The 72,089-nt window shown below is 35.3% G+C and overlaps 3 protein-coding genes across 11 annotated transcripts; 2 read left to right on the forward strand and 1 right to left on the reverse strand.

Annotated features, from left to right (window-relative positions):
• The first annotated feature begins 3,298 nt into the window (after nt 1–3,298).
• LOC132037320 (pentatricopeptide repeat-containing protein At1g71210, mitochondrial) lies at nt 3,299–14,235 on the forward strand. Of its 7 annotated transcripts, none has more exons than XR_009409838.1 (4): nt 3,299–6,199; nt 7,410–9,618; nt 13,568–13,915; nt 14,040–14,235. XR_009409838.1 is itself a non-coding variant. In XM_059427814.1 (2 exons), the coding sequence occupies exon 1, from the start codon at nt 3,507–3,509 to the stop codon at nt 6,150–6,152; it is 2,646 nt and encodes an 881-aa protein (XP_059283797.1). In that variant the 5' UTR covers nt 3,299–3,506; the 3' UTR covers nt 6,153–6,199; nt 7,410–9,849. The 7 variants fall into 7 exon arrangements, 1 of the variants encoding a protein (XP_059283797.1); XR_009409834.1 differs by having other exon boundaries at nt 7,410–8,326; nt 9,114–9,618; nt 13,568–14,235; XR_009409837.1 differs by having other exon boundaries at nt 7,410–8,326; nt 9,154–9,618; nt 13,568–14,235.
• Nucleotides 14,236–18,377: 4,142 nt separating this feature from the next.
• LOC132037322 (protein trichome birefringence-like 16) lies at nt 18,378–24,924 on the reverse strand. 3 transcript variants are annotated; one of them, XM_059427815.1, is made up of 6 exons: nt 24,687–24,924; nt 22,458–22,676; nt 21,415–21,561; nt 20,892–21,050; nt 20,408–20,603; nt 18,378–19,665 (listed from the first exon to the last, which is right to left on the reverse strand). In XM_059427815.1, the coding sequence occupies exons 2-6, from the start codon at nt 22,600–22,602 to the stop codon at nt 18,837–18,839; spliced, it is 1,476 nt and encodes a 491-aa protein (XP_059283798.1). In that variant the 5' UTR covers nt 22,603–22,676; nt 24,687–24,924; the 3' UTR covers nt 18,378–18,836. The 3 variants fall into 3 exon arrangements, with proteins under 3 accessions (XP_059283798.1, XP_059283800.1, XP_059283801.1); XM_059427817.1 differs by lacking the exon at nt 24,687–24,924 and adding an exon at nt 23,003–23,089; XM_059427818.1 differs by lacking the exon at nt 22,458–22,676.
• A 17,097-nt stretch (nt 24,925–42,021) lies between these two features.
• Nucleotides 42,022–61,944, forward strand: LOC132037326 (ATP-dependent DNA helicase Q-like 3). The gene is made up of 20 exons (XM_059427824.1): nt 42,022–42,103; nt 42,693–42,859; nt 44,909–45,016; nt 45,143–45,150; nt 45,238–45,321; nt 51,615–51,755; nt 51,841–51,875; nt 52,487–52,570; nt 52,810–52,898; nt 53,576–53,728; nt 53,808–53,904; nt 54,094–54,097; nt 54,191–54,340; nt 54,439–54,531; nt 54,627–54,692; nt 54,793–54,926; nt 57,779–57,873; nt 57,998–58,125; nt 61,076–61,182; nt 61,273–61,944. Exons 2-20 carry the CDS (start codon nt 42,709–42,711, stop codon nt 61,730–61,732), a joined length of 2,187 nt encoding a protein of 728 aa, XP_059283807.1. The 5' UTR covers nt 42,022–42,103; nt 42,693–42,708; the 3' UTR covers nt 61,733–61,944.
• The last annotated feature ends 10,145 nt before the right edge of the window (nt 61,945–72,089 follow it).

The following is a 72,089-nucleotide window of genomic DNA, read 5'->3' on the forward strand; positions in this document are numbered from 1 at the left end:
GCTCGCTGAGGTAAGCTTAAAGCGAGACAAGGTCATGCCATAGAACTCGCTCAGCGAGGTGTAGTGAACAAAACGAGAAAAATCCAAAAAAAATTCTAAATACATTTTGGACCGGTGAGCTTGCTGAGCTAAGCTCAAAGCGAGGTAGGACCTCGCTATAGAGCTCACTGAGCGAAGCCCTATAGCGAGGTCACACCTCGCTTTGGAGCTCGCTCAGCAAGCTAGGCAGTCCAGAAGTCCCGTCCTATAAATTCAATACTTAACTCGAAATTTCATTTATCAGACATTCCAACTTCGTAGAAAATCTTTGAAGGATGATTTTTCTTTCCTCTTAACCTCCCACATCAAGGTAAGAACATCTCTTTGATTCTTAATCAATCCTAGCACTAAATACATGATTCTTAACGTGATTCCTATATTAAAAACATAGTATTTTCAAGATAATCCTTCTCAAGTGATTCAAGCTAGGGTTTTTGGGTATTCTTCGTTAGAGCAGCAAACTAGTTCGTTGGATTGGAGTGTTTGCAGGCATGCAGGGCATCTATTCACGTGTGGGAGCATCTTTGTTCTTCCCCACACTACGCTTGATTCATGAACAACATTTTTTCTCAGATTTCTAGGGTATTTGGTCTCAATTCATGATAAACCCTAGATACATGTTTTTTTGAAATTATATACAGTATATGTCATGTCAGACATGTTTCAGTATTTATATTCATGAATATCATGTTGACTTATTGAATCCGTCTGTAATCCATGTAAACTCATAATTTGAAGTCCACGAGTTCTTAATTTCAAGTCGTGACCCTATGTTACTCTACCCCAAGTTCTTATGTGTGTGTGTGTGTGTATAAAAATCATGTTTATGAAATCCATGGGCTTTTAAGACAACCATGTTCATGTTCATATTCAAGTTTTAGGAGTAGCATAGATTTACCAAGAAGGCTTAAATCCCTGAAACAGCGTATGCCAATGTATGATAAGGATAGCTCCGCCCAGTTAGGACGATTCCTTCATGTTTATTGATAGGATCCATTCGTGTTATATTCATGTCCCACACCCGGTAAGGTATGGAATTGCTTTACTAATCGGGCCAGAGACCAGATTCCATGTGCTCACGTGGTTATTTCATGTTTTCGATTATCATGCCAGATCATGATCATGTCCATGTCCATGTTTCAATTTCAGCTTACAGTTTTCAATTACAGCTTACAGTTACAGTTTCAGTTTTAGTTTTGTATTACTTCATGTATCCATGTTATTGATTTGGGTTGCCTATTCCCCGAGCACCCCACTTATTATTCAGTTGCTTTACATACAAGTACAATTCCAGTGTACTTCCGTCTCTATTGCCCGGAGCCTGCATTTAACGATGCAGACATTGGTTCTAGGACGATGGATTTGCTCGCTAGGATTTCATCGTATCAGCTATTTGGTGAGTCCCACTTCCTTCGGGGCATTGTCTTTACTTTTCAGTATCATGTAATGTTAAACAATCAGGTATTCTGGGGGCCTTGTCGATGATTTAGTATTTCAAACACATGTCAGAGGTTTCATAGACTAGTCGGTCATGTCATGTTGGGTATTCAGTTATGTTCAGCCTTGTGGGTTACACTATCATGTTTTCTGACTATTTCCGCACTTATGTTTTTAAAACAGTATTTTCGATATTATTATGATGTCACATGTTTTATTCAGACTATTCGTGTTTTAACTTATATTCCCCGTCAGTACATGTCTCATGTTGATTCAGCAAGCCATGTGGTTCGCTCGATCACATGCAGTCAGGCATCGAGTGCCGTGTTATGTTCAGGCTCAGGTTCGGGGCGTGACATTAATATTCTCTCAGTCAATTAAATTTGAGATTTTATACCTTTTATTAGCTTATATTAAGATTAAAAAATTATTATTTATATATATAATATGATATATGCTTATTGATTATACGTGTAACAAAGTATTTCGTTACACTATCCGGCATTCCAATATCTTTTATAACTATCGAATACCAAATATTTTTAAAATGTATATCAAATATCATACCAAATATATACCGTAATATCGAAATTGTAGTACAAAATTTTTAATTTCGATAATTCGATATATACGAAAGGACGTATGTCCCTAATTTAGCATCAGGAGATCAACGTAGAGCACTAACGTCGCTATTGGTGATATGAAAAATTTAGTGATGAAGCTCCGATATAAATGAGAATTCAACTTAACGGTGCAGTATATCATTGTTTGACTTTCATTTAGGCTAATTTGAGGCTTTATTAAGATGGTTAATTTGAAATGAGGCATAGTGATACAATCCGACTTGGGGAACGTATGGAAACAAACAACAAATACGCGGAATTAAAGATAGAGTAGAAATCAAGAGATGAGAAGTGAAGAAATGGGGATGAGAATAGAGGGATAGGAGCAAGACCCAATTAAGATCGGATTTACGGGCAAACTTGGATATATGAAATACAAACCCTCTCAATTGAATCAACCTAAGAGAAGCTATACTATTTGAAGTTCAACAAGAGTTAATCAAATGAATCCACAAATGAGCAACTTTATTATGAACATCAATGGAAAAGAGTTTCAATAGCTTATAATGGAATCCACCATAATTAACTATCAATCTATTAATCCTAAGATTAACACTACTAAACTACCTACCAAACCAACTATCACTCATCAAGAGTATTCATTTCAGCATCATTCAAAAAACTCACTTAATGAAATGGCAGGTGTAGTATTTAGACTACTATGCTACAAAAGATTAGGTTAGCTATTACAAAAATACCCTTAATGAAGTAAGGTCTTTGTTTGGTCTTCTTCGTGGATGATGACTTGACTCTAAAGAATAGTCTCTTTGCATAAATAGCCACCTTTCGGCCTTTAACTACCCAAGATTGCAATTGTAGCCATACATCAAACATTTGGGCTTCTTTAAGAAGCAAGCTTCGGGCTTTGGGCCTTGGATTCTTGATCTCTTGAACTCTTCCTCCGTGATATCTTCCATAGCTAGAAGGCTCTCCAATGGCTCTCTTCAAGTGCTTCCATAGCTTCATTCTCTATTTGTGATGATATTCATGTTAGTTGGTGTATGGTCTTAAATCTTGATAAATAATTTAGAGAATAAGTAATTAATGTTAAGGGTAAAATATTTGACTCGGCACACCTTAAGAAATAATAAATAAAATATTAATTTAATATATGACTTTAATTATTATAAATCATCTAAATTTTAGAGTCAAATTTGACAGTTTTTCCAAAGAAAAAAAAAAGTGGTAGCACACTATATTATATTAAAAAAAAAAAAAAAGAAAGAGGAGATAAAACGTCGTAGGGCAATTTTTCACCGTACCAACCGAAACTGTGCCGTCACCTTTCTGGGGCTCCGGTTATCTCACTGGACTTCATATCTCCTTTGTTAGCTTCAGCTATGACAAACCAAAGATTCATTTCATAAATCTTAATCTTACATTCACAAACATTAAAAGAAGCATCTAATGATGTTGTTAACAATCAGACAAGCAAGCCAAAAATCAAGAACCTTGAAGAACACCCATTTATTCTATCTTTTTTACTCCACTCATACAATTCCTCCACCAAGACAGCCAATTTCTGCATACCCTTTCTTACCCTTTTCTTCTAATGTATTGTCAACTTCAAGAATCAATGAATTACAGCCTAAAGATGTTGTTTTATCCTTTAAAGATTGGTTTATGAGTAGAAAAAACCCTGTTTTTGATCGGATCTTTGAGATTTTAAGGACTCAAGATGATGTTACAGCTGATATAGCATTGTCTAGATTCAATCTTAGATTATCTGAGTCATTGGTTCTTGATGTGTTGAATTATGAGAAAAATAAGGATGTTTTGTCTTGTTTGAAGTTCTTTGATTGGGCTGGTAGACAACCTGGTTTTCATCATACTCGTGCTACTTTTAATACCATTTTCAAGATTTTGTCTAAGGAAAAGTTGATGTCTTTAATGGTTGAGTTCTTGGATAAGTATATGAAGCAAAGGTATTTCCATAAAGCTAGGTTTTATAATACTTTGGTGATTGGTTACGCGGTGGCGGGGAAGCCTGAGCTCGCGCTACAATTGTTTGGTAGAATGCGGTTTCAGGGTGTCGATTTGGATGCATTTGCTTATCATGTGTTGCTTAATGCATTGGTGGAAGATGGTTTTTATGATGGCTTTGAGATGGTGTTGAAACAGATTAAGTTTAGAGGTTTTGAGGATGCGATAACGCATGCTATATTCGTTAAGAGTCTTTGCCAGCAAACGGAGCTGGATCGAGCTGAGGAGTATCTTAGAGGGTTGTTGAGCAATGGAGGGGTAGGATTGAGTGGGATTGTTGTGGCTAATCTTGTCGATGCTTTGTGTAAAAATAAGGAATTTAAGAGAGCTGCAAGTTTGGTGCAGGATTTTAGAGAGTCTGGTTTGGTTCCGATGGAACAAGCGTATAGTGTCTGGATTAAGGATCTTGCTCAGGCTGGGGAGCTAACTGAGGCAGTTGAATTTTTGAAAGGGAAGAAACTGGCTGATGGGTATGTTCCTGATGTTTTTCGCTATAATAGCTTAGTGTGTCGGCTTTTAAGAGAAAATAGGCTAGAGGAGGTTTATGACTTGTTGATGGATATGAAGGATCAAGATATAATACCTGATGATGTTACCATGAATGTAACTTTGTGCTTCTTCTGCAAGGTGGGTATGGCAGATGTTGCCCTCGAGTTGTATGACTCGAGATCAGAATTTGGCCTGTCTGTAAGTAGTATGACCTATAACTATCTTATAAATACTCTATTAGGTGATGCAAGTGTTGACGAAGCGTATCTCGTGTTGAAGAATGCCATTCAACAAGGCTTTTTCCCTGGTAGAAGGACATTTTCAATTATTGCTGATGCTCTATGCCGAGAGGGGAAGCTTGACAGAGTGAAAGAGTTGGTTCTTGCTTCTCTAGACCGGAATTGTATGCCCAGTGACACAATCTATAACAAGTTCATATCAGCCTTATGTAGGGCCAGCAGGGTGGAAGATGGATACATGGTACACGGAGAGCTAAGCAGATTGGATAAGGTTAGTAGCAGGAGTACTTATTTTGACTTGATTAGTGGCTTTAACAAGTCAAGTAGGGGAGATATTGCCGCAAGATTGTTAATAGAAATGCAAGAAAAAGGTCATAGTCCAGACCGGAGATTGTACAGGGCGGTTATTTGTTGTTTATGTCAAATGGAGGATCCAGAGAAGCTATTTTACAGTTTATTAGAGGTTCAGTTGTCTCGGCATGAACCTAGCTGCCTTGTTTATAATTACTTCATTGATGGAGCTGGTCATGCTGGAAAACCTGAGCTGGCCAGAGATGTATATGAAATGATGAAAAGAAATGGTATCACACCAAATTTGCAGTCTGACATATTAATGTTGCAAAGTTATTTAAAAGCTGGAAAAATTGCTGATGCGTTAAATTACTTCCGTGACTTGTCCAATAGAAGAAATCTAGGAAGAAAACTATGGAACACCATAGTTGTTGGTCTTTGTAAAGCTAACAAGCCCGAAAATGCATGGGACATGTTCTGGGAGATGAGGTCAACTCATTTGAGGCCAAGCATGGAATGTTACGAGGAACTTGTTAAATTGCTTTGCGCACGGAGAGATTATTATAAGGCTATTCTTCTGGTAGAAGACTTGATGCAAGTTGGTCGTCGGGTTTCATCCTTCATAGGCAATGTACTTTTGTTACACTCTTTACATACTCAAAGAGTCTTTAGTGCTTGGATGCACTTTAGAGACTTGCGCAACACGAAGGATCAAAGCTTAGCACTGGGCGATCTGATCAAGACTTTCTCTGGTGGTAGTAATCTGGACAGTGAGATTTTGCAAATGGAAGAACTGATTCGACAGTGCTTTCCTCTTGACATCTACACGTACAATTTGTTGTTGAGAAAACTAACCATAAGTGAAATGGATCTTGCTTGCAATTACTTTGAGAGATTATGTAAGAGAGGATATGAGCCAAATCGATGGACTTACGATATATTAGTTCACGGCTTCTTAAAAGTTGGCCGGAATTCTGAGGCTAGAAGATGGATGGAAGAAATGTTCAGAAAAGGTTTTGATCTGACTGAGGCTACAAAGACATTTGTTTAAACTATACTGTGAATCTCAGTCTAGATGGAATGGGATTCCTCATTCAGGTATTAGAATGCAACATTGTTTGATTTTTACTTTGTTGGGTTCCTCTTGTAAGGAGAGAAAACTTCAGCTTCTTTTAGTTTTTTCCCATAAGGATTATAAAAGAGTTCTGGTTTTTACTTCTTTTAGAATCCAACTCCTATGACTTGTAAAGATAATAGAAGTAATCTAGGAACTTAAGTTGACTTCTTACTGCCTTCTAAAGTTGTGCAGACACCTGATCTGAGAGCTTTCAGATCTGCACTACATTTTTTGTGAAATTAGATCTGCACTCCATTAAAATTACCATTTGTAATGTTCAGCTGCATTAGCGTTGAGTTAGTATTACTCTATGATCTTATAAGCACAGGTTTACATGGATTCTTTAGTGATATACGTTTTTGAGTAGGTAGATTTTTCCGCTTCATTTAAGTTCTATTGTTACTACTTTTCGAAGTAGAAGCTGAGTTATATTGTAGGTTGTCAATGTTAAGTGAAAAAGCTACTTGAGTTAATTCAAAAAATAAGTGGGAGGGACATAGCAATGACCAGCGGAAAAATAGCTCGACATCAGAATGATAAAAAAGCTTAACACCTCTCATTCTTATTACTTTTTCAATATGGAAACGAAAAGAAAAAAAAAAAAAGAAAAAGAAAAATCCAAAGGTCGTTTTTATTCAAAACAGGAATTTTGACTTCACGTGGTATCTTTGTGTTATGGAAATGTTACATATAAAAGCAAAACCTGATTTCTGTGCCAATGTAAGATAGATGGAGAAAGTTTGCTAAAAGTTTAGAACTCTGTGTGTTGAATAAAAAAAACTATTTATTTAAGGTATCTTCAATGTATTCCATTGCCATTGTAACATTCATTTATAAAGGCTTGTATCATATTACTAAAAGTTTAGAACTCATTACTTCATTGGCCAGATTTAGGGGTATGTTCAAAATCAATTTTCCAGCCAGTATTTGGGGTTGGGGGGGCGGGGGTGAGGAATTCAATTAGGTAACCAAATGCAAGCTTGCCTCTTCCAATTATCTTCTGGAGTTTAATGCTTTTTGTTAGATTTCATGTAATACCACATATGATAAACTTTATCTGTTCAAGATCTTTCTTGCAGTCCCATGCTTTGTATTGTATATCGTCTTAGTTGTTATTTCTCTGCCCTTTACTTTTCTTCTTTTATATAACAAAATTACCTTTGTATCTGACTTTGACATTCTGCATTTTAGGTTGGTCTGGTTGGCTGTGATTACTGATGTGGCTGTCTGGACGTAAGTTGGTGGCACATGAAACATAAATAAAAATACCAGTGCATTTGAAGATGGAGTACTGTAGGCTGTCCTTATTCCTACAGAGATATGGGGCCAGGCTGGAAAAGTTATCTGGATTTAATGCATGAGTCGGATGATGATGATGATGATCTAGTGAGAGAGGACAGATTTTCCTCATCAGTCTATTAAGATTTCCAGGGCACGTAGAAAGGTGTTTTCTTCACATGGTTGGCAGCTAGGGGAGTGATCCTAACAGCAGAGAACTTGAGGAAGAGAAGGATTACCTATGTTAGTTGGTGCTACATGTGCAGATGTTCCGGAGAAGATGTAGATCACCTTTTATTGCATGACGTGGCTGAGCGATTATGGGTGGTGGCCCTAAACTGGCTCGGCATATCATGGGTGATGCCCGGCACAGTGAAGGAGACGATGTATAGTTGGGCATTCAGGAGGAGGAAGAGAAGACAGAGGCTTACGTTGCTCCGTTAGCCATTTCGTGGGTTCTTTGGAGAGAGAGAAACATAGAGCTGTTGAAGGAGTTGCTAGTGATTTTGTTAAGCTGCAAAATAGTGTCTTGTTTTTAATTTTCTTTTGGTGCACCCATGAAGTGCCTACGTGCATCGAGGATTGGTGTTCTATAGGGAACCATATTTTGATGCAGGTTCTCTTCTTTTGGTATACGGCTTGTATACGGGATTTTCCCATCATTTATAAAATTGTTTACCTTATCCAAAAATGCATGAGTCAGTGAAGTAGCCATTATAAGGGATGCCATGTCCTGTGCTCTGAGTGATCTTAAAGGTAGAGAAGCAGTAAACATGGAGAAAAACCTCAACGGTGTGATGCCAACTGATTAACAAGCTTACCTGCTTCAGGTTTGAAACCATTTGATTTGAGATGTTTTAAGACATACTTTTAGCTTTTTTTTTTTTAGATTTGAGATGATCCTATTCTTGTAGAATTCTGGTGTATATGGTTTTGTCATATAATTCTTATTCTGTTGATCATGTCTTTCTAAATGCATCCATTTGCAAAATATGGTTGGGTATTGTTGTTATCTCCAACTCAGTTTGATTGCTACTAGAGCTTGAAAAGTTTCAGAATAGCAATAATTAATATTCCCTATTTTCTCCAATTTGTAATGGACACAATGTTTAAGAAAGAAAAAGAAGATTTTTTCACAATTAATTAGATGTGGATAATATACCATAAGTACTTCCACACCCAATACTTTGTCTTTGTAACCAGTAGACCTACGACAAGCATGTCAATTTTAAAATGGGAACAAAAACGTAACTGGTTTGTAATTGTAGAAAGATGCCAATGTTTGGCTGGGAAAAATGGAAATAGTGCTAAATAAATTAAGATGGAGGGAGTAATAATAGTGAGTTATCATAATCATTTATTTTTGTGGAGGAGTGCATGCTAAGAAGTTAACAAGTGATTATGCATCATAGCTTCATCATATTATCATTGTTATCACCATCATCATTATTGTTATGTTTTTAGAGGTTCTGCATAAGTGCACATTTAAGAGCCTTTGAGTGTGGTACACATCATTCCTGCACTATGATTGTGGTTGTCGTCTCTCGTCTTCAAGCGATGATGTCCTTTTTCACCTGCTTAGCAGTTTATAAATTTGGACTTTAAGCTGCTTTGCAGGCCATCCATACCGATTGCCAAGTTCCTTCCACTTCTACAGGTTAGCAATATGAGTATGGCAACTATTGGGGCCAATATCAGCAATTCACTCAGTGGATGGATCACAAAAATGATCCCGTTCTTTTGCTGTTTCTGATACAAAATAAACTTTCTCAGAGTCATGTGGTGATCAGACTTTTCCCAAACCTATCAACATACCACTTCCCTACTCAAGATGGTCCAAAAGTTAGTGAAGACTGTGAAGTCCTTGAGGAGAACGGATATAGTTTCACTTTATTTGACAGTTCTTGCTAGTTTATATTTTCATAGGAGCTTGTAAGATTCTTCAGTGGAGTTTTTCAGGCACCATCTTATGCAGCTAGTTTTCTAGATGGTTTTCTAGTACGTACGGAAATTGTCAGGGACCAGCAAACATGATGGTTAAAGGATGATATTCTGTTATATATTGTTGCAGAATCCTTTAAAAGCTTCACTATCTATTATCATGTAGCTACTTGTGCAGAGGGTAACTCAGTTGATTATGTAGTGATTGATTGATTATTGATTAGCATGTTCTGTAGAATGTTAAGCACTGATTGTAGCAAAACATTGGTGCTCAAATGTTAGTATATTGGTCCGTTGATGGAACTAGAGGACTGTAAGTTATGTAGAATCCTGTAATATAGAACTGTGAGTGGAATGGCTATTCTCAAGATTAGTATGCTGTGAAGACATTTTAAGAAGTTGCTTCTTTTGATGCTTGGAGGCTAAAGGTGTACCTGTGGTGTACATTAGAGCGATAAAGGACATGTATGATGGAGCTAAGACCAGGGTAAGGACGGTAGGAGACGCGGAGACTTCCCCACTGCTCACGGGGTTGCATCGGGATCGGCCCCTTAGCCCGTTTCTATTCGCTTTGGTGATGGATGAATTGACGCGACAAACGAGGAGAGGTGCCTTGGTGTACGTTGTTCGCAGATGACATAGTCCCGATTGACGAGACTCGCAACGGAGTTAACGATGTTGGAGGAGACGTGACGTTGGAGTCTAAAGGATTTAAATTGAGTAGGACCAAGACGGAATACTTGGAGCGAGTTGATGGCGTACCGCGTGAGGGGATGAGGAAGTGAGGCTTGGTACCCGGTGCCATTCAAAAAAAGAAAGGAAGTTTCAAGTACCTTGGGTCTATTATACGGGAAGATGGGGATATCAACGACGATGTTTCACATCGTATTGGTGCGAGGTGGATGAAATGGAGACTCGCCTCGGAGTCTTTGTGTGATAAGAAAGTGCCTCCCAAAACTTAAAGGCAAGTTCTACAAAGTGGTGGTTAGACCGACTTTATTGTACGGAGCGGAGTGTTGGCCGATTAAGAAATGCCACATTCAGAAGATGAAAGTCGCAGAAATGCGAATGCTGCGGTGGATGTGTGGACACACTAGGAGAGATAGAATTAGGAATGAAGATATCCGAAACAAGATGGGAGTGGCATCGGTGGAGGACAAGATGCGGGAAGCGATACCGAGATGGTTTGGGCATGTAAAGAGGAGAGACGAGAGAGATCTTTGCGGTGCGGAGGTGTGAGAGGTTGGTATGGATGGTTTGAGCGAGGTAAAGGGAGGCGAAGAAGTATTGGGAGAGGTGATTAGACAGATATGGCACAGTTTCAAGCTCCGAGGACATGACCTTAGATAGGAGGTTGTGGAGGACTCAGATTAGGATAGAAGGCTAGGTGGCTTACCCTTTCACCATAGTAGTTGCAGTTTCTCTCATTCGTTTATTACCTTTGGTTTATGCATCTAATTGCTGCTTATATTTGTTGGGCCGTTGTACTTTGATTATTTTTTTATCTATAGTAGTTAATGCTCCTTTATTCCCGGACTGTTCTACCATGACTTTCTCGCTTTTGGTATTCGTGTTATCATATTGTTTTCGATATGCTTGGCCCTATCTGACCTTTTGTCTTGTTTTCCTCTTATCTTCCTCTCTTCTCTCTCTTGGTTGGTCTTTCGGAAACAACCGCCTACCTTTCAAGGTGGGGGTTAGTACGCGTACCTTCCACCTCCCCGGACCCACGTAGGTGGGATTATCTGGCTTGTTGTTGTTGTTGTTGTTGCTTCTTTTGAAAGAAAACAGTCCTTGGCTTTTATTTAAGGGAAAAGGGCCTGATTTACCCCTCTACTTTCAAAAAAGGTTCATATTTACCCCTCGTTATACTATCAGGCCATTTATACCCCTACCGTTACAATAGTTGAAATATTTGCCTATTTTTAACGGAGGGGTAAATATGAACCTTTTCCAAAGTAGAGGGGTAAATCGTGCCCTAAAAAATAAAACACCCTAAAGTTTCCAAACAAAACTTACTTCGGGTACCTTTTCAATTCTAAATGACTATCCGAACGTCTACATATCCTTGATGTATTGAGCCTACATTATTGTACGCGGAAAAATATCGAGTTCTATATAAAATATTGACGTTTGAGTCTTGACACACCACTAATCATTGGTCAAAGTATGAAAAAAAATTAAATTTTTCAACCAAAACTTACTTCGGGTACCTTTTCAACCCTAAAATGACGATCCGAATGTCTACGAATCCTTGATGTATTGAGCTACATTATTGTACAGAAAAAATATCAGGTTCTATATAAAATATTGACGTTTTAAGTCTTGACACACCACTAATCATTGGTCAAAGTATGAATAAAAAACAAAAATTGGCCAACTTTATTTTTTGCAACACTTAGTGTTATTTTCCATACTTTGACCAATGATTAGTGGTGTGTCAAGACTCCAAAACGTCAATATTTTATATAGAACCCCGATATTTTTTTCTCGCATAATAATGTAGGCTCAATACATCAAGGATTCGTAGACGTTCGGATCGTCATTTTAGGGGTTGAAAAGGTACCCGAAGTAAGTTTTGGTTGAAAAAATTTAGTTTTTTTATTCATACTTTGACCAATGATTAGTGGTGTGTCAAGACTCCGAAACGTCAATATTTTATATAGAACCTGATATTTTTTCTGCGTACAATAATGTAGGCTCAATACATCAAGGATATGTAGACGTTCGGATAGTCATTTTAGGGGTTGAAAAGGTACCCAAGTAAGTTTTGTTTGGAAACTTTAGGGTGTTTTATTTTTAGGGCCCGATTTACCCTCTACTTTGGAAAAGGTTCATATTTACCCCTCCGTTAAAAATAGGGGCAAATATTTCAACTATTGTAACGGTAGGGGTATAAATGGCCTGATAGTATAACGAGGGGTAAATATGAACCTTTTTTGAAAGTAGAGGGGTAAATCAGGCCCTTTTCCCTTTATTTAACTTCTATTCAAAAGTTCTCCCTATAATTTCTGACAATATATTTCTCTGTTTTTATCAATAATTGCTATACTTACCTGGAGAATTTTGCTGCCTCAGTTCCTGTGATAAGTTACTGATGCAAGGATCACATGTTAGTTCTTTGACCAAATTTGGACACTACAAGGAATAAACATGTACTCCACCCGTCCCAATATATATGAGGGTTGACCTATTTGAGCCGAGGGTCTTTCGGAAACAGCCTCCCTACCTTCCAAGGTGGGGGTAAGGTCTGCGTACACTTTACCCTCCCCAGACCTCACGTTGTGGGATCCAACTGGGTATGTTGTTGTTGACCTATTTGGGAAGTCAAACAACTCTTTTTTTTTTAACTACGATTTTCTCTAACTCTTTTCATATATTGTGAATTATTAATTATGTAGACGTATTGTACTTTTTATGTAGTTTTCAAATATGTAAATTTATAATAAAATACTCGAAGAATCTATGTTTGAAATTGAGTCAAAGAAAGAGCTGTTTGACTCCTCAAATCGGTCAACCCTCGTATAATTTGGGACGGAGGGAGTATGTCTAAAAGCTTTCTGAACATGTTTATTCTGCTGGAAAGAAATTTTTTGTCGTAATCGACAGTTACCAGAGATTTCTATGTGAAACATATTAATGTCCTAGTCTAATGACCTTGTGGCAATTTAAAATGATTTTGTGATTTTCTGAATCTAATTAATTGCATGCTATTTGGTGGGTGCTTCCTAGAACAGTAGCAGAGGTGATAACAAGTTGGAGGATGAGCAACTGGATGCTAGAGAAGACATAGAAAAATAGGCACCCTAAGTATTTTTTGGCTAGTATGGGGAGAGCACATGCTAGAATCTTCAAAGGAGTTGAGAATTGAATATCTACAGTCATATTTCTCTCTTTCATTTGTGTCTTTGGTATGAAGAGAACATACCATGCTGTATAGATGGTCAAACACTCAAGACTTTGGGAGGTCTTACACATACTTGGATCAAACTTTTGTATCACTACAGCATATTGCTCTGAATCGATGAGATATACTTGACTTACTAAAAGATTAATTTCATGCTTTGCTATTTCTTTTGCTCCAGATTTTTCATAAGGCCCGTGATAACCAAGGTTCTGCCTTCTGCTAGGTGGCCCGATAAAGGAGAGAGGACCCGGAAAATTGGAAAGACGACTGCTCTACTTTTATCCATTTCACCTTTTCTTGAGGTAGTCAACTTTATAGAAATGTGGAAGGTGCCCTGGTACATATCAATGAAGTGAGTTGAGAACCATGAGGTCTCAGGTTCAAATCTCAGCAGAGACAAAAACAGTAGGCAATTTCTTTCCATCTGTTCTCTAGCCTTAGTGGATAGAGTTACCTGTTACCTGTTGCTGGTGGCAAGTATCCCGTGGAATTAGTCGAGGTGAGCGTAAGCTGGCCTGGACACCACGGTTATCAAGAAAAAAGGGCACTAGAGTTTTACTATTAGTTTCAGGTATTTTTACATCTTGGAGGTCATCAAGACATATGTCGGCCTTTATTTTGATGAACTAACTCTACAAAATTTGGAGTATTTCAGATGAGATAATTTGACATAGAATACTGATTATTTATTGCAGCAGATGGGATGTTTCTTTGTGCTTTTGGGTCTGAGAGAGCCTGACTTTGTTCACTGTCCCAGCTTGTACTTTGACATTAAAAGTAGTTCATTTAGGCAACTCCCATCCCCTTGGTGCTCTATTTATTTTGTAATTTGATTATAATGTTGTTGACATAGGTCCATTTTGTTAATGAAGCTCGAGTTTGAATCGTTCATGTTAGTCTGCATTTGTTTTTTTTTTGTTTTTTTTTAAATTACAACTATTTATTTGTGTTGGGTAAGGAAAATTCATTTAAATTTTGTACAAAGTCTTAAAATCTAAATCATGAAGGTGCTGAGTAATTTTTTGTTTATCCAGAACTTTGCTTAGCTCCATCAAAATTAATCCAAAGCTATATAGGTCAAGCGTCGTGTGGATTCTATGCTTATATTATGCCTGTCCAATTTACAAAATTATAATCAGTGTTAACTATTGCTCTGATTCCATCATTGAAGATATATGGTACAGTATTTCATCTGCTGCTATATTACAACAGGAACTTTTCCAACTCCATTTTTATTTGTTTTAATTCTACTGTCCACTTATGCGTATTTATTTCATATAATTAGACCTTGCATACTTTCATTTATGTAAGCAAATAGATAGATAAGATTATAAAAATGAAAGTTAAGTAAATACATGATGAAGTTTATCTCCATAATCTGGTGAAAGATACTTTTAAATGTGAAGAAGTTACTTAACTTATTTTTGTATCAATAAAGTCGCTAAACTTATGGATTTTCTCTTACGAAGTCACTGTACCCGAGATGCCACTTTCGGTCACCAAAAAAATGACTTGGCATTGCTTTTAACAAGGAATGAACAAATCTATCCTCTAAAGGAAAACAGCATTATATTATGTCTCCTTATTAATATGCATTTTGCGGAACCATGGGACAAGATGCATGGTTATATTTCCTTAGGCTCAGATTCATCCAGAGCTTTTCTTCCAGTGATTAGCTCCATCAAAAATTACACCAAAGCTAAACAAATCAATCTTCGTGGTCGTTTTGCCTGTAGCTGTCCAATTAAACAATATAATCAGTGTTAACTTACTACTTATTTCTTTCATACTAGTGATGAAATTTAAGATGAGGTCTGTAAATTCAAAATTGAACATGGTCAGTGAGATTACTATCGACCCCGACTTGTTTGGTATCGAACGTTGCTGTTGTAGGGAGAATAAAATAAACATGAAATCAAACCACTCGCATACTTTCATTTATGTAAGCAAGTAGATAGATGAAATAACAAAAAGAAAGTTAACAAATTACATGATGAAGTTTCACCTGCATACTCTGGTGGAAGATACCATTGAAGATATTCAATAATTGTTGCAACATCCAATCCTATGGTTAACCTCCTTGTCCATTCAAGGGATTTTATTCCATGTTTTCCAATTCCACCCCTTCCTAATATATTCAACTTGCTGAAGTTGTTAGTGGCTTCATCAACACATTTTAATTTTCAACAAATAAATAAAATGAGTCCAATTTCAGTCTTGAAAAACAATATAAGACATTTATGACAACAATCACTAGAGAAGGTTGGAATTTATAACAAAGTATTCCACAACCACGAATTTAGAATTGTTCATCTTCCAGTCAACTAAAATGATCTACTGGGCAAACAGTCCATAATTTCAAGGCTTCACATCATTAATAGTTGGAGCAACATTTTTTAAAATTATTGAGAGACAGTTTCAATCACTATTTTCAACCTTTTTGCTGCACCATCTTTTAGAAACCAACACCAACCAATCCACACGACTAAACTGGTATTCCTGGACAATTAGGTAACAATTTTCTGCAAGTCGTCCATCTTAAAGATGACCATAAGGTACTTCACAGATTAAAGTAATACTACAATCATGCTTTCTAAGATCAAGTACATCATTTGAAGTTGTATATCGACTACGACTAAATCTAAGAGGTACCCCAGGCGATCCATGACTTGAATTTTATGGTTCGGGTTTGCATCCTACCACAACACTTTTCCTTTAAGATTTTCCGAGTTCGAAATCAAATTATTTATACTTATTTAGTGAATTCTTTAACATATATACATGGTTCGAGTCAAAACTATTAAATTTGCGTGAAACCATACCTTATTCTAAGGTCCATGGGAGAAATATTAGTTTTCTACATGTCGTAAGACCTCTTCTACTCCCATAAATCTCCATTCAGTAAAAGAAAGTATAGAGCAAAGAGGTAACTTGACGTTTATATTTTAGGTGAAAATCTTGTTCTCCTCTCAAATTGGTGAAAAGATTCAAACTTTTTATTCAATTTTAGGCTATACAAGAAATGTTTAATTTATTCTGCCTTTGAGGTTATCGACCCTCCCCTTCGTCTAAAAATTTGTAGGATTATAATTTTTCTTTTCTTTTTCTTTTAACATGTTGCTTAGCTTGGGGTAAGGCTGCGTAGAATAGATCTTTATAGTTCGGCCCTTCCCCAGATCCTATGCATAGCAGGAATTTAGTGCACTTGGCTGCCCTTTTTTTATGTTGGTTAACTTGGGAACATGTTCTTTCCTTCACATTTTCCTCTACACCTTAATTTCTTGGGAAAAAAACACGGTGAAGCCACCTGCCCAAAAGAAAAGCCCAAAGAGGCCCCACTTTGGGCTTAATACCCGAGCTGCCTATTTGGCCCATACTATTCCCAGGTGCTAGCCGCCCAGCCCACACTACAGGAAAAAAAAAATCAGACTTTTGTGGCAACTTTAGCCGCAACAAAAGGCTATCTACATAAAGTACAGGACTATTTGTGGCGACTCGAGAAATAGTCACTAAAAGGTTTGCTAAAATCGCCACTAAAGATCAACGAAAAAATTCATATTAAGCCTTCAAAAAATATCCCAAAACATGTCTAATATGTGTATAATTAATAAATATACGTTAATTGAACCTTCAAGAAATATCCTCAAACATGTATAATATGTGTATAATTAGTAAGTATACATTTATTATACGTTGATTATACATTTGTTATACACAAATTTTACAGCAATGATATATTTTCTATACATATACTTTAGGGATACATATTCTATATGATAATAATACAGTTTCTATACGTGTGATACATTTTTTCTATACATATACAGTAGTGATAACATCTTCTATACAACAATGATACAGTTTCTATACGTATGATACATTTTCTATACATAGTGATACGTATACAAAAATGATGCAGTTTATACACATATGGTGGAATTAGCTGAAAAATGGCTAGAAAGTGGAATTATTTTGAAAAGGCTAAAAAATGACTTTTAAAATTCTTGGGCCACCAGGTGTCAATAGTTTCACTTGGTTGGCTATTTGTGTCCTTTTCCCTAATTTCTTTGCGGATTATATAGTTCCTTTCCTCTTCTAAAGCCTCATTTGTTTTCATTAAGATTAATACATCTGAATCAGAATGCATATCTGAATGATTAAGATATTGTCTCTAAATCTGAACACTGAATAATTAAGACTATTTGTTTTTCAATATCCGAATGTGCATAATGTATTTATTGTAAACATAATAAATATACAATTCAAATACAGAAAGTAATTAATTAATAGAAAATAAATATAAATCCATCAAATAAAATTATTATTATTTGATTAAAAAAATGAAACATTTATGTCCGTTAGTGATGGTCGAGATGCTTTGTAGTGGTGGTGGTGGTGATGGTTGATGCTAGTGGCTAGTAATGGTGGTAGTGATAGTTGTTATGGTGGAGCTAGTACGTTGGTGTTGTAGTGATTGTCGTGATGGTGACGGTTGGTTGTGATGGCAGAGGTGGTTAATGGTGATGGGTAGGATGGGGGTTGATGGTGGGTGGGGGATGGGGCTGGTAGTGGGTTGATGGTGGTAGGGGTGGGGTGGGGGTGGGGGTAGGGGTGGGGGTGGGGGTGGGGGTGGGGGGTGGGAGTTGGTAGTGGGTGGTGGAGGTGGAGGTGGAGCAAGTGGTTATGGAATGAGTGGTGTAAAAATTATCCATACAAAAATACCTCTTAATGAAAATAAGACTTTATTTAAGATCTTCATGATTAAAATCTATTCAGACCAAATAAATGCTTAGATCTTATTGTAAACAAATGCACTTAATTGCTTAAAGTCCGAACCATTCAGATTCAGACCTCCATTAACTGCAAACAAGTGAGGCCTAAATTGTGTAACTCTGATATCATTTTGAGAATAATTAGAGAGTTTGTTTTTATATATTTGTTAAAGACTATTGTACTGTTGTTTAGTATCAGCTACATAACTTGCCCAAAATAGATCTAAGCTATGACAAGAATGAAACAATTTACAGGAAGGATTATTGATCTTAATATTAGGCCATAAGCAAGTGTAAATATTTAAGCATCATTTGATCACTAGAAAAATCACCTTGTGTAGTGTTTTCATTTCCAGGTACACACTCACGTCTTACAAACTCATATTGAATTCACCGTACATGTCAAGGGTCAAGCCTCTTCTGTACCCTAACCCCTCAAAGAATCTAGTCTCGAACAAATGGCAGAACAACAGCATATATTGCCGATCTACAAATTCTAAGAATAATGTATTAAGTCATCTACTCCTAAAATATGGTCGATAAGCACAAGCAACTGCGTGTTCAGCATTCCCCATGAGTCAAAAGCTGAATCCAAGTATAGGCAAAATCTTCCAGACATTGTCCAATTCATGTCTAGTATTCTGCATCAATTGGCGACCCTGATTGCTCATATGGGATGAGAACAATGTTGAAGCAGTGTCCCTTGCCGGTCTTGAAATATTAAAGTTGAGCAAAAAGAATTTCATTCCATGTATCTGGAACACCAGGCAAGCACCAATGCAAACAATCCTGCACTCCGGGTGTTGATTTGATGCTGTATCGAGATATATGACCCTCGTCTCTCAGCTGAGACAAAGCTGTGATGTCCAAAAGCTTGACACCTGTTCCTTTTACTGCCCGTGCTGCACCTGCATCACTGGATTCATCTTGTACAACCTCCTTTCCACCAGAAAGTGGAGTGGTGTTATCGCAGGTGCCTCCACTGTTCCAATCTCCATTAAAGAAATGCCTAGGCGATATAGACCGATAAAATGCTTTAAGACCAGGGTATTTTGGCAGCTGTGAATCTACCCATTTAATGATGCTGTGCATTGTAAAATTCTTGGCACCAGCAATATCTGCAATTTTCCTGTTCGTATTAGGAACACCACCTACATACATGACCCACCGGTTGGCGTTAAGCTTTCCTCTATTCCAATGGTGTCCTGTATTTAGCACAAGGATATCAAATCTGGGTAGGTAACGACTCAAAAATGCTGGCGGGCGATCCAGGTGCATGGCGTAATCAGTAGCACGCTTAGAAGCATTAATGGGTCTCAAGTTACACAGACTAGCAGACCAATAGTAGAGAATAGTTGTTTGGGTACTCGGAAACCGATAAGCCCATCCGTCAGGTCGTACAGCATGACGAGCCTTTACAAGACCATATTCACGTCCCACGTCGAGAACGTCAGGTCTGTCTTTACCACCAGTAATCATACACATAAGCGACTGGAATTGTTGTCTGCCAAGCGAATCCCCAATGAAGGCCAGAGTTTTGTTCTCCATCCTGGATCCACAACCAAGTTCAGAAAATTCCTTGTATGTGAAAAACAAAGTGAAGTCAATTAAGTATCACCTGAAGACTTGAGGAAGAGAGAGAGCAATGCAATATTTCTATCCAACAAAGAGAAACTTAGACTTGGAAACATTGTGCAAACAGAATTCTCTTCAGACATTAGGATGTGAGAGAGATGAGGATAACAGGCACTACATAGAGGAGTTTCAGTCACAATTTTTTTCTTGCAGTTTATGTGAGTAATAAGTCTAATCTATTGGGTTTGCTCAAGCTCACTCTTCTGCTATTGGAAATAAAGACATGGTAGGTACAGTTGTACTTATGCCACTCAGATGGTTCTAATAGAGCTCATAAGAATTTTCCTGGGGTTAAACACATTTCAAGCATCAGATGGCTTCTTCTTTTTGATAAAGTAAGATGTTTCATTCACAATAGAGCATCAAGTAGATGCATAGTTACAAGGAAAGGAAAATGCATTCACAGAAGAACTGATAAATCCCTTTACAGTGTCAATCTAGGACAAGGCAGCCCGGTGCACTAAGCTCCCGCAATGCGCGGGGTCCGAGAAGGGCCGGACCACAAGGGTCTATTGTACGCAGCCTTACCTTGCATTTCTGCAAGAGGCTGTTTCCACAGCTCGAACCCGTGACCTCCTGGTCACATGCAATCTAGGACAAGGGAACTAACAAAATCCAACAATTGGTCAGTATCAATTTTTGGAAAAAGAACACACCTTTTAAGGAATTTAACACCTGTAAACTCTTCCATCTCGCAATCCCTTGGTCTCCAACGTAGTTTCTCGTATCCAAAATCTGTACGCTGTGTCAATCGGCAAGCCCACATGCCTGACAACCATCGCTTGCAGCCAAATCCAGAATATAAAGGCCGACTATCATCTGTGACCCATCTACCTTTAGCAGAATTACAACCTGGAAATTAAGATAAGGGTATTAGTAATTAATTACTTACTAACTATTGTACCAAATCCACCAAGCAATTTAAGGATAGGTCGCTAGGCAAACAAGACCATTTTTGAGATTATCCAGAACCCAAGAAAGGGTGAAAACTAGTTGGAAAAGGAAAGAAATTAGGATTTAATTCAATGACAATGTAATCAAATCCATCAAGATTTGACTTTCTTGAACATTAAGATAAATTCTACAGCTAAATGACGTCAAAGAGAAAGGAAACAAAGAATCAAATAGAACGATAATCACCATGATCTTTTGAGGCAGACGTCAGATTTTCTATAGGGCCACCTGCAGAATTCACTGGAGCAGCGACTTCATTTTCCTGTTCTCTTGAACTATTTTTTTCTTCCAAAGCTTTTAAATCTTCTCCTTTTTGGGTAAAGCTAGGGGGAATACCTGCACTTCCTGAAAAACACCATGAAAACATCAGATCCCTTAACCTCAACGGTATCTCAGCATACAAAGATATATAAAACATGAATAGGTACCAGTGAAAGTAGTTCTTTACTGCAGAAAGATAACACTTTGGCAAACATAAATCAAGTTGAGGACTTGGAAGCAACAGATTCAGCACACAATAAGAAGATTGGGAGCTATATACTCATACAACTCAGGAAAAGGGAAGTTCCTCTTTCTTTTAATTTGAAGGACAGAAAACAGACACATTTATCTTTGAAGCAGAGAAAGAAAATGACTTCACTATACCACTAATTCTTCATGATTTGAGGCACTCAAAAAAGACGAAAGATTGTAATCAAACATACTGTACCTTCTATCTCAGTATTAGTAATCAGTTCTTCAGTCACCTTATCCTTCGTAGAAGAGTTTGAAATGGCAGATACAAAGTTCATGTTTTCTTCTGATTGCCCTGATCTATTTCTTTCTGTTAAAACTTCTTCATCTTTCACTTTATAATCTGCAAGAGAACAAAGAAAAGATAAGTAATCCAATAGGATTCAGCAACATGTCCATCAAGTTCTATTTACTCTGTCACAATAAACAACTATTTGCCTTAAAGAGGAAAGTTTTTTTTTCTCCCTCCAACATTTAAACTGATATCAAATATACACACTGTATTATATTGTTTCAAGCTCGACTTGACATCTTACGGATTAACATTCAACTTTTTCATATTTGAAACATTATGTTAAACACTTCCCCACCAAACTGCATAAGACGATTTATCCAAACATTTCACTCTTAATACCTAGAAAAGTCAAAGTAGGATTTTTAATGGGACATATCCACTATGGGGAGAATTTAGATTAGTAGCCTTGTTGCTTAAAGTTGTTGAAGAAACAGATGATATCATTAATTACTAGGAAAAAGTTGAGAAAAGAAACTTTATGTTTTAGCATAATTCAGGCGGATCAACAGGGTAAGAAGGTATCCACAAGAAAGAAGATTATTATGCAAAAGAACCAGACAAAACATGCAAGAACCACAGCTTCTGCCAAGTTTCATGTCATCTAAACTCGAATATATCAATGTGATCCGGCTCTAAAAACACCTTTGTTTATTTAGACACGCTTTATTCTGGTACCTGCTATCTTACAATGGCTGCTCCAGTGGCATTGGGTTTTATTCAACCACTGGATCGTAACTGCATCTCAGTCAAAGAATGCTCCGTCCTACTAAACATATACAATATTTTTTTACAAAAAATTAAAAAGGTTGAACCGCCAAATAGCAGCAGCTTCTACGACCTAATATACTACATTATCTTTAAATGAGTCAACATATTTGCTAATCCAAAGTGGAAAATGAACTACCAATGGTATGGAAAATGTCAAAACAGAATTTATGCCAAACCTGGAGAAATCTGGAAGACATGATCCTGAGATGGTGTCCAATAAGAGAGAAAAGGGCTTTTCACGTATGCCAAAATAATAACAGTGGCACAGACCAATCCAATAAGGATGAGAGAGATCCTTGGCACCTTTAAACCTCCCTTCATCCTCAATGCATAGGAATTTATATACTTGAAGTCATTCCACCATAATGGATGTAGTGTTCACTTCAGTTCAATATCTGAAATAGTTGGAAGGAAAATGTTTGAGGTAAGACTGAAAAATAGTGTTTCTGGTGCAAAAAGATTAGAGATACCACAGGGCAATTTTAGACTCCTGATATAGGCAACAAAAATTACACAGAAAAATAACACGAAGACCCCTTCATGACAACATGATAGACAATAATATTCTACCAATCTTGAAACAAAAAATAAGTATAGGAGAGAGAGTAGGAGAGTGGAATTAAAAGAAAATTACCACTCTTACAGCTACCCTCTGTCTTATTATCTATGTAGGGGGTGGTTATGAGGGTGTTGCAGGAAAAAGATACTGTAGTACGCTCACAGTAGAATAAGTCCAAAACTACTTCTGTGTCCCTTTGTCATTAAATGGTATAGATATGAGATGCCATCTAATCATTTGAGATGCCTGATATAGGAAATAGGAATCTTATACTAGACCTTCCTTTGAAGGAAACTACAACCAAATCGTCAACACTTGAGATTCCTCTTAGACCAACAGCAGCTATCTTTCCTTTAGCTTCCTTCTCCATATCCTAGAGCCCCTTTTGGGTTCCCCCACCTAATTTCATGACGAAGATGCCCCTGCCTTTACCATGTATAAGATATTTCTAAACTCAGTCCCATCCTGCATCTTACTGTTGAATACAATTAGTTGCTCATGACTTGAATTTATTATATCAAAATAAAAACTATGGATCAACTTCGATCTTATAAATGTTTTACATTCAATTTTTCCCTTTGCTCACACTTTAGCGCCTCTCTTTGTTGCTCTCTCTTATTTACCACATTAGCTCATACAGTTTCTTTCTTGACTGCTCACTTCTTGCTTGATTTCATAACTCAAAATGACCATCTCTAAATATAGGTGGCGATGGAAGCATTAGTGAACGTATATAATACTCTTTTCTAAAATACTACCAACTACCTATGTTGCTTAGATCCTTTGAAAATGCTGCCGGTTGCGTGTCAGATCCTCCAAATATGCATTTTTGAGGATCTGACATGAGTTCGGCTGTATTTTTGGAGGATCTGAGCAACATAGCCAACTACCTATTTCTAGAATGCTAGAGTTGTTCTGTGAATTCTGAACAAATTACTTGAATATTCTATAGTCATTTGAACATCAAAGAAATAAAGTTGGTGACAATTTATTTCTAATCAGTTCAATTTTTGGACAAAACACAGAGCTGCTTTTTCATAAAGACACGTCTAACTACTGAAATATCAGATTGAAGCAGATTCATCAGTATCTTTGTCCCCTGAAGAACTAGTGTTAATTATTAAGTAAAAACTAGTTCCAATGCTAGTAAAAATGAGCCGCTTGCATTAGCAGTATCAAGGATTCATAATTTGATACCAAACAATTTCACTTGGTGCAGAGCCAAATAGGAAGTTGATGCAATTGTGAAGTCCAATAAAATCAGGGAACATTAGCCAAAGTTCACATTAAAAAATCCATTAACACATTAAAAAAATCCATTAACAAGAACCCAAAAACTAGATAATCCATAGATCCAATACAAAGTAGCTGCTCCCTCCGTCTCAAATTATCTGTCTTGGTTTCTAAAAATAGTTGTCTCAAATTATTTGTCGTTCTAAAAGTTCAAAACAAAATTAATTTTTTTTAAAACATTTTACCCTCAGTAGTTATTGTTCTTGAAGACTACAAACACCTCAATTGTGGGGTGATGTTCAAATACCAATGAAGGCCGGGTAAAATAGTTAGAAACTCGTCATAATTAATGTTTCTCTAGGTGCGTGTAAAAGAAAATCACGACAGATAATTTGAGACGCTCGGGAGTATAAGACTTAGGTTTCTGTTCAAATCACATTAACACAAGCTACAACACTCACCGTAGAAAATACTGACGAAGACATTAGATACATACATGTACAGCACGAAATATTCAAAAAATTATGGATCTTTAAGCAATTATTATAAACCACGCAAATAAAAAAAACAAACTGAATTACGGAGATAAATACTAAAATCTAGAAATGCATACCTTCAAACCTCTGAAATCTAACCTCCGAATCCTCGGATTTGATCTTGGAACAATAATTTTTTTTTGCAAATAAGAAATTATATTCAGTTTCGAAATATTAATGCAAAATTGTAAGTTTAGGACAAAAAATTCAGTGAGAGAATATAGAGAGATGATTGCAATGAGGGGTTTAGTTTGAAGATATATAGCTGAAAGGAGCTAAAGTGTGAGGACAAATGACAAACACACGAGATCGCGGACACAGAAAAATTAAGGAAATTATATATATATAGTAACATTTTGACTTTAACTTTTATTATATTACTCCCTCCGTTTACTTTTACTTGTCCAGTATTCAAACAATAGATTTTCACTTTTTACTTGTCACTTTTAGCATATCAAGCGAAGACAATTTTTTTATTTTTATTTTACCCATAGTATTAATTACTCACATCAAATTATTTTTAAAATCCAATAAAAATATGCATCAATTAATATGAGTAAATTGGTAAATTATGTACTCCATTTATTATTTCTTAAACAGCGTGAAAAGTCCAAAGTAGATAAGTAAAAGTGAACGGAGGGAGCATTTGTTTTGTCTCTCTCCAAAATATTTACACAATTAAGTTATTTATTAGAACGATTGCAAATATAATAAACAGCCTCCATACAATAATGTAAATAAATTCAAATTAGTTATTGTGACGGTATAAATACATCTAATGTAGTTTAAACCAATTATAACAGTTTCTTATCGTTTTATCATAGCAATTAGTTCTTATTGAACAGACAATATATATATATAATATTAAAAAAATTTAAGAAAAATAATGTGTGAATATATAGCAGGATTAATCTTGAACATTATGGCCAAGGAATAATAATGGTAGACTATTCTCATAATGTGCATAGGTTACAATGGTTACAACTCTAACTAACGATAGAATTAATTCCGAAGGAATGAACTTAGAACATATTTTGGGTAATGAATTTGGACAATTTTTTGTTGGCTCAAATATAGAAGTGGTTTTTGGTAAATCGGATTTGAATTAGGTCTCACATATATAGAGTTCTTTTTAATCCAATGGGACACTTCCTTTTAAGATACACTTCTTGTTTTCTAACCATGAGTTCCCTTAATAATTATAGCTCTTTATTTTTTTCCACTATTATAATTAGTAGAAACTATATTAAATCTGAACTTACAAAAGCTATGTGTCAGCCAATAAGATAATATTAATAATCACTGGAGCAAAACGTAATGGAGTAGAGCCTCTCCTCTTAGTTTAAACGATCGTGCTTACTACTGACGACAACTAATAATATGCTTAGGATCAAATAAGTTGAACTTAGATTATCATGGGGGGTATGAAATATACTTTGTTAACTTGGCCAATTTATTCTTGGCCCTTACCGTATTGTCACGTCTTTTTTATTATTTTAATACCACCGGTATATATATTCTATGAACACTTAATTGGTTAAATAAATTGGGCAAAGGGTCAAATATACCCCTCTACTTTATTGGTTAAATATACCCTCCGTTAGCCAAAGTATCTAAATATACCCCTCTGTTAGCCAAAATTGTTAAATATAGCCCTATATGGATGGAAATGTCCAAATCAAATAAAATTAACCATTTAACTTTAAAAAACCATGTCCCCTAATTTTAACCCGACCCAACCCACAAACCATGCCCGAGATTAGCAGCTTATCTCGGCTTTATTCTTTAAATCTTTCTAAAAACAAGTTTGTGTCTGAGATTCCCTCTACTGTTACAAAATACCTTATGGAAAGCCATTTCTTGATTTTCCTCAGAGCTTATTCTCTTGAAATAGAGGTTTATGTGGGAAACCTCTTCCTCCCTGTAAATCTTGAGCTTCAATTATTTGTTGCTCCACATAATTTTCTACAAACAATTTAATACAGATGATCAAATTGCTAATGCAAATCTTCGCTTCAACATTCACTTCCAGTGCTAATACAATTCTGTGCTACCTAATCACTATATATATTTGTCAGGTAACCTGTTATAAATGATGAGTAAACCAGCTATAACAAGTTTAATTACACTGGTGGTGCAAATAAATTTAACATTGTTAGTAGAAGTGTATATAATTTTGGCGAAAATCAAAACACATGTCCATTGCACCTCACATTATATAAGAACACAAGGACTAAAAGTAACAGTAAAGGGAACTCAAGATTTGTAACAGTAGAGGGAATCTGTCACGCCCTGAACCATGGCCTGGGCGTAACACGACACTCGGTGCCTTACTATATGTGACCGAGCGAACCACATGGCTTGCTGAATCATTTTGAGACGTATCATAAGCGGAATAAGACATGAATGCATAGAGAGCCTTTGTAAAACATAGTAAGTCATAATATTAAATAGAAATACTTGTTTAAATCATGAATGCGGTTAATATCATAAATGAGCCAAAATGGCTAACCGACTCTGAAAGTCTAACATAACAGAACTGACTTGTCTAGTCTATGAAACCTCTATCATGAGTCTGACTGGAAAACATACTTGCTGGGACAAGGCCCCCAGCATATCTTAAATGCATAGCTAATCATAAAATAAAGAGTTGACTAACCTCGAATGAGATGGGGTTCACCAATAAGCTGATAAGTCTGAAGTCCTACTGAGTAGGTGCGTCGTCCTGTAAATCAATACCTGCATCGTGAAATGCAGGCTCCCGGGCAATAGAAAGGGGACGTTAGCATATTGAATGTACTGGTATGTAAAGCAACTGAATGAAATAACATGAAACATGGAAATAACATAATAGAGACTGAACTGAAACATGATCATGAACATGAATACATATACATATATAACGTGTGTAAAATATCGGGAGTAGGGAGAGCAGTAAATTTAACCGACAACATGGTCTGCTACTTGCGTCCTACCAACAGAACACTCATACCTTGCCAGGGACATGAGATTTAATAATATTATGAAAGGATCCAGTCATTATGAGAGATCGTCCTAAACATGGGTGGAGCGACCCTCATCCTACGGTGGCTACGTAGTTTCAGGCTATTTGAAGCCTTCTCGGTAATTAATGCAACTCCCAAAAATATGAACATGGAAAATAAGTGGCACTTGCTGCCCATGGCTTTTCATGAATCATAACTTGCATGTACATGGATGCCATTCGTATTATTCTTGCATGAACTTAATAAACATATATAGCTTTTCTTGAAACTATCATAATAGTTCATAAACTTGCATGTAAGAACCCGTGGAATGTAAAGTATGGGTTTTCATGGATTACGGACAGATTCTCAATAATCATAATGATGTATCAAGAACACAATGAAGAATTTATAAAAATTTCATACATATTATAATCATGGGACATGGGCCTAGGGTTATCATGATCATGGTTAAAAACTCTAGTTTTCGTAAAGCTTCGTACTTTATGGAAGAAGAAGTGTGGGGAAGAACAATGATGTTCCCACATGTAGATAGAAACTCTACATACCTTAATCGCTTCAAAACTTGAATTAAAGACTTGAACTTTGAAGAAGAACTCCAAAAGCTAGAATCTTGATCTTTATGTGGGTTTTCTTGAAAACCCTAGGTAAGGAATGATGAATTCTTGATTAGTAATCATGGGCACATGTTAGAATTAACTTGGAATGACTTAGGATGACTTACCTTAGAGTATCTTGAGTTTGGGAGAGAAGAATTTCGTCCTTAGGGTTTGGGAGAATGAAAAATGGGAACAAAATAAGACCGTACCCATTTTAAACGAGTTTTCTGCCAAAAACAGGCAATGTAAGTCCTAGGATGTACGACCCGTACGTGAAAGTACGTCCAACACTCCTTGGGCGTACAATGTGTGAAATTTTCAGTGAAGATTCAGCTCTGACACCCTTCAGTAGCCATAACTCTTTGTACGGGTGTCCGTTTGACCTCCATAATTTACCGTTGGAAAGGTATTTCAAATATATACAATTCCAAGAAGGAAGGTTTCTCAAATTACTAACGAAAATGCTGGAAAACTGGCCATGAATAAAGATTCAGCTCTACCACTCTTAAGTAAAATGGCTATAACTCTTTGCACATATGTCCGTTTGACCTCCATAATATACCGTTGGAAAGGTATTTAAAATATATACAACTTCCAAGAAGGAAGTTTTCTCAAATTACTAACGAAAATGCTCTAAAAATGTCCATGAATGAAGACTATCTCAGATTTAGACCGATTTAGAAGGCCTTAAGGACTTCACTTTTTGGTTTGACTTCAAAACGACTATCTATCGCCCGAAATAATCCCGAAGGGATTCATATAACTAACATGTCATTATAATACCAATATTTCCCATTAGGACCTAACTCGAACTTACAGGATGTTACCGATATGGTTTAGTATGAGAGTACGAGGTGTTACAGAATCTCAGACAAAAACTTGTTTTTAGAAAGGTTTAAAGAATAAAGCTGAGATAAGCTGCCAATATCGGGCATGATTTGTGGGTTGGGTCGGATGGGTCGGGTCGGGTTAAAATTATGGGGCATGGTTTTCTTAAGTTAAATGGTTAATTTCATCTGATTTGGGCATTTCCATCCACGTAGGGATATATTTAACAACTTTGGTTAACAGAGGGGTATATTTAGGTACTTTGGCTAACGGAGGGTATATTTAACCAATAAAGTAAAGTAGAGGGGCGTATTTAACCCTTTGCCCAAATAAATTTTATGATTGATTGTTTATCACTGTGTGTGATTTGTCGCCCATCAGAGTTGTGTTTAATTTAATTCTATAAAGCGGTATGATTTCAAGTAAAGGTTTGGATTATTATATTTACGTGGCAAAAGAAGAAATCTTGAATTTTCTTTGTTGCGAAGAAAACCTTTAATTTGTAGTCTTGTATTGCCAATAAATTGTCTTTTCTACTAGGCCAAAGTCATAAGCGAACCCCTAAATTTGTCCTGAGATTCCTCATAACCACCTAAATTGACGCTTGTTCCAATTGAACAACTTAACCCCTTTGAATTTGTACCATTTAGACACATTTTTTACAATCAGCAAAAAATATAAAATGTGTGTATTACACTTACGGTGACATGGCAAAATGACCAATTAAATGACGACCTGTGGCAGATTAGTCCAAAATATTATTAAAAAAGGAATTGAGTTAAAAATAAAAATAAAAAAACTAAATCCTAATCCTAACCTAACCTAACCAGCCGCCACCCACCTAAACCCTTCCCCTGCTATCCCATCGGAAAACAATCACCCACCACCATCCTCTCTTTTTTGTTTCTTCTTACCATAAATCAGCAAATGGCTGAATCAGATCAAAAAAAAAAGAAAAAGAAAAAGAGAGAAAACTCTAATGGTGACAGCATTTCAGTGGAGAAACAATCGACAAGGCGGCGGCGTTTATGGCAGAGGTGGCGGTCGTCATTCAAAAGAGGAGGAAGAAATGGGCGAGATGGCGGCGATAATTCAAAAAAGACATTTCAAGAAAGGAAAAAAAAAACTTATTTTTTTTTAATTAACCCAAACACCTTCCCCCCCCCCCCCCTCCCCCCCTTCTTCTCCTCCATAGAACCCCGTCCCCTCTCCATCGGCGCAGGTGCAACTCCCACCAGTTGCCAACCCCATTTCACTTTCTTCCCATCCCATTTCCCACAGTTACTAGGAGCAAGAACGAACTTTCAACGAAAAAAATAATTAATTCGTATCAATCTTGCCTGAAAAAATGAAGCTTCGCTGGATTATTTTTTTTGAGATCTATTGCAGTGGAATTATTGGGGAGGAACTGTCTTCCTCTTTTTTCTTTTAGTTAATTGTTTTTTTTTTTTTGATTATTTAGGTTATATTAGCTATTAATTAGGTGTATAAGCTGAGAAAAAAAATTGGAGTTGTTTTACGCACTTAAAGAGAGTGAAGAACACGTTTATTGTCATATCAGCAAAAGGTGTCTAAATGGTACAAATTCGGAGGGGTTAAGGTGTCCAATCGGAACAAGCGTCAGTTTAGCTGGCTATGAAGAATCTCAGGACAAGTTTAGGGGGCTGCTTATGACTTTTGCCTTTATATTATTCAAATTTGAACTCTCGGCCTTGGTTTATATATATTTACCATTTGGGAAAAAAGTTGTTTTGTAGAGTTGAATAAGTATTTAAAGTCGATATTAAAAACAAATCATTGCATAGGTGGATACAGTATTATAGTATAGGGTCCATCGGAACCAGTGGCAGATCCAGGATTTTCACTCAGGGAGGTCGAAAAAAATAACAAAAGCTAAATATTAAAAATAATGTTGTCAGGGATCGAGTATAGGACACTAGAGACAATTTTGAACATCCTAGACCACTAGAGCTAACCTTTTGCATTTATTTAGGGTGTTCAAAAATTAATATATGTACATAAACACAAAAAATCTACCCTATACATACATTATAAGTTTTGGCCAAGGGTGTTCGGGTGAACACCCTCCCATCCACGTAGATCCGCCCCTAATCGGAACCCAATATTCTTAATGCGGAGTATAAATTCATGTATAAAATTTTATTAAAATTACAAAAAATAGTATGTCCAAACCCATAATTTATAATTATAATAGGTTCAATTCTAAAAATCTTAAAGGTTGAACCTATACACTTTGGTCTGAACTACTATGTTTTTTGGTTTTTTCTGACACAATTCTTTTTAGCATTTGGGCGTTCGGTATGGAGGAAAATATTTTTTAGAAAATGTTTTCTATTTTTTCTTGATCAATATTTTAAAAAACATTTTTGCTATGAAAACAAGTTCCTTGAAAATGAGGAAAATGACTTCCTTAGTGAAAGTAGAGAAAACAAGTTTTATCGCTCTCCAACACGAGTCATCTTCACCACCGGGTCATCCCCACCACTCCTCACCCCTACCTTCCACCCTCACCTCCTTTAGTATTTATCTTTGATTATATACAAATATTTTTAGAATCATATTTTTGCTTGTGTAAATAAAAATCCTCTTATTTGCTTGGTAAACATTTTTTGATAAAAAAAAAAATTCTTCGTACCGAACACAATCTTGAAGTAAAAAATTCGCAGTCAAAGATGTTTGTCTTTTCATTTCATAAAAAGAAAACAGAAAACAAACGCAAAAATAATTTTGCTAAAAAGCAGATGCTCAAAATTTGTGTCCAAAACACAAAAGTACAAACCTTAAAAATCGACAAAACATAGTTGTTTTTCTAATCGAAACCAACTAAAAATTTGCTCACCAGATACGCTTGATGCGATTAAATACGATCTCTCGCATTTCTTTTTCTTTTTTTCTTCTTCTGATGACACGATTATTTTTTTATTCCTAAAAACGATTATAAAGAATTGATTTCTTCTTAATACTAGTCGTTAAATCGTACAAACATAATATTAATATAATTTGATATATTGGTTGCATATGAGGTGATTCCAAATATTGTGGCGCCCCTCCATCACGAGTGTCCACGTGTGGGTCTTCTTACCTCTTACCTAAAATAATGATGACTCTTTGTACCCATTGGAATATAATGACATGGGATTTGAAATTTCCTTACCCAATTCAACAACTCTCATATTCATGTTAATTAATGCTGAAAATCAAAGTAATTCACCTAATAAAATTTGTATAATAGTTTATGTAGTATTGTGGATTGTAAACATTCACTTATCTTTTCAAGTGACGTGATTAAATGTTTCATAAAAGAATATATTTTTTGCACTCAATATTTGTTGTTAATTATTATATTTATCTGCGCTTTGCGCGATATGAATTTACAAAATAATCTTTTTTTTTAATGTCTGAATACAAAAAATACTTGAAGATTCTTTTTCGATATCAAAACATGTTAATTTCAAAGTTTAACCTGTTTTATTATCAACTAAGTTTTAAAAAAATTTATCTATATTTTTCTTTAAAAACATGTAAAGAAACTAATGAATTCCAAAAAAGTTAATGTTTTTTATACTGGTAACTTCAACTCTACACCTCAACATGAAGTATAATACGGTCTTAACAATAATAAAAGCAACAAAGTTGGGGTCGATCCCACGAGAACTGAGTGTGCGTCAAGATGTTTGAAAGTGTGAGAATATGAAAATTCCCAAGGTAATATTCAAATAAAAGAGTGATTGAGCATTTACTTCTACAATAACTACTAAAACTTGGATGATACTAGACTATGACTTTTAACAAACACTTATGCAAGAAAATATGACTAGTTTTCAATTAAGACAAAGACGGGGGTTGTAACCTGATTATGGCATAGCTAGTTCATGGATCAAAGTATCTTGCTTAAATACTTTGGAGTAATGATTATGATCCAATTTGTTAATTTCCTACTAGAACTTTTTCAATTTGAGCAAGATTATCCCCTAGTGTCTTTCCAAACCCAAAGAGATGCAATAAAACCCAATTGCTAATGACCTAAGTAGAAATATCTTTATTTCTAGTTCGATTCATTAATCAAGCAATATTAATTCTTTAATGCGCTCAAATCATTGCTACTTCACACCCAATCCAACTTCTACTTATCCAAACAAGAAATAGATGTGAAGAGCTTAATCTAGTGTTTGCAACCATCAAATTGACAAATAAGCAAAAACAAACATGTAGATAATCACAAACTAAGTAATAGTAAGCAAGATAAACTAATATAAACCCATTCACATTAATGCCATAAGAGTTTACACCCCAGCTATATAGAAAAGGAAAAGAAAGACATAATTAAAGACTAATTAAATAAGAAAATGCAAACTCTATGAAGAAATTCTTCCAATCCTTCCCAAAGTAGCTAAAGTTACTCTTTCAAGCTTCAAAGATACAAAGATAACCTAAGAAAATGACCTATACTCGTCCAAGAAGTGTGACACAAACAACCCTACGCCCAATTACGTAGCCACGTAGCCTACCTAAAAGGGTAAAAAATATCCCTCTATTTTGTTTTAATGGCTAAAAATATCCTCCTTAATATTTTGGGTCAATTATGCCACTGCCATTATGAAAGTTAACAAATACATCCTTCATTTGACGCAAAATCCCCAAATTAATTCAAATAACCCGATTTCATAAAAATAACCCACTCCCCTATTTTACCCGCCCGACCCACCTCCTAAAATAACTCATTCTTCCTTCTCTCCCATATTTCTCATCCTCCGGCAAACTCCATCTCCGACCAACCACTTCTCAATTCCCTTCCCCCTTTCTCGAATTTACATCCCGTTTCATAAATTTTAGCAAAGCAGCCATCTCTGGCGAAATTTTTGATGGGTTTATGATTTGAATTGGCTTTTTATATTGAAATACACACACACAAACTCATCCTTTGTCATCATCCGTGTACACCTTTTCTGGTAATCAACTGTTGATAGCTGTAGGTGTACATATGGTGCCTTCGAATTAAATTTATCTGATTTCGGTCAACTCCTCTTTTGGATTTTGTTTGATGATCAACCTCAAGCCTCTGTTACATCGAGAATATTTATATTAAGAATGGTTTATTGATTTCGTGATTCGCTGGAGATGGCTGCTTAAAATTTCTGAAGCGGGATATAAAATCGAGAAAGGGGGAGTGAATGGGAGAAGTGGTTGGTCGGAGATGGAGTTCGCCGGAGGAGGAGAAAATATGGGACAGAAGGAAGAATGAGTTATTTTAGGAGGTGGGTCGGGGCGGGTGAAATATGGGAGTGGGTTATTTTTGTGAAATCGAGTTATTTGAATCAATTTGGGGATTTTCATCAAATGAAGGTTACATTTGTTAACTTTCATAATGGCAGGGGCATAAATGACAGAAAATTGCATCGGAGGATATTTTTAGCTATTAAAACAAAGTAGAGTGATATTTTTTTACCCTTTTCCCTTTTTTAAAAACTCCTCCAAAATTCTCTCATCATTCTCCTTAGTTGTGTGGGTGAGGCTATGTGGCTTAGCTACGTGATCCAGCCACTTGACTCACTTAGATTTTGCCTCTTGCTCTTTGTCACGCCCCAAATCTGAAGAGGCGTGGCTGGCACCCGGTGCCACACTCGACCCGAGCGTACCACTCTGTAACTGTATCTCTGGAGGGGTAACCCTTAACTCAGGCCGATGAGACCTACCTGCAAACAGACAATACCAACAAGGTCGACAAGGTCGCATTCTGAACCATCTGTAAATACTAAATATCATATCCGAAAGGCACACACACACAAGCATATATGCATAACTGTGCAGGCCGACGAGGTCGCCATCAACGTTTACAAATGGTACTATCAAATGAACTTATGCCAAAGGCCGACACGGTCACTACATTGACATACATAACATACATGATACGTCTACAAGCCTCTAAAGAATAATGAATGTACTATGGCTGGGACAGGGCCCCGTTCTACTCTTTATATAAATATATACACAAAACACTGGACTGGGTAACTCCGAATGACATGGAGCTTACCACACTAGCTGGTGCTTGGCAATCCATCGAGGCGCTCTCTCTCCGGTACCGCCTATCCGAACTTGCGCAGCATAAACGAAACGTCCCCAGGCAAAGGGACGTCAGTACGAAATAATGCACCGAGTATGTAAAGCGACTGAAGCTGATAATGAAGTGAAGTATAAGATAACTGAACGTAAACTAAAGAATCAATAAAGTATTAATTATTGTTAGTTCATTAATCGCACAAATGGGGTATGAATTTATTATTAAAAGTAGCACAAGTTGACAAAAACGCCAACTTATCTACTCCCCAAACTCAAGAAAATCAAGCACGAGTACGGATTTATGAGAGCAATTAGATACTCAAGTCAATTCAATTAAGCTTAACCATAATCGAGTTATAACCTAATCTAAGTACAAAACTCACGACTTTGTTTGGTACCAACAATTATCAAAAACATATGCACCGTTGTAATTTTTCTAAAGATCCATTTTAATTTAAGTTCCAAAACACCAAATCAATCAAAGTAACAACCAAATCAATCAAAGTAAACAATCCAAGTCATGACACTAAAGCTTCAAAATTTGTCTCTTCTTCAGATAATGACCTTCTTTTGTTCATTCATTTCAATTGAGAAAAAAAAAACACTTTCACAACTCAAGTTGTTATGTGCTATCACCACCAAGGAGGATCACACTCACACCATATGCATTTCAAGACAAAGGTGGGATGTCAAAATAGTAAGAATTAACATTCTCTCTCACGCGGAAGTTTAAGTGCTCAAAAGTGGTATCATAGACTTGCCCTTTGTGTAAATTGAAACTAATGTAGATGTATACAGGTCAAATCCAGTTAGGACTTGCAGAATGTAATGTAGGCTTTTGGTTGGATGTACGATATCAATACGGATAATGAGTGACTACAACATTCCTGCACTGCAATTTCACACTTCAAATTATTTTTTCTTTTCAACTTCAAGCCTATTTTTATCTGTCTTAGTGATGGATGAACTAACGCGGTTTATCGAAGGGGAGGTGTCATGGCGTATGCTATTTGCAAATAACATAGTATTGATTGACGAGTAACACGACAGAGTTGCAATAGGCTAGAGGTTTGGAGATAGATGCTGGAGTCTAAAGGGTTCAGGTTAAACAAGACTAAGGCGTAACCAGAGTGCAAACTCAGTGACGTAACTCACGAGGCAGAGGCAGAAGTGAGGATTCATACCAAGTCATCTTTAAGAGAGGAAGTTTCAAGTATTTTGGGTCAATAATGCAAGACAACGATGAGATTGACGATGATGTTATACATCATATTGGAGCGGGGTGGATGAAATGGAGGCTCATATTCGGTACTTTGTTTGATAAGATTGTGTCACCATGACTTAAAGGTACGTTTTATAAATGGTTGTTAGACCAGCTATGTTGCATGAGGCGGAGTGTTGGTCGGTCAAGAACTTGCACGTCCAGAAGATTGATAAATTGGTATTTTACCAACTTATCTCTTCTTTAAACTTAGATTTTGATTATGTCCAATTGATAAAATAGTGCATTTAATGTCATTTACTCCCATTTTATAGGTTTTATGTGATTTAGAAGTTATCGAGAAGAAACCAAGTGAAAAAACAAGTCAAAAAGAGGCCAAATTGAATAAATGAGAAAAATGACTATAAGTGCAAAAATAAGACAGATTTGTAAATCTAAAAATATGGGGTTGGTTTGGTCTTAGTTTGATTGGAAAAATTGGGAAATTATAAAAGCAAGGTTTGGGTAAATTACTTGCATCTTTGGCCATATTTTCAGGCCTTGGAAGCTAGGGTTCTTCAACCAACACTTTGGAAGAGAAGATTGGAGCACTTTAATGAGCAAACTCTAAACCTTTCTTCAATTCTTTGTTATGTATTGCATGTTTAAGTGTGTTGTATTTCATTCTCTCACTTGAATCTTTTTTATGAGAATATTCATTATCAAGTGTTGAACTAAATCTCTTGTTTTGCTTATCTATTGAACAATTTTTATTGCTAATGAAGTGGGTCTTTGTTTCTTTAATTAATCTTGGTCTTCAATGCTTCTTAAGGGATTATCTAGACTCACCCATTTACTTCGATTTGAGCTCGGAAGAGGAAAATTGAGGTTGGGAAAGATTAATTAACAAGGATTTGGGGCTTTCAACCTCATCTAACTCATCTAATAACTTGAGCTAGGAATAGGATAGTTAACTTGAGGTTAGATTGATTGTGCCTATTATCACAGTTTAAGACTTGGAAAAGCTTAGAGTGAAATGCATTGATTTGGTTGGAAGACTTTCAATGAGATTTTAGAAATCATTATTTATTAACATAAACTTGCTCTTGGTTGTAAAATCGTGAAATACATTGGATCGATACTTGAGTGTAAATTCCCTTGTTTCCATGCTTGTGGCCATTGATCATTTTACTTGCTTTCTAGGTTAGCTTACATTTTCGCAATAGTTGTAATTTTCTCAAAATCAAAATATATCAAGTGTTTGGCTTAGTATAGAAAGTGAAAATTTCTTACTTGCTTGATTGCCTTTATATTGTTCTCTGTGGGATTCGACCCCGACTCATAGTTGGGTAGTTATATTGCATATGACCGTGGATACTTTCTCTTTGAGGAGTAGATTTGGACGTTGTCAAAGATGAAAGTAGCGGATATGATTAGACAAGACATGACACAACTGCAGTTTATCGAGGACATGACTCTAGATTTGATGTTATGGAAGCCGAGGATTAGGGTAGAAGATTAATAGGTAGTCGAGCGTTGTCTAGTTTTCATTATCAGTACCATTCTTACTACGCTCCTATTATCTTATTTTTCGATTTTATTATTACATATTGTTTCCTTTACTTTAGTCATCGTATTATTTGTTGTTACTCTTGTTATTTTTCTTCAATATTTTTGACATGGTTTCTTCTCTACTGTATTTTCTTTTCCTACTTGATTTGATATGCTTTACTTGAGCTGATGGTCTAGCGAAAACAAACTCTCTATCTTCACAAGATAGGGATAATTATGCGTATGTACCACCCTGTCCAGAACCCATTTATGAATTACACTAGGAAACTTGAGAAATGAGTTGAAAAGCGGAATCATGTGATAAAGATTTGAACTTTATTGCTTTTATTGATTATCTCCTAACTTGATCTCTTTATTTGTCAGTGAACTTGTTAATTTGATATATTTGAACAGTGATAAATGCTTATATTGCTGATTATCGTCATATACTTGCTTTTTTTATATATATATATATATATATATATATATATATATATATATATATATATATATATATATATATATATATATATATATATATATATATATATATATATATATATATATATATATATATATATATATATATATATATATATATATATATATATATATATATATATATATATATATATATATATATATATATATATATATATATATATATATATATATATATCCGTCATTGCTATTTGTTTCATATCTCTATATTTATCTCTATATTAAATATACATGTTACGGTATGACCGATTTTTAAGTAAATCTCAACCCTACCTTGTTGGGAGCGGTCAATAAGATTTATTAGGTACACGTTAATTTTTCTACTCATACTACACTTGTTGTACCTATGTGCAGGTTTGAATCATAGTTCTAGCATAGTGCATGAGTAAGTTTTAGTGCAGCAGATGCAGCCTTATGGTGAGCCACCTATTTTTCCTTCACAATGGCGACAGATTCTATCTTATTGTGTTATGTCTTTTCCTAAGTCAAACTTTGTATCAGTTGACAGTTGTATCTCCATACCTAGTTTGCTCATTGTTACAATCAGTTTTTAAACTTGTGATTACAATCAGTTTTTAAACTTGTAAAAAATGTTCCATAACTTGATTTTAAATATATAACGGACTCGTCACCTAATTATTTGGGAGTCAGGAACCCATTTTGAAAAGGTTTTAACTTATTTATTTACAAAATATGGGTGAGTCTTTGCTTTTAAACTTTGGCACAAACTTGCCCCATTTCTTTACTTCTTGTTTGAGGCTCATAAGCAAGTGGTCCTTGATTTCTGCTTGAGGGCATTCTTAACTCCATATCTTGAGCATGTATAGCTAATTCTTCAAATGACTTGGGTTTGATGCCTTGTAGGATGCGACAAAGTCCCCATTGCATTTTTACGGATGCACATTTCTATTCCAAAAACTTGACTAAGTTTGTCTTTTGCATTTTCCTCTATCGATTGATGAAATCAAGGACATGTTCATTCTTCCATTGACGCGTATTTGTGAGTTCAACTATACTCACAGTATGCCTTGTGTTATAGAAGCAGTCAAGAAATTCATTATTCAAGTTGCTCCTAGCTATCAATGAAATCAACCTCGAAATCTATATACCAGTCAAAGACATTTCTTTGTAAGGACAGTTCAAACTACTCAACAAGATATTCTCCGTAGGTTCAACATTATTGCAAGATTCGACAAAGTATACAGCGTATTGCTTCAAATTTTCTTTATCATTAAATTGTTGAAATATTGGAGGTTGATAACAACAAGCATATTCAAGCCATCAATTCTTGAAGGATATGGTTGGACATATGTAAGGGAAGACTTGAAAACAACATCATACTTGTTTTAATAGTCCCCATAATGAACTCCTTCAATTGATGAATAGGAATTAATCATTCAGAGGATAGTTGCAATTCTATAGCAACATGCAATTACTTCGTAAATAAGTCTTCTTTATCTTGTGCCTCGGGAAGCTTTCCAGGTGCATGCCTTGAATCTTCCTCCATCATGCTTTTAACTCTGTTTGTCAACTTAACAATTTTGATTATCCTGATCTTGCATATATTTTGTTAAGGCTTCAATTGCTTTCGTCAAGCTTGCAAGTTATTCTTCAGAAATTGAGTTTTAGTCACCATTGCTTGGATAACCGTCATAGATGCCGAAGAAAAACAACCCTCAAATTGAACTTCAAGTGGAGCATGTTACATGGAGTGATTGGAAGATCTTGTGATAAGCATCATCTTCATTTTGTATGATAGGATTCTTGGTTCTATACGGGCTGAGTTGAGTCAATGTCTTTTCAACTATTTCAGCAATACTCTCTCCTTCTTTCAATTTATTCAGACAGGATCTTTCCCTTGGAGGATTGAAGCTCAAAGATAGGAACTGATGCAGATAACATCTAAAATGCTTATTGTCCTAACAAGTTTGCTTTGTTTCTAGTGATGGGTCGCAAACTTCTCATAATAGCATCTAGTACGTTTTCCACCTCATAGGAAAATTTGGAATTAGTAGCCTTAACAACAGTGAATTTAGAGTTGGACATTTTAGATGTCATTTTAGTATTCTTGAAATTTGATGATTAATGTGAAGAGATGAGAGATAGAGATTGTCCTACTAAGCATACCAAAAATTCATTAACAATACATTTCGCGTTCAGAAAAATAATAATCAATACAAGAAAATTGAGTAACAAATGTAGTATTTGATTTAACATATAATGAGTGTTACAATCTCTACTATAATTCTCTGATTCTTCCCAATAATAATATAAAATATGTTGAACTTCAATTTTATTCAAGGGCTTGAACAACTTGATCTTGAATCTTCGTCTTGGACTTGGATTTGGATTATTCTCCACAAAAAAAATATTTGGTTGCCACGAATAATGAATATAGATTCCACAAACAAGTAATTTGATCTTGAATGCCTCGGTTGATTTGCCTTCGTTGTTGAACTTGATTGTTTGAGTGCTTGAACTTGTAGAGAAATCTGTTGCCTTTGATGCACGAGCTCTCTTCATGCTTCTTGTTCTTATTTCTGATGTATTTTATGAGTTATGAGGACCAACATTTATAGTTTTAGGGAGTGGTGTAGCTGTGTGATTTGATTGATCGATCTGAACTGACCAATCACATTCATCTAGTGACAAGCTCCAATTTGATTGACTAAAACATGCCATCTACTCACTTGGCATGATTTCATTAACTAATTTATTTGACTTGAATTGTCACATCATTTGATATGTAGCATGGGCTTGGATTTAAGATAGTTAATAACTATTGGACCGTGAGCTAATAAAATGGGTTCATCATTTGTAGTCCAATTAAAAAATGGACTAACCCATTGCATTTAAAGTTAAATAATTAATCCAATTATATTAGGAAAATTTTCATAAATAGCACTGTTTATGCCCCTAATAACAAATTATGACGATATTACTGAGTTTTCAAAACATAGCAACAACTTATGTTTTTTCAAATTACATCATGCACTAGCTGGCATAATACATACATACAATAATACATGCATGCATACATACACTAGCCGTCATACATACGTACAGTTACACATCAACACATTCACTGGATGTCAAAGATAAATACATACATACATAAAGTAAAAATCTTCTATAAAATGAAAATTTAGCTATTATTTGTAATAATTTAAAGGTATTGCTAAAACGAGTCGTTAGCGGGTTTAAGTCGTTATATCACATAATTTTTCATTATATTCGCCAAAACATTTATTTGGACTATTGTCTTGAATTTCATATAATCCACATTGTTTTATAAATTTAAATTCAATAAAATTTAAATATGAAAACGATACATGCAAATTTTTCGAACTCACTAAAAAAATATGGAGCTTTACTAATATTATCATTTATGTAAGAAAATTAGATGATGTAATATATATATAAATTTTAAAAATGATAATGTTCATACTTGAGTTAAACCATGCGGAAAATCTAACACAAAAATCACAAAATTTAATTTGTTATACACATGTTAAATTTCTTTCCCAAGTATACATAGGGGTTGTAATTGAAAAATAACCGTTCGCAGTGGGCCAATTTGGCCCGAATAAAGCGAGTTGCACTGAAACAGCAATTGTCTGAATTACCCCTGATTCATACCCGAATTACAAAAACACAACCCCTAACTTCAAATTCCCAAATTTCTTCTTCTCATTTCACTGTTTCCCGGCAAAACCCTCCCTTCTTCTTCAAGTTGTAGTTTAATCTCACTTCAATTACTTTGTTCAAATCAGGATTTTTATTTCATTGTTTGTCCAATTTGTTAATTATTTCTTTAGAATCGATATAGCATTACCTTGATTTTTCTATGGGAAATGTCTACTTGGAATGAATATTTACCCGGTTTAGCCCAGTTTCTCCTTAAACACATCTTATACATTTTTATACAAGGGGGACACATTTTTTACCCTAAGTGTATAATGTTGTATATCGTGTGTATAAGCATTGTTGCGAAAAAAAAAAAATTGGTTATATGAATGTAAATATGGCTATGTAGGTGTAATATATTATGTTGGGTTGTTTATTTTTGTAAAAAGCACTTTCTCTATTCCATTGACAAATTATGTGTTTGCTTACGTGCGGGTGTGTGCACACTTTTTGGGCTGTCTGTTGTTATGAAGCGTCTGAAGAGAAATTTGAATTATTTCAAAGTTAGGATTTTGGGCATGTTAGGTTTATATGTTTTCTTAACAAACAAGTAAGGTGGTGTCAGGGCAAGTTTTATTGGCAAGAGTTATTAAGATGCAAGATAAGTTGAAATAAAGTATTGTGTGTTGTTGCAGCTTTGGTGGTGGAAATGAAGAAATCAGCATTACCACTGAAAAGTAATTGTGGACCTCAGAAGAATGTGATGGGGAAGGAAGCTTTAGTTAAACTTTTGAGATGGCACTTTGGACATTCTGATTTCAGGGGGAAGCAATTGGAAGCTATTGAAGCTGTTTTATCAGGTAAGGTTGTTCTTTCCATGTTCACCTCTTGAGTGCCGTTGTGCATTATGAAAGAGTAATTGCGGTACGATTTATTAGTTATAAAAGTTCTACCTTAAGCATTTTCTCGTGCTGAATTTATTTTGTACTCATTTTTTTTTTTTTGGGCTAAATACATGTGTGGCCCCTTAAAATTGTCCTGTTTTTCCATTTGAACACTTGAACTAAGTGAAGGGGAGCCTTGGCGTAACTGGTAAAGTTGCTGCCATGTGACCAGGAGGTCATGGGTTCGGCCGTGGAAACAGCCTCTTGAAGAAATGCAGGGTAAGGCTGCGTACAAAAGACCCTTGTGGTCCGGCCCTTCCCCGGACCCTGCACATAGCGGGAGCTTAGTGCACTGGGCTGCCCTTTTACACTTGAACTAAGTCTTGTTCCCATTGAACACCTAAAGTGAAAATAAAGTGCATCAATTAGACACACATTGCTTACGTGGCATAATATGTGTAGGACACTCATACTAGGCGCGTGAAAATGAAAGACATTAGAAAAACTATTTTTTTGTCACTTTTTCACCTTCTCTCTCCTACCACCTTTCCTTCCACCACTGCCAAAACCATCCCGCCGGTAGTACCGTCATAATGAACTACTGAACAAGACTCAAATTAGAAGAAACACAACTCAAGAGCTTGGTACGAACAAACTACTGAAAAAATTCAAATTAGAGTGAGTCGAGTTACAGGTGTATTTAGTCGAAGCAGAGTTAAATACAACTGGGTTTTGGCGGCTATTTAAATATCAAGATTATGCAGTGAACAAGGCCGAAAATGGTGGCTGTCGTGATCGTCGAGGACTATGATTAACGAGAGTACGGTGATGGCAAGATTTTTAGTGAACATGAAATGGAGAAGATTGTGAACAGTGGTGCTAGAGAGCATAAGATGGGTGGCTTTTGCTTTGAAAGGTGCACTGTGTAGTAGAGAGGTTGTGGGAAATTTATGGTGAATGTGAATAATTTATTAGAGGATGGAATGGAAGCTTGAGTGGTGGTTCTTTTTTTGTTTGGGGTTGAGGTGCTCGTAAAGGTGGTTAGTGAGGGAGATTCGTTGGCCAGCCATGGCAATGATAAAAGATGTGTGGAAGAAGAAAACCTGAGGGAAATAGCAGTGGGGATGGGGAGAGTAATGATGCCGGGGGGTGGTCTGATAAAGTTTGTAAAAGAGATTTTTTTTTTAGAAAGATTTTCCACTTGTCGCATTGTTATTTGCTCTTTGTGCCACATACGAAGTGCTTGATATCACACCCTTATGTCCTTCCACAGATTGTGAAATTTGTGTCTGATAGACAACTTGAATTTGGTTTTAAGTGTTCAATTGGAACAAAGTTAAGTTTAGGCGTCTAAATGGAAAAATCGGCCAAGTTTAAGGGGCTGCACATGTATTTTTATCTTATTGGCCAAATTGGTTCAATTTTTTTTGTTGTTAGTTTTATCTTATTAATCTTTTTGTTTTCTGCTGGTTAAGTAAAGAAATTGGGATGTAGTCCTATTTTAGATTTTCCCGGTTGAATACAATCAAATAAGATCGAACAGAATCCAAGCAGCTGAAAACTAATTCAGAATAGTCTTTATTCGACCTAATTGTACCATGTAATCCTTTAAATAGCGTTCAGACTGAGTTATTTAAGCTCCATGCCTTTTTTTTTTTTTTTTAATCATAAGTCGAGCAAAATCAAGTAGAGCACTAAGTTCAATTATTTTATTTGTGTTTGTAGCAAAAAAATAGCTAGTTTATCGGAGTCTAAGTAAATAAGATATTAAGACATTTTCTTTGGTGATAGAAGATCTAATTGTTATAAAGACTCTTACATCACGCCCCAATCGTCCTCACGGAGGAATATGTGCATCTAAAGATCTTTCATACAGTGCCCAATCATGAAATTGATTTCATACTTATGACCAACAATGACAAAAATTAATGCAATAGCTAAATGGTGATTGGCAATATCAGTCAGCCATAAACTTTGCCTTTTGATAACTCTCCTCTGTGTTAATGATAACTGGAAATTATGTAGGAAGGGATTGCTTTTGTCTCATGCCAACTGGTGGAGGGAAGTCCATGTGCTATCAGATCCCTGCTTTGACAAAACCAGGAATTGTGCTTGTTGTTAGTCCTTTGATAGGTGATTTCTGTTATTTTTGTTTGATTTCACCTTATAAAGAAGCACAAGCTACATTATATTTCCGTTGGCTTGGAAATTCTAGGACACGTCATTGACTCCTTTCATCGGTTTGCCATTTCCTTTCAGCTCTCATGGTAAGTACAATATAAGAATCTTGCTTCTAGTTTTCTGGTTATTAACTGTCATAGTTTTGTCTTCTAATTTTTCCTTTTCTTGCTTAGGAAAATCAAGTTTCAGCATTGAAAGAAAAAAGGATTCCTGCTGAATTTCTTTCGTCAACCCAGACAGTTCAAGTGAAAAATAAGGTAAATAGGGATAAGTTAATATCTACAGAGAAATTTCAAGTCTAAACTTCTGAAGCATGGCTAAATTATTGTGGGAGTGGGATTACTGGCTGATAGTTGATTTTGAAAATACTCTTTCGAGATAGACCATGTTTTTATCTACAATCTCAAGCTACTTTCATAATGTTCACAACAAGGTTGTTTTTAGTGTGTATGGACCCTTAGAATTACTCCCTCCATTTCAATTTGTTTGTCTTAGTTTGATTCGGCACAAAGTTCAAGAAAATAAAGAAGACTTTTGAATCTTGTGGTCTTAAACTAAAGATGTGTGTAATGTACCAAAATGCCTTTTGAATCTTGTGGTCTTAAATATGCCATGTAGGATGTTGGGTGTAAAGATTTACTAAATATAGAAAGTGGTCTTTTTGAAACAGACTAAAAAGGAAAGTAAGACAAACAAATTGAAACGGAGGGAGTAGATGATAATGGAGAAAAGAGAGGCGTAGCTGATACTTCTATTTCTGATATTTTATTAGATCAAGCAAATATACAGGTTAGGATATATAGTGCTGCAGATTTCTTGAATCCTTTTATCAGCATGGTTGACAGGGATCAGTTTTTTTCCTATCCCATTTGCCTAGATATTTGATCATTTGATAACACTCTGGAGTTTTATCTATTACTCCCTCATCTGAGCTTATGTTTAAACACTTTCTTTTAGGATGTGCAAAGATGATTGACATCTAATATCTGGAAGACCATGATACACAATAGCATTTTATATTATGTAATTGAGTAATTCTATTCAATAATGATGTGATGTTTAACCCCTTACACTGACCTGTCAACCATTATTTTTATTTTTATTCTTCTACAATATACAAGCCAAGTACCTTGTTAAATTTCATTTGCAGTTACAATATAATCTCTAAAATGGGACGGATGTGTGAGTCCTGGTTGATTATCACCTTAGCAGTGTGCATCTCTTCCTTCAGAATCTCAGTTATTTGCATATTCATATTTCTCTATGCTTGAAAAAGCACTCATAGGGGGTGTGATTTTGCGAAAACAATTTCTGAGAAATCCTTTATGATGAGGGACTCATCATGAGTTGAAGTTTTTTTAAGGGGATAAACTAAAGGAATAAGAGATATCATCTGAGATTTTCACTCTTTTCTGTTGTTTTACTCTTTCAAAGATATCTAACCTAATGAAACAGTAGACTCAAGAATCTCACAAAAGAGGCCAGGTATCTTATGCAAACTTGACATTGAGAAAACATATGATCATGTCAATTAAGAATTTCTACTGAGAATTCTGAGGCAGATGGGCTTTGAGGAGAAGTGGATCAACTGGGTGAAGTTGGGAAAATTTCCTGTACATGCTATATTATAATGTTATTTACCTATAGTACCATTAAAACCAATTTTACGGAAAATAACAGTAGTTTCATTACCAAAAACATACAAGATTGGGTAAATACACGTAGGATACAATTTTACCGTGAATAGAATCCCTCTATTAACACATTATTTTAAGGGATCCTCCGTTACTATTTTATCTTCAGCAATTCATAATCTTCTATCCCATAACAAATTCCTTTTTCCACAAATGTATTCCATCAACATTGAAGATCTCTACAAAACTTCGGAATCTATTGTGTCTGTTCTTGCTGGCGTTTCTTCTTTGGCCAATATTCGTGTAATTTTGTATTATGATTCGTTTGATATCGCTGAAATTTTGATTTGCTCTATATATTTTCATACAATTCTGTATTATGATTCGTTTGATATCGCTGAAACGTTGATTCAGACGTATATTCACTTTGATTTTCATAACAATGTCGACGATGGTGATTATGATTGGCCATAGTGGTTGGTGGGATGTCAGCGATAGTTTCTTTTGATTTCGTTATCGACGGAATAGTAATCCATCCATAAGTAAGCTATGACACATTGGTTTTAGTCATTGCAACACAACTTGGAATAGACACTAGCATCAAATTGATAGAAATAAAATACAGGTTGAATAACAGATGTTATTCGATGGAAATCCGAAATAATATAGGAGTCCGTGTATAATTTGAGATGAAGAAGGATCACAAGGAACATGGAAAGTTGCAATTGTGTATGACGTCGATGGATATAGCTTTGGATGGTATTTGTCTTATCGGCAATTCAATTGGTGGAGCATCTGATTGTATCAGAATATAGAATATACAAAATTCATACGCTGGAAATACATTCACACTTGGGCTCAACCTATGCCTAATGGTGACGAGCAATGCTCTATAAACTTCCTGTCCCTACGGGTAATTTATGAACTGCCCGGATTCCACCAAATCAAGGTGTAAGCTGTCCACCGGGTTTTATATTTCTCAGTTGAGAACAAGAACTCAAATATGAAATACAGTGTAGCAAACTTCACAGGGTCTTCATCATCTAACCATGATTTATCCAAAAAGCGAGAACGCGGAGTCTTCTTGTCAACTCTATCTAACCTGTGGCCGTGGAAGTAACTGCTCATCAGCCTATTAGGAGCCTCAGGATCAAATCTAGACTCACCTTCCGCCAAACAGTTCAGTCCCATCACAATGCCAAATTCACGGAGACCAAAGTACTACCTGTTTCCATTCCCCTCTACACCAAATACATCCTCGCTATTTTATCCAATTCCCTTTCCATTAAACATATGATGACTTGATGTTGGGTTAATGTCTTGGACATATCGAGGAAATACTGGAACAACTCTCCCTAAACACATTTAATTGTTGAGCAGATAATAAATCCTTGATTTGCTCAATGATATCAAGATTGGTGATTGGAATAGGAGCACCAGTGACTGGTAGGAAAACCTGACTTTTTTGGGATTGAAAAGTTCTTTTTTCTGCGTAAACAAAGAGGTTAATGCAACAAATATAGCTAGATATAATCTAATGTGGACCTAGTATCAGTGTATACAATAGAAATACATTAAAAATACAAAAACAATTATATATACTCTAATGTCATACAATGAACCTATTGTCAGTAGAGGAAAATTATAAACCATACAGTTTCAACAATTGACAAATATGGTAGAAATATAAAAATAAAAAAATATACCCTAATGTGAAAAAAGGGACCTATAGCATATACAAAAAAGATACCAAAAAATACAAACACAAGCTTGATATACTTAAAAAGTCAGTTTTCTTGCCACTCACCGGTTCTTTTATTCCAATCTTGATGTCATTTAGCAAATCAGGAATTTATTATCTTCTCAACAATTAAATATGTTTAGGGAGAGTTGTTTTGGGTATTTCCTCGATATGCCCAAGACATGAACCCAACATCCGGTTATCAAAAGTTTAATGGCGATGAACTGTTTGGGCAAAGGTGAGTTCAGATTTGATCCTGAGGCTCCTAATAGGCTGATGAGCAATTACTTCCACGGCCACAGGTTAGATAAAGTTGACAAGAAGACTCTGCGTTCTCGTTTTTTGGATTAATCATGGTTAGATGATGAAGAAGAAGTTTGCTACACTATATTCATATTTGAGTTCTTGTTCTCAACTGAGAAAAATAACACCCCCGTGGACAAATTACACTTTGATTTGGTAGAATCGGGGTAGTTCATAAATTACTGGTGGAGACAGTAAGTTTATAGAGCATTGCTCGTCACGATTAGGTTGAGCCCATGTGAATGTATTTCCAACGTATGAATTTGTCTATTCTTTATTATGATACAATCAGATGTACCACCAATTGAATTCTCGATAAGACAAATATTATCCAAAGCTATATCCATCAACGTCACACACAATGGATTCTTTCCAAGTTCCTTGTCATCCTTCTTCATCTCGAAATATACACGGACTCCCATATCATTTTGGATTTCCATCGGAGGACATCTGTCATTCACCCTGTTTTTTATTTCTATGATGCTCATGTCTATTCCAAGCTGTGTTGCAATGGCTGAAACCAGTGCGTCATAGCTTATTTCTTGACTAATTACTATTCCATCGATAACGAAATTCAACAAAATTACCGCTGACATCCCACCGACCACTGTGGCAAAGCATAATCGCCATTGTCGACATTGTTATGAAAATCAGAGTGAATATACGCTTGAATCAAAGTTGCTTTTCCAGAACTGTATGAAAAGATATTAGAACAAATCAAAATTTCAATGATATCAAATGAATCATAATACAAAATCACACGAATTTTTGATTATTAATCAAATAAGATATGAAAGTAGAAAGAAACACGATAGTTTCCGAAGTTTTGTAGAGATCTTCAATGACGGTGGAATACGTTCGTGGAAAGTGAATTTGTTATGAGATGGAAGATTATGAATTGCTGAAGATAAAATAGTAACAGCAGATCCCTTAAAATAATGTGTTAATAGAGGAATTCTATTCACGGTAAAATTGTATCCTACGCGTATTTACCCAATTCTGTATGTTTTTTGGTAATGAAACTACCGCTATTTTCCATAAAATTGGTTTTAATGGTACTACAGGTAAATAACACTATAATATAGCATGTACAGGATTTACCTAATGAAACTACTGCTATTTTCCATAAAATTGGTTTTAATGGTACTACAGGTAAATAACACTATAATATAGCATGTACAGGATTTACCTAATGAAACTACTGCTATTTTCCATAAAATTGGTTTTAATGGTACTATAGGTAATTAACACTGTAATATAGCATGTACAGGACTTACCTAGAGGTATCAGACAAGGGGATCCCTTGTCCCCTTTTTTATTTCTCTTAGCTATAGAAGGGCTCAATAATATGTTCAAGATTGCCGAAGCTAATGGTTGGATCCAAGGTTTTGAGGTTGCTAGAAATAGTGACTCCAGTTTGGAGATCACTCATCTCCAGTATGCTAATGATACCTTAATATTCTGTGATGCAAAGAAAAAGCAGTTGAAATATTTGAGAGTTATTTTAGTACTTTTTGAAGGCATCTCTTCATATCAACTGGAGAAAAAGCCACATATACCCCTATCTACTTGGTGCCTAATATGGAGCAGATGGCCTTAATCCTGGGTGGAGAAGTGGTTACCCTCCCCACAGTCTATCTTGGTATGCCTCTAGGAGCAAAATCAAGGTCCAAGGAAATATGGAACTCTCTTTTGGGGAAATGTGAGAAAAAACTGTCTAGATGGAAATCACAGTATTTATCAGTGGGAGGCAGACTCACTTTGATCAATGTTGTTCTGGATGCCCTACCAACCTACATGATGTCACTTTTTCCCATCCCTACAGGAGTTATTCAGAGATTGGATAAAATAGGAGATCCTTCTCTTGGAAAGGGTTCAAGGAAAAAAGTGTTCTCCATTTAGTCAAATGGAAAGTCCTTACCAGAAGTAAAGGCCAAGGCTGGGACCTGAGTTTTAGAAGAGTGACAAATGATTGGGCGATACCGACTGGCTGATTTGTACAAACTTCTGAAAAACTTTCAAGGGATGCAAGGATGATTGGATTGTTGGTGGTGGAATGGACGTTGTAGAGGGCTATACAAGTTTAGCTCAGGATACAAGATGATGAATCAGACAGAGCCACATATTACTGATTGGCCATTGAAACACATTTGGAAGGTCAAGATACCTTGCAAAATTGTCTGCTTCACATGGCTGTTAGCAAAAGAAACACATGAAAACTTGACTCGCTATGTTCAAGATGCTATTTATGTGGGAATGAAGCTGAGACAGTGAGCCACTTATTTCTACACTGCGGAGTCACAGACCAAGCTATGGAAGATTTTTATCAATCTCAGAGGCATCTCCTGGTCAGTGCCTATAAGATTGTTGATGCTCTTTTTAGCTGGGAAGAAGCTGGGCTGAGGGACAGAGATAGATGGAGGGCCATCCCTGCATGTATAAGGTGGACCATCTGGAGAGAAAGAAATGCCAAATAAGTTTTGAGGATAGAAGTAACACAATACAGAATATTAAACTTAACTGTATTCTGTTATTTTGTTTTTGGTGTAGAAAGATTTACTCTGAAGATATAGAAACAATCCTAGTTATTTTTTATTCCAGTTAGAATTGTTTTTGGCGGCTTCTGTATCTTTTTAGCTTTTTTTTTTTTTTTTTTTTTTTTTTTTTTTTTGGTTAAATATGGTTTTTCAGTACTACCTTCAAAACAAAACAAAAAAGATTCACTATATAGGTGCCCTAGAAGAGGTACAGTCATCAACAATTTGAAGTGTGATGCCAGATGCTTGTAAATGTATCCAAACTGTGGAGAGAAACGTGAGGGTCCAACACATTACACATGAATATAATTGCTTTTTTTCCTTTGAATCTTTAGATATACGAGGACCTCGAATCTGGGAAGCCAGCTGTAAGGTTACTGTACGTGACACCAGAACTAATTGCAACATCTGGATTTATGTCAAAACTGACAAAGATTCATTCCAGAGGATTGTTGAATCTAATTGCCATTGATGAGGTTTTACTCCCATCTCTATTTACTTCTATCAGAAGTTTCCCTAACTATTTATCTGTTTATATCATTTTACTTTAAAACAATCCAGGCGCATTGCATCTCTTCATGGGGCCATGACTTCCGGTAACTTCTCAATATATCGTGGTTGTTGATGGTTGTGGTTAATTTACTGCACTTCTGTCCTTTTGGTTAAACATGGTTTTTGGGCTTTATCAATGGTTCTCTGAGCTTGTAAACTAGAATAATTTTCTATGAAAATGATAGTATGTTCCAATTTAAAATATAATTTTAAGAGCGCTTTTCTGGAATATCCAGTGGCAATGTAATTTTGTATAAAATGCCTGAGACATCTCTCTTCCTTTATCATCCTCAAATTTCGCATTTACAAGTGTATTGAAAACAAAACGTGACAATGGTCACAAAATTTAGTGCTTCCCTTGATGCTTGCATTCTAGTTAAAAATTGACTCTTTCAGATCCTACGGCACACTTCGTTTACCGTTAATGTGCATGTATACTAGTGTCCAGTGGGATCATTAGCTTGATATTACTTGCTATTGTTCTATCTACCTTTAAGCTATATTGAAGTTTTTGTAAATTGGAGTTGTCCTTTGTCTTTAGTTGTCCTTTGTCTTTAGTTTTCTACTTTTAACTTCTTGTCGTCATTTTCTTTTTTTTACGTTTATGCATTTAATCCTTGCACAATTGTTTTGGTTTATTTTTTTCCCCATTTAGGCCTAGCTATCGGAATCTTTCTTCGCTGAGAAGTCATTTCCCAAATGTACCAGTATTGGCTTTGACAGCAACTGCTGTCCCTAAGTAAGTTTGCTTATGTGACTTTGCTTGAGATGTAAGGAATTACAATTTATACTTCAATAGAGACAATCTCATTGTAACAGAGATTGTGTGTGATCTACATCCCTCTGGCTTTTTCTTTCCCAGTGCCAAATATACTTTTAACAATTTTCAGGTTAACAATTCCATGCGGCTTATTTAGAAAATGATCATTGAAGAACCATGATTTATTTGTTTTCTCGGACATTTTCCTTTCTCTGCAGAGTTCAGAAAGATGTCATAGAATCATTGAATTTGCAAAGCCCTCTAGTCCTGAAATCATCGTTCAACCGGCCAAATATCTATTATGAAGGTCAGGTCTAAGGATCTCCATTCCTTGATAAAGTGCAAATGTTTTGGTATATAATTGATGAGCAGCCAGTAACTAATCCATTTCTTAAACTGCCAATTCTTAAATCTATGAGGTATCAGCTTGCAGCAATTTATAATAATGAGTATACAGTAACCAGTTCATTTTTTTTTTTTGCTTTTCCTTCTTTGAATCCTGGTTCTTGCTTTTAAAAAGCGAGGGAAAGGGGATGTAACGATAAGAAGACAATTACATTACCAGTTTTCAAAAAAAAAAAAAAAAAAAAAAAGGGATAAGAACACAATTACTGTGAAAATATAGCTTCAACATGGGCTCATATGATTCTGTAGCTTTTGGTTTAAAATCATGGGACCAAATGCTCTGTAAGTCTAATTTGCTGCACTTTCCTTTGTATGTGTATCAGATGAAGTATCTACGGTCATTCATATGTACTAAATTCTGGTGAAATCATTGTATCTTATTACCTTCAGTTAATCAGGTTATGTGCCGTATCAGTCATTACTCTTTGAACTATCAGGTTATGTACCATATCAGTCATCATTATCCTATTACCTTTGACTATTCTATCACTTTGGACCTACTTCTAACTATCAGGTTATGTATTGTATCTGTCATCACTCTTGCAATAACATACCTGATCATATATCTCCATTTTGCAGTTCGCTATAAAGACCTTTTGGATGATCCATATGCTGACGTGTGTAAATTACTAAAATCTTGTGGAAATGTGTGCGCTATTATTTACTGCCTGGAGCGTACTATGTGTGATGATCTTGCGATCCATCTAACTAGCAGCGGCATTTCTTGTGCTGGTAATTAGTGGCTCAGTTTAATCCTACGCAATTTTGTCTATGATACATTTTCCTGAAATGTACATTAACTTACTACTAGCATATCATGCTGGGCTGAACAATAAAATGCGGAGCTCTGTCTTGGATGACTGGATTTCTTCAAAAACACAAGTGGTTGTTGCAACTGTAGCTTTTGGGTAAGAGTTCTTTTGCAGAAATAAATAATCCTTACTAGCCTCTAAGCGACGGATTCAAGTAACATATTTCTCTATACTTTCCATTCATGTCTCATATGGGGTTTCATGCCTTTCTCTATTTTAACCCCTCTGGATAACAATGGAGTATCTGAGGCACAAACAGCTGCTGAGATGTTGCTTCCATTGCAGGATGGTATGCATTATCTTGATTCAATTTCCAGGATAGCTTGTAATAGCAAATCTTGACAAGGATTATACAGAGCTCATAGGTTTTTCATTATTATAGGGTATAGATAGAAAGGATGTCAGAGTGGTCTGTCACTTCAATATTCCCAAATCAATGGAAGGCTTCTATCAAGAGTCAGGCAGAGCTGGACGTGATCAGTTGCCTTCCAGAAGTGTACTGTATTATGGAGTGGACGACCGCAGGAGAATGGTTGAATCACCTGTCACCAGTTGATTTTTCCTTTGAATCTTTCTCTCTCACTGTTGCTACTAAATTTGAATAAGTCACATCTTGTAAGCATATTGCAGGAGTTTATTTTAAGGAATACTAAAAGGAATAAGGATGAGTTCTCAAGCTTGCAAGATAAATCCTCTAAGAAGTCCCTGGATGACTTCAGCCAGGTCCTCTTTCCCCTTTTTATAAAATCAAATTATTTTGGTTAGCTTTTCATACATTACAACTAACATGATTCTTCTTGCCACTGATGTACGTTCAGATGGTTGAGTATTGTGAAGGGTCTGGTTGTCGTAGGAAAATGATACTTGAGAGCTTTGGAGAGATGGTATATTCAGTCATGATTGTTGATAGTCCTTTTCATATGGTGACTGCAAGATGTTTTTACCGGCTTATGTCATCTCATGTCTGTGTTTCTTTCAAAGTAGGTACCTGCTTCTTTATGTGAAAAATCATGTGATGTGTGCAAGCATCCTAATCTAGTTACAAGTTACTTGGAGCAACTTAAAACTGCAACTGCTTTCCGGCAGCGAACTGGATCTTCAAGAATATATATGACCAGGTATCTTGTTTTGCATTCATCTTACTGCTGAAATACGGATTACCACTTTAATTGGGATATGCTGCACTTCCTATCATCTTCACTAAATGCTCATTGCTTCATTATGTGCCAAAGATTATTATAAAAAGGAGATATGCTTTGCAGTTTGCTTTCTACTTTTCTCTTTCCTTTTACAGAATGGTAGCATAAGATGGTTGGTGGCGTTGAGTGTTTTATTATAGCAGTCAGTGTTTAAAATCGTGTGAGAAGTCGATGAACATGGATTTTATTTGTTAGTATATGAAGCAGCATAAGTCTTATAAGTTAGTTAATAAAATTCTTTACTTTATCAAAAAAAGACTTCTCAGTTAGAGACGAGTACTTGCATGGATCATACCTTCCTTTTGATACTGAGTGCCATATCCTCTGTGAATGATAAGTTGCTGAGAAAGAGCGTGAAATATGAGCAAATTGGACACTTCCTATAGCAGTGGCAGAGACAATGCCAATTTGGAGGATGAGCAAATTGGATGCTGGGAAAAAAAAGTTATAGAAGGCTGCGCCCTTTTTTGTATGTTTTGGTTATTATGAAGAGAAATGATAGTAGATAATTTGAAGGAGTGGATAATTCTATATTAAGAGTCAAAATATTTCTTATTTTACTTGTATTTTTGGCTAAGTTACTCGGACTCTTCACTTTCAGTGCTCATCCTTGTCGACCCGGCATGGGTGTGGGTGTGGGATCCGTACCCGATCCGGTCAACTGTTTTTGGGTACTTTGACCAAAATCTACGGACAAATTCCGGACAGATCCAATGATTTCTATAATCAAAATAAAAGCTATGGTGGACTTGAAGAAAATGGAATTACCTTGTATATTGAAATTCCTGTGTCACTCCTTTTCCTTTATCTCCTTCTGGGATTCTCCTCTTGATCAATATTTTCTCCTCAAGTTTTCCACATTATAGCTCATAATTTAGTTTTTATAATTCTATTTTTAGATATTTCAATTATTTTTAGCCGAATCCCCGCACCCGTATCCATACCTGGATCCGTATCCCTGAATCTTAAAATTTAGATCATGAAGGATCTGACCTCTAGATCCACACCCGTATCGGACACCCGCACCCGAGTCCGAGCAGCTTAGATTTTTAGTGTAAAGAGTATTTTCCATGTTGTACAGATAATTGGCTACACTTTTGGGTGGTCTGATGCATATTAGTCCCAACTCACTTTTGTATAGCTACACCAACTTGCGCTGATTTACTGAATGATATTTGATTTATCATTTATCACAAACAACCCTACCTTCCAAGGTGGGGGTAAGGTCTGCGTACACTTTATCCTCCCCAGATCCCACATTGTGGGATTCCACTGGGTATGTTGTTGTTGTATTTATCACAAACAAGTTGGAAAATATAAAGTTTACCAGTAATTCCTTCTTTTCCATGGACACCTAAGAATCCATCCTACCAACTGAAAATATGAGGACATCTAGATTAGTTGGTGTTTCGTGTCAAAATAGTGGGAAGAATGTTAACCACTAATTGGTTCATACCCCAATTGCCTACAGGTTATGATATACATAGTGGAATATGTTGAGAATTGAAGGTTGAGGTTACCAACCATTAGAGAAATGCTTCTGTGGTGCCAGTTCATAAAGAGAAGGAAGAGAAGGAGAGCATGAGAAGTAACACTTTCGACATCATCTGAACAATTTGGAAAAGAGGAACGGAAGAATATCCGGGGAATTAAATATAATTAGGTAGAGATTAATGGAACCTTTTTATTTGTTATTAATGGAACTTTTTTATTTGTTTTCTTTTTACATTTTTGGATCACTATGACATTCCAAATCACTGTTAACGGTTGGATGTTCTAAGAATATCATGCTGCACTTTCTGTATGCAGGGGTTTTCCCATTAAATCAATATCTCCAGCGTGTTAAATCAATTCAATCTTTTTGGTAAAGGTTAAATCAATTCAATCCTTACATCTTGATAAGAAAAGCCAACAAATGAATGGAAAGTGAGAAAGTAAAAAGGCCCAAGGAACCTAGGTTTCTCTCAATAATTAGTAAGGGAGGGTCGGGACTGAGGAAGATACTGTAGAAATGGTAAGTTGTTTCATTAAGTAACCTGAGGGCTAAATGCTAATTTTCTTACATGTTTTTGAAATGTGTATGAGTTGAAGTGCAAACCTGGGTTCACAAACTTATCTTTCAGGACATAGGAGACGGAAGGTATTTTTTTGTTGATAAGTAGGGGATATAAGTTGGGAGTTCAAATCTGGGTTCTGGAAATTTATAGCAGGAAAATAAGGCACCTTACACTTCCAGAACTGGCTAGAATGGGGTGCTTATTTGATTGGATATATATATCTTTGAAGGGTAACATAACATATAACGAAGACAACCTCATGTTACATGGTAGAAGATAAAACTTTACTTGTTAAAGACCATCCAGCGGGCGAGTCACTAGATTTAGTTTACAGTTGCTCAATAGCTCTAGTTGCACTAGCCTGGGATACTGCTATACGTACTGGAAACTAGAGAATCGACTTTGAAGCCCCCTGTCTATGGTGTCATCCAAGAGAACCCTAAGATACATACATAACGATATCTCCTATATCCTCTTATGTATTACAGATGAAGGCAAGGCAAAGACCGCGCTGCATAAAGTAGAGGGGGATAAAAGAACTGTGCACCAGACTACAACTGTGCACCAGACTACTTTCTTTCATGTTCTAGTGAACATCTAGTTTTAATTCACCTCAAATTTGCCTTAAATATAAAAATTATGAGCTTTTCATGAAACTGCGGAGCTGTTAGGCATTTTGGAAATTTTTCTTCTTAAATACTATATCGGTTTCAGTGGTTCGAGTATCAATGCGGAGGAACAATCGTCAGAATTCTGGAACCGTGATGATGAAGCAAGTGGATCAGAAGAAGATATATCTGAATCTGACGGTATGTACATTGATTATTTTGGTTATAGAGTCCCATGCACTGAAGCCACTTGGAAGTTTTGATGTGATGTTGTTTCCCTTCATTGATTTTCAATCTTGGCTAAGTCGGAATTACTTATATTTAGATGCTCTGGATGCTGCAAAGAATGTCGCTTCATCGAAAACATCCGCAAAACTCAGGCTGCAAGATAAAATGGATTTGCTGCAGCGTGCAGAAGAGAATTATTATCAGAACAAAAGGCATGACAAGCAGGTGGCTTTTTAAAGTCTGTTCTTTCCAAAATACATTTTGGTTGCATCACAGGGTGTTTAAAAAAAAAAAAAAAAAAACCACTTTGCCTCCATTGATCATTTATGTGCAAAAGGTTACAATATTGAGTTTGGCATCTCAAACTTTGTACATGATCATTGACATGAGACTATCCTAAGTCCTAACCAAAAACAGCAAAAGGAAATATAACTCATAGAGGATCATAAACTATTTGAGAAGGCTTTGCTTGTTTGATCCTGAATGATGTAGGTTCCATTTGTCCATGTTTACATAACAGGGTGTTTTTAGTTTACACATTGAATTACTTCTGATACACTGGGTTGCACTATAATTTCACATTGCACCACAGTCAAGTCATCCTTTTATAAAGAACTTGGAAACGCTGCATAGTCTTTGCTTGATTTTATTTTGATTTAAAGTTATTATATTTGGATTTTCAGTAATGGAAAGGGAATTAAGTGACAAAATGATCAACATGTGAAATTCATTTGTGCTAACTCTTAATTCTCTTAGGTCCATTCACTAATTTATCTACTCTTTTTCTTCAATTTATAATTGGAAGAACCACCAAGGGGTGTGGTGGGATGGATGAGATCTCTAAAAGTTACTGAATGGGTAAGCTGCCAATCCTTGGACTATGTAATGCTGGGTTATAGGTGGGCATTTTACCTGAGGTTTCTAATCTACCCTTGTGTAATTTATGTTGAAGCATATACTCGGGGTGGGTGGGTGCAGGGTGGATGATTTTAAAGCCGACTTCCCATTCATTAGATAGAGTCATAGAGAAGATCACAAAGATTTTGTGATCCGCTGCCAAATATAGTCCAATTCCAATACCTATTCGATCCGAGCTCTCTTGTTGAGATAATATACCTTGAAGATGATTCGAACCTCCATGCTCTTTAGCATGAGATTTCGAGTTTCGCGTGTCTACCTTTTCCTCACCAAGGCATCTTGAAAGTGAGTCGTATTCCATGAATATGATATCTATGTATATGTGATGTATGGAATAGGTGACAAAGATGGATCTATTGATCGGTTATGTCATATAGGCCCGGAGTTGGATATCCAATTGCTTCGATCTGAATCTGAGTTACTCGGACTTGGGTGCGGGTATTCGATACGGATACGGATCTGAGTGTCGGATTCGGCAAAAATCTAAAATTTAAGATTCGGGGGTGCGGATCCAGGTATGGATACGGGTGCGGGGATTTAGCTAAAAAAATCAAAATTATAAAAATAGAGCTATAAAGAACACAACCCTTTGAATTCCTGGTTTCTCTCAGTTTGGCCTGAAACATGAAGCAACGAATATGAGGCAAAAGGAGTATAATATTGAAGGTATGCCATTTCTCATGTCTTAAATCTGTTTTATCTTTCATTTTGAGAAATCAAAATCTCAATTTCCCCCCAAATTTGTCCATGGACTCCGATCAAAGTATCCGAAGTTGGTTGACTGTATCGGAGACGTAACCCGCACCCGCACCCCTCCTGTGTGGAGACGGGTGTGGCATCAAAAACGAAGAGTCCGCGACTTAGATTAATGCAATTCCTGATATATATCAAAAAATGGACAATCAAACCTATTTCTCGATTCACTCAAAGAGGTGAATAGTGTTCCAATAGAGATATGTAAAAACAGGCTCGATTATGCATATTCCTAATCCTAACTGGAATCTAATGATGTAAGGATCCTAATGTAAATGTAGTATCTGTTTAGATAGGCTTGAATGACCCCTTCTCATCACGAGAATGTATATATAACCCTATTCCTGCCTGGTCCAGTATGGAATGAACTTGTTATCATGGAATCGGCTCGATCACCAGATTATAAGCTCATAACCCTAACCCATTCCCATTTTGGGCTGAACACACCCTAGAGGTCTTGAGTTCATTTCCGGGGAATGGAGAAATTTGGTGGAGAGCCCCTTCCTCTTCAGTGGGCCTTATGTGGAGCGAATACGGATTAGTTGGGCCATTGCATTCAGGATACCATATGTTTAAACGAAAATAAAAAGAATTTTTTTATAACTGGAAGAAACTATATATTTTTTTGAGCAAGATAACAATTTCTTCATCAGCACCAAGATGGTACTGACAATCAAATCTTTACATATTACAGGGGACCTTTTGTCCTACAAGGAGTCAAAATAATCTACTAGTGATTCTGCATCTATATAGTTCTCTTTACACTAGAATTGAAAATACAAAAAACAGTTCAGCTTAATCATTGTATGCAACTACTCTTATTCTCAAAGCATCTATTATTCCTTTCCTTCCACACAGTCCACCATATGTATGTTGGGGCCATTCTCCACCACCTGTTCTGTCTGTTCTTTGTTTTAATGCTGTTCTAGCACCCTAATAGGTCCTTAGTGTTCTTTATCATCCATTGGATCTCAGCTAAAGGCACACTGCAATATAATCTAATGTTCCATCCTCTAGAACATGATGGTCTGAAGTTGACATGATGAAAAAACTGAAATATGCAGTCAATCCAGCTGCTCCTTCGTGCAGTCCCCTAGGTGGTACAATCTCTAAATCTGTTCAACCTTTTGTAAAGTAGCAGATCTAGATTGTGAGATGCTTGCGAGCTCGCCTGTCCTTATTGTTAATTTCTATCTGCTTAATATGTTTCTTCCACTATGAATAGTCGATTTGTTCGCAAGCTGGCCGAACTCCACTGTCATGAAAAGATTAATTTTATTCGACTAAGGGAAGGAGAAGGGTAACGATGAGAGAGTCATCAGTTTACTCCTCTTAGGTGGAATATTGATAATTTTCTCTGGGTTTCTTGGTTATAAGGATATATCAGGCTCTCTAGTTTTACTTCTTTATAATCACCTATAACCCTCCTCTTCCGCTTCCACTTCTATGCTAACTCTTTTAACCCCAACCTAATGCGGTGAACTAACATTTGTCTGCATAATAGGTCAATAAACTTGACAAGAATGCCATACCTGAAACACTCAGGGAAGCAGGCAAGCAGAGATTGCTGAATGCAATAAAGAAAAACCAGCAAATGATCAGCGATTCAAGGTTTGCAATTGCTCTTTATTATCTTTCAGAATTTGTAGCTAAAATGGTTACTTCTCACATAAAACTCTGCTCTCTCGTTACCATTTGCAGGATTGACATTGATATATCTGTAGTTTTCCTTGAAAATGAATGTTATAAGAAGTATGGCAAAAGTGGAAAGTCTTTCTATTTATCACAAATGGCAAGTACAGCTGGGTGGCTTTCTACAGCGGGTCCAATGGAATTAGTGAATAAGCTCAGCAGTTCTAATCCTGCTTCTCCTGAGAATGTAACATCCATATCCAACTGCACTCCAGAATCATCAAATCTTTCGGTGCCAATACCTGCAAAGGTTAATGATGAGAAAGTTGATAACGCTGGATCACAAGATCCAATAAGGTCACCAGCCTCACCCCTACACGAATCCACAAGTGCAAAGTTACCACCCATCCTGTCTTTCTCGCAGTTTATCAACAGCGGAAAGGCAAAGGAAAACCTTGCATCTGCATCAAAGAGGCAATCACCAGATAGAGGTAAGAAGAATCTAGAGAAGAGGATGAGATTTCAATAGGCTTCTGATTCTTCAGAAATCCTACTGCAAATATTTGGCAAAGCAAGTCCCTGTATATTAGCACATTTTTACTGAATACCAGTGGGTAGTCATAATTAGTTGTAAGTTCTTCTGTTCATTCTTTTATTTAACTTGTATCTTACTTGAGCATGCTTGCAAATTAGGGTATGCAATGAATGCTCTGTGCTTATGAATTTTGGTTCTTCTCTTGATTCGTCTGTAACTTACATTCTGTTTGGAGGATGCTTTCATTTGATGACTAGTCTTAGAATAGCCTTTAACAAACCTTGAAGAACCGACGAAATACTTGGCTTTTATTTGGAAAACTATTTCTTACCCTTCTCTCATCTATCATTTGGTGCAGCGAAGATGTTGGTGTACTTGGTACAAGTGTTCTCATGTTATAAAAATTCAAAATTCTAAACGAATACTTTAATCTAACTTTGAAAACTTTTTTTTTTTTTTTGATGGGAACGTTTAAAATTCCTAATCTCTAGACCTTAGCCTAGAGGTTTTGAGCTTAAGAGATTGCAGAAACATAACTGTGTCTAATTCATATGTCAGTGGTTTTCCTACTTGTTTGTGTTAAGAGGGCGTTGATCTCTGAATTTAGTACATGCTGCTGATGCACTTACCGCATGTCAAATTAATAAAAAAAGATATAGAAATAATTAAACCATATAGAAGAAACTAATACAGAATGAAATTGAGAAACTTAAGTTTATGGTGCTTTTCTAGAATCAAGTCCGTTCTTTCAGGAAATGCTACTACTAATTCACTATTTCGAAAGTTTGTACGTATTCCATATATTCCATCCCATTTTGACACGAATGAGCAAACAATTGAAATGAAATGACTAATGTGCTATGTAAGTAAAGTGAGAGAAAACAATTCAATAATAGTTTAAAGTTGTTTTAGTAAATAACTATATAACTAAAGTTGAATACAATCTGTATGGTTAAAAGAATTTAAAAGTTGTATAGAACAACATAATAAATTGAATGATATCGCATTTGAGATGAAACTAGAGAGCAGGTTGAGGCTTAAGTTGTATAGGAATGTCACGGTTTGGCCATCCTCCCCAAATCTAGAAGTGGACGTTCGGCATCCGGTTTGGTATTTTCAAAATTCGGTCCGATAATCGGTAATTGAAAATAGATCCCAAATGCTGAACTGAACGGTAAATCCAATCCCCCAACCCGTCTCTCTATTTGAAAACCAGGGCACAAAAGTGGCCAAATAACACCCAAAAGCTGAGGCTTAAGAGAGGAAGAAGAGATACCAGCCACCTATATCGGCAAGTGGAGTATAAATAACTCTTAAAAGTACGACTTCCTCCGTCCAAATTTATATGGAGGGGTTCGAGTTACGATAGTTAAAATATTTAATTTTGATTATAAATTTGAATATTAATTTTTAAAAATAAATTTTACATATTTGTAAATTACCCGAAGTACTATAAGTCAACAAGCTAAAAATTTAAAGTATTTTAAAAGAAATTTAAAAATTATAGGGAGAATTAGATTTTTGGCCCTTTACAATATTTTTTTTAATTTATGACCTTTCTACAAGAGATATTTATTTTTCACACATAAGAGATTTGAAAAAAATACATAAGAGATCTGAAAAAGATACTTTCTTCTACTCAAATTGTAAGAGACCAAGAAAACTTATTTCCTCGATAAAATATAAGAAGCAAAGAACAAGCAAATGAAATATTTATGTTATCGTAAAGTTGAGCAGTAAATGGTCCCATGACTAGGAAATAAGGGAACCTTTCACTGATATGATAGCCATGCGCCAGCCACGACAATTATTTGGGAAACAACAACTAGACGTAAATTGGCCCCATTAGCATTAGGTATTTTTCATTGTCAATGATAGAGATGTATGTATTTACCTGTTCCACACCTAGTAAATGACCAAAAAAAGATCTTCATGTTACTGTTACACTTCCTATCTTATCTTTGACAACTCTCATCTGTATTACGTATGCTGCAAAATTACTTGTACCTTTTGGCTCTCTCCAAAATTAAGGGTCAATCCCATTTTACCTCCTAATATTTAAGAGTTGGAAAATAATACCCCTCCACATAATGAATGAGAATGATAACTCTCTTATGTAATATTTTTCGGTGAGATTTTTTTTTTTTTTGAATAAAGATCATTTTTTTCTTTCTAGAATTAAATTATAAAAATATATAACTCTTATTATTTTTCCATTTACCTATTCCATTGAAAATAATATAATTATCTTTTAGGATATAACAACTACTTGGAATAATTTGTTAATAAATTCCAAGTTATGTGACATTCATTTTATCAATAATTTTTCATACAATATGTTAATAACAAATGTTGTATCAATAATTTTTTTCCCCCTAAATCCAATTGGGTGGATAAAATTGGTGTTTAAAGTTTTAGAGTTTTTGAAAAAAGATGATATGAATTAAATTTTGAAAACTTGTTGGTTTTCTCTTCAAGAGCTAACCTATTTAGGACATCTTTCAGACCATTCAATACTTCTATTTAGGATATATATATAAATCTCTTCAACGTGTGCGTTTTATGCCAAATTACAAATCTTGGTAAATTCTACTCTTTGTCCCAAGTGATATGAAAACTTTGACTAGATTAAAACTTGTGGTCTAAAATAATTTATAACTTATTTGTAATGACTATAAATCATCTTATTAATAGTGAAATAAATATTTTAAAATTAAATTACTCCCTCCGGTTCAAAACAAGTGTTCACTTAGCCTTTAGCACACCCTTTAAGAAAATATTAACTCCAAGCTTGAAATTTATTAATAAATTATTCCAAGTAGTTGTTATATCCTAAAAGATAAATACATTATTTTCAACGGAATAGGTGAATGAGACAATAATAAGAGTTATATATTTTTGTAATTTAATTCTAGAAAGAAAAAAGAAAAAATCTTTATACAAAAAGAAAATTCTCACTGGAAAATATTACATAAGGGGGTTATCGTTTTCATTCAATATATGGAAGGAGTATCATTTCCCAATCCTTAAATGTTAGGGGGTAAAGTGGGATTGACTCCAAAATTAACTAAAATGAGAAAGGGTATTTTCATTTCCCACACTTGGCTCAATTCTGAAGGTTGGTATGTTATCTAACTTTAAATAACCTTATCCACTCGCTTATAAAAATTTAGTGCAATTTTTTGTATATTGTCGGTCTATTAATACAACTCGACTTATATGTAAGTTGTTAAAATTTGTGTTTGGAGCCGTATAGATACAAAATTGTACCAAATTGATATTTTGTTTTATTGTCCGATCGAGTGTCATTACACACACACACCCCTCCATTTGTAGAAGGGTGTTTCCGCCACCTGACATTTACTGTCCCCCCAATGTAAGATTGAGCCATACCCTCACTGAGAAACTAAGGGAAAAAAATAAAGATGCAGGGTACGAGAGATAAAAGATTGTGTAGTTTGGTCCGTTTATATATTTGTGTGTAAATTCTACTACTATTTGTGGATGTTCACAACTTCTAAAGATGTAATTCTCACTACCCCTCACCATTATGTGTCCGGATAAGTTGGCATTTTACCAATTTAACTTTTAACTTTTTGTTATGTTTGATCGATCAAATATTGTATTTATTGTGATTTACTTCAACTTTACAGATTTATGTGATGTAAAAGTGACTGGAAAGAAATCAAGTGGACAAAAGTCGAAAAGGAGCTAAAATGAAGAAAAGGAAAAAACTGCCTAGATATTATTCTATGCGATCGCGAAAGTGAAGCTGGTCAACTATCTTTCGCGAATGCGAGTCTTGTGATTCTAACGTGATGCATGATTGAAGAAGTTACCTTTCGCGATCAAGGGTCCGCGATCGCGAAATAGTCAACCTGGGGGGATATTTTGGGCAGAATTGGTCTACTCCAAGAGTTGATCTTGTGGTAACATGATTTGGTTAATAATCTCATGTGAACTCTTATCTCTTCAGGTAGCGCAGATGCTGCCCCTCTATCTTCACTGAAAAGCTTCTCTTCTCCAACTTGTTTTCTTGATCATACCGTTGATTCAAACTTTTGCCAAATATTTTTGACAACCACCTTACTTGACGGTGTCTTCACTGTCTTGGCTTCTATTGGTGGAAGTCTAGCATCCAAAATCAACTGAGTGATAGTTGAGATTAAATATCTCAAAAGTTCACTCAACTTTGAGTAATTATGTGGCAAAATCAGCAAATTTTGCTACATATTAATAAAATCACTCATCTTTGGCCTTTACTCTCATAAAATCACTCAACTAAATGTGTCATCAAAGAAATTTGACATTGCAATATTAATCAATTTTTTTTATGCCATGTAGACATGAACCCCACAAATAAAATAAATAAATTCATATTTTAGTTTTGGATATACATTTCAGTTTTTTCTAAAATTTAATGTATAAAAATTAATCTACTGCTTTAGACACTTTACGTGAGAGCTAAGTTGTTAAATTTCAATTGACTCATTGAAAACACTAATGCGAACGGATTTATTTTTAACCTTAGTTCCAACGTATATTAACCAAATTTTTTTTTTTTTTTGTTAAAAAAAATTGTTGTTGCTTACAAAAGAAAAGGATCCAACCGGTCCTATGTGGCCTCTTTCGTTCAGCCAGACCAATAATAACATTCACGTGTTTCTATATATTCTTTAATTATGATTAATTAATATATATTTTTATTTATGTATTTCTTAATTATAATAAAATTCATACATATTGATTTGGTGTAAATATCTTGTATGAGTAAGTCTTATCTATTAAAAAGATATACGTAAACAAAGTAGAAAGATAAGAAAATAGAGACGAAAAGAAAGATTGTAGAAGCTAAAAAGGACAGTGCAATAAATAAATAAATAAGAAAATAATTTCAAGAAAAAGAAAAAGAGCACACATAAAAATAAGGTAGAAACAATAAAGAAAACGAGTTTTAAATGAAGGGTTGGTGGGTGAATGTTGAGGTATTAAAATATGATTTTTTTAATTTGTGGGGTTCATGTCTACATGGCATTAAAAATTAATTAATATTGTCATGCATATTTTTTTGATGACATATTTAGTTGAGTGATTTTATGAGAGTAAAAATCAAAGTTTAATAATTTTATTGATATATAATAAAGTTCAATGACTTTGCTAAATAATTTCTCAAAGTTGAGTGACCTTTTAAGATATTTACTCTATAGTTGATGAAAAAGTAAAGTTCGTGCTTTGTTCTTAAAACGACAATTTTGAATTTGTTTTGACAAATATTTTTCGGCATCTAAATTCATACCACTAAGATTACATAATTAAGAAGGAACCGATCTTTATAGATTTTATAAGAGTTATAGCCTGTTTGGTCAAATTTCTAAAAAAAAATACTTTTTAAAAAGTACTTTTGGCGAAAAACAGTTTGGCCAATTCATTTAAAAAACACTTTTGAAATTAATGTTTAAAATGCCTTTTAAAAAGTCTTTACGCGTATTTTTTCAAAAGTACTTTTCAAAAAAGTGCAAGAAAAACTATTTTTTTAATTTTCCGAAAAACTGCTTCTGCTACTCCTCAGAAATATTTATTTTCTCCCAAAAGCTTGGTCAAACATTTCACTTTTTTTCAAATAAGCACTTATTAAAAAAAATAAGTATTTTTGGGGGAAAAATAAGCTTGGCCAAACAGGCTATTAGTGTTTGGGATAAATCTGCTACTTAAAACGCTAAGAATTGGGCAAGCTCTGTGGCTACAATTTCTCCAGTAAGACTACTCTTGACTCCAGAGGAGATCTTAAGAGTCCAGTGTGCTTCAAAATAACAAAATGTACTCTTTACCACATTTAAATTGACATTTTCAATAAAATAGTGTGTCACTGGGTCGTCAACTTCATTGTTTAAGCGGAAAAGGGCCAAAATTACCCTTGAACTTTGAAAAATAGTTCATTCATACCCTTCGTTATACTTTTGCGCTAATTATCTTACAGCTTTTGGATTATCTTATGGGATCAATTATCCACTATGCTACGTGGCATCCCGACCGCTTCAAAATTATTTTACCCTCAAATAATTTTTTTACCCACTAAAATAACTCAATCCGACCCAAATTTTTTTTTTTTCAAAAATAATATGGATAATTTTTCCAAGAAAAAAAATAATAATTTCGTATTAGTTTGGGCTGAAAAAAAAAATAATTTCGTATTAGTGGGTAAAAAATTATTTGAGGGTAAAATAATTTTTGGCTAGGATGATGCCACGTGGCGTAAATAGTTACTAGAAGTATGATAATCGAATTTACAAGATAACCCAGAAGGGATAATCTACTCTAAAGATAACGAAGGGTATGGATGAACTATTTTTCAAAGTTCAGGGGTAATTTTGGCCCTTTTCCGTTGTTTAAGTTGGTAAAGCTTATTAATGACAGTGCTGAATAACCTATTTTAATGTCTTGGATAATAAAAATGTGAGTTCTGATTCTTTTTTTTTTTTTTTTTTTAATAAAACTCCACCACCAAATTTTCATAAAAGTCACATGGGGTTTCACAAATTCTGATCATGAATAGTTATTAATGGAATGTGAAATAAAAGCATCCTTCTCTATCTCTAGCCACCCACCATCTTTCTCTATATAATCTTTTTTCTTTTTCTTCCTCTCATCTTCTCGAAGGTTTTTTCTACGGCTACTCAAAGAACTTCTTCTTCTAAATTTACTTTATCAGGGGATTGTTGGACAAGAACTAGTAGAATAACTATTTTAGAGATGGAACTCTTTTTCACTCTAATGATAGAAAATTAAACAAAATGCTTTTATTTCTCATGCCGTCAACAACTAATTGTGGTCAGAATTTGTGAAATTCCCATGTGTTTTTTTTTGCTGATTTGGTGGTGGAGTTTTACAAAAATTTAAATCGATACTCACTTTTCTATTATCCAAGATATTCAGATCGACTATCCAGCCATTGCCACTAACAAACTTTATCAACTTGATGAGGTTGATGATTCATCGACACTAAATTTTATTGAAGATGTTAATTCAAATATGATAGAGAATACATTGTGTTATTTTGAAATTTGGAGCACAGTGAATTCTTGAGATCTCTTCTGGAGTGAGGAGTGGTTTTAGAGGAAACTTTTTAGCTACATAGCTCTCCCAATTCTCAGCTTTGTAAGTAGCAGATTTGTCAATAAAAAAAATCAAATCTTATGAAATTTATAAAGATAGGGTTCTTCTTTCTTTTGTTATCTTCACTAGAATGGATTAGATGTCGGCAAATATTTACCAAAGCAGATCCAAAATTGTTGTTTAAAGAACAAAGTACGGACTTTACTTTTTCCATCAACTGTCACTGTTTTGATTTTAGATGTTGCAGTTCCACCAATGGGAGCCAAAACACCATCAAGTAAAGTGATTACCAAAAATATTGACAAAACACATAAACAAGTCTTTTAACTTGCAAGGTTGCAAGAACTCATGACCTTAAACTCAAAAAAGAAAGACTTAAACTTATCAAAAGTCGAACATGTAAACACAAATGCTTTGATGCCGCCGACGAGACACATAATTTTGTTCAGTGTTATGTCACTGCCACATCAGCGTCACTTCAGCATTTGTGTCACGTCAGCACCACGTCAGCATTTGTGTTTACATATTCGACTTTTGGCAAGTTTAACTGCCTATTTGTGCACTAGCAAAGTTTAAGGTCATAGTTGTCAACTCGCGCCAAGTTAAAGGGCTTGTTTATGTATTGTGCCAAAAATATTTGGTAAAAGTTTAAATCAACGGAAGGACCAAGAAAACAAATTGGTGAAGAGGAGCCTTTCAGTGGAGAGAGACATGCAGCACCTACGCGACCTGAAAAAGTAAGAGTCTACATGAAATTATTAACCAAATCAGTTGAAGAAGCTTGTCTTTGCCTTGACGAAATCAAATCTCAACATAAATAACCATATGGTGAATATAAAAAGATAAATTATTGAGCAAATATAAAGAATTATTTTATTAATTAATTACCTACAAAAAGATTGTGGTTAGAAGACAATATTATATATTTCTACCTATTTTATATATAGTTATTCTGAGATAATATTATAAATATATTAAGTCATTATCCCAATAAAAAGAAATTACTCCATTATAGAGTAAGAAAAACTAATTTTAAAAGACTACGAATATTTCAAAAGACTAAGGAAATGATTTTAGTAAAAGAAAGAGCAAGTAAAAGATCAATTCTAATTTTTGTGTCTTCTTAATAATTGAACATTTGGATCACAAAATGAGTTTGCTATTTATTACAAAAGCTGACTCAATTGATACTCCTCACTTTGGCCAAAATGATATCTATATTAACATAGGTCTAGATTGGCCAAAAGTGGCCTCTTTTTTTCACATGTTGAATTGGTCAACTTTTTCCACGCATGAAAGTCTTTCAAGATATTGTAGCCAATAAATCCTGTATTGGCCAAAAGTGGCTTCTCTCTTGCATTTTGCACATTTTAGTTCTACTAAGAATTATTTTAGGCAAGGCTTCTCTTTTTGACTTTTTCATGTATTTTTTTTCTGCAAGATTTGTTAGAAAATATAGGAGAATTGAATATATTTATTCGTACTTTTTTTTTTTTTTTTGACAAAGGAACCCGCAGCCGCTGTTCTTTTGGGTGCGCACAGGGTAAACCCCACTCCCGTGCAATAGCTCGCAAACCACACAGGAGAGATAATCCGCACTAGGCAAGCCTAGTACGACGAATTCGACCCAGAAGGCAAATCCCCTGCTGTCGTAGGCAGGGGGTTTCGAACCTGAGACCTCCATCATGAAAGCCCCAAGCTCAACCAACTGACCCACCCTTGCGGGTATATTTATTCGTACTTTATTTAAGAATACTAATTTTTATATATAAAAATACATGAATAATTTATATTCATCAATTGGTTATAAAGATGCTTGTATTCATTTATTTTTAGATTTCTATTACTATTTGTTGTTCTTTAGCCTCGGTTATCTTATTATCTTGCTATTGTTTTTGCTTGTTGCTACTACCTCTTTTTCTTCTTTATTTGAGTCGAGGGTCTTCCAGTAACAACCTCTCCACCTTTTCCAGGTAAAGGTAAGTCTGCGTACACACTACCCTTCCCAGACCCTACTTGTGGGATTACACCAGGTATGTTGTTGTTGTTGTTGTAATTGGTTATAAAGATGTAGAATACTTGTTTGATCCACGTAAAAAACGATCTTAAACAAACTATTCATTTACATATGGGGATTTATATACGGGGGTACAACAATATCCTGACATTCAACTAAACAAACTATAACTTATACTTCTTCAAATCATGCAGAATAATAGCCATTCCTAAAACAAGTCGAGAATACGTTTGACCGTGATCACTCACTCAACACATTCAGGATAATGTGATTTTTCTTTGAAAAAGGAAATTACAACAACATCTACATACAGCTCAACTGAAAGGAGGATACATTAAAGGAGACAGAACAAACACATTTCACAAGAATGCTATTTCACGACTTTTAAAAGAATGATGAAATAGATGTTCAAATTCGTTCAAGTGACAATTTGATAATTTTATTCACTAAGACATTGCCAACCTCAACATTTGAGAAGCAACAAGCCAACAACACTCGCATCATGTTCACCAATTTGCTTTGCGTCCAATCTCATTTACAAAGCATCTTCTTTTAAATCTTGTAGTATCTAATTTGCAGAGCCTTTTCACTAAGCAAACTGTTTCATCTCAGATCATGACAATCAGTAGGGAATTTAAAGTAATGGTCGCTCAATAGAATTAACTTCCACATTCAATGGTGTCTAGCCTTTAAAAATGATATTGTTTAATTTGATAAATTTCTTTTGTGGATTCTCATGTATATAAATAATTATTAGATCTTGAAATTTGTGAATGAAAAATTATTGCCCTCCCAAGTGATAGATTTGTAATATCAATTTTTGGTGATTGAAGAAAGTGAAAGAAAGCAATTTGTAGGCGAAGGTATTTGGGTCCTTAACCTAAGGCTCAGAGAAATTTCGATTTATAGGGAAATTTTTTTAAATTTATTTATAGGGACATATGTTTGTTTTAATAGTTTAGAGGAATTACCGGAAAGGCTTAATTTTTATGAACTGATAATATACAACCCTTTTACATTATTTAACTGTACATAATAAGTACGAGTTTGAAATATGAAAAGATGGTAACCTTTTTTCATTACAGCTAATTTCTCGTGTTTCATTTTATGTGACATTATTTTTTATTATTTCATTTCAAAAGAATGACATATTTTCTATATTTGAAAATAATAAACTTTACAACTCCCATGTTACACTTAATGACATGAGCCACAATCTCA

Source organism: Lycium ferocissimum, chromosome 11 (genome assembly GCF_029784015.1).
Source record: "Lycium ferocissimum isolate CSIRO_LF1 chromosome 11, AGI_CSIRO_Lferr_CH_V1, whole genome shotgun sequence".
Lineage (NCBI taxonomy): Eukaryota > Viridiplantae > Streptophyta > Magnoliopsida > Solanales > Solanaceae > Lycium > Lycium ferocissimum.

What these genes read in the sequence shown, in the direction of transcription:
- LOC132037322 (XM_059427815.1), bottom strand. Translation starts at nt 22,602, where the DNA reads ATGAAGGGAGGTTTAAAGGTGCCAAGGATCTCTCTCATCCTTATTGGA. An exon ending in TGTCTTCCAGATTTCTCCAG is followed by an intron (nt 21,562 to 22,457) that starts GTTTGGCATAAA and finishes GTTCTCTTGCAG; the next exon opens with ATTATAAAGTGAAAGATGAA. An exon ending in GTCTGCCTCAAAAGATCATG is followed by an intron (nt 20,604 to 20,891) that starts GTGATTATCGTT and finishes CTTAATTTCCAG; the next exon opens with GTTGTAATTCTGCTAAAGGT.
- LOC132037326 (XM_059427824.1), top strand. Translation starts at nt 42,709, where the DNA reads ATGAAGAAATCAGCATTACCACTGAAAAGTAATTGTGGACCTCAGAAG. An exon ending in CAGCGGCATTTCTTGTGCTG is followed by an intron (nt 53,729 to 53,807) that starts GTAATTAGTGGC and finishes ACTTACTACTAG; the next exon opens with CATATCATGCTGGGCTGAAC. An exon ending in CAAATGATCAGCGATTCAAG is followed by an intron (nt 61,183 to 61,272) that starts GTTTGCAATTGC and finishes TACCATTTGCAG; the next exon opens with GATTGACATTGATATATCTG.
- LOC132037320 (XM_059427814.1), top strand. Translation starts at nt 3,507, where the DNA reads ATGATGTTGTTAACAATCAGACAAGCAAGCCAAAAATCAAGAACCTTG.